General features: G+C 41.9%; 1 protein-coding gene across 2 annotated transcripts; it reads left to right on the forward strand.

The window, feature by feature from the left end:
* The first annotated feature begins 24,059 nt into the window (after positions 1-24,059).
* rybpb (RING1 and YY1 binding protein b) lies at positions 24,060-59,741 on the forward strand. 2 transcript variants are annotated; one of them, XM_061687942.1, is made up of 5 exons: positions 24,060-24,234; positions 24,806-24,928; positions 54,618-54,941; positions 55,026-55,127; positions 58,153-59,741. In XM_061687942.1, exons 1-5 carry the CDS (start codon positions 24,209-24,211, stop codon positions 58,400-58,402), a joined length of 825 nt encoding a protein of 274 aa, XP_061543926.1. In that variant the 5' UTR covers positions 24,060-24,208; the 3' UTR covers positions 58,403-59,741. The 2 variants fall into 2 exon arrangements, with proteins under 2 accessions (XP_061543926.1, XP_061543925.1); XM_061687941.1 differs by having other exon boundaries at positions 54,618-55,127.
* The last annotated feature ends 12,348 nt before the right edge of the window (positions 59,742-72,089 follow it).

Below are 72,089 nucleotides of genomic sequence, written 5' to 3' on the forward strand. Positions count from 1 at the left end.
CTCTTCTCCTTTTGTCTGGCTTTCAAGTCCATCTGACTGATGTTTGGGAATGACTGCTTTCGATGGTGTGACTGTCTCGGATTCACATTGCAGACAGACAAATATTAACCCAGTGGTCTATATTCAGAACCACTGAGGGAAGAGTGAAACAAATCCCATCATCACCACGTACGAACATGACCGTGTGGCTGCTTGTTGACACTTCGGTGGCTGTGCTTGGCTGATTCATTCTAATTGGTGTGAGCAATGTCTGTCAAATGTGTTATCAGACAGCTTAATGCTACAAATTGCCTCTGCCCTCCCAGTGTGTATGTCCGTGCACCTTTCATTCGTGTTGGGCTTGCAGAGATGCTGTTCAACTGGAGGAGACTTATCTTGTGGGAGGCTGGAAACCCTTGACCTGCTGACATAAGGATCCATGTATTTCATTTAAAATTCTATTAGCATAATATGAGCAGGCGCTTGGGGGTATGATGCTGAGATAGAGCACAGCGTGCCATCATTTCACACTGGTAAACAAGGGCGAATTTGGAATGAGGCTGACTCCAACATTATGCTTATTCTCTCTATCTCCACATTGTTAGCTCTTATTTGACCCATTTAAAGGGGTCATGGTATGAAAAAAAAAGGCTGGATTTTCTTACCTGTATACCTAAATAGATTGTGCAACAGGAGCTTGCAGATGACTATAGATGTGATTTGTCAGCTGGAAAATGCAATTGGGACATGAGCCTGAATCCTTGCAAAGTTCCACGACAAGTTTGATAATAATAAATCAAATCTATGGTCATCTGTAGGCTTCTGCATTTATTTATATATTTATTTATTCAGAAACAACATTTTTTTTCGAATGCCTTGGCATTCAGGCGATTACATTTTTCTGCACGATCATGCAAATTGAAAGGTCTGTCAACCAATCAGTGTTCATCAGCGACGTAAAAGTTAACTAATACGTCGGCGCTTCCCGATGATGTGACTTCTAGGCGACACACAGTAAGTGAGCTACAATTCCCAAATGACTGTTCGACCTTCCGTATCTGTTCTGTATTTATGCATTCATCGAAATAAATACATTTACAAGTAAACGCCATAAGCTCATGTATGAAATTATTTGACAAATATGAAAACGAAGGACCTTTTCCCTGTAATTATAGTTAGTTTTAGTTAGTTTTGCAAAGGTAAAATCTTGTTTCAGTTAGTTTTTTTTGTTTGTTTTTTTAAACTTTCTCCTTTTTATTTTATTTCGTTGGTTTTCGTTTACTATAATAACATGGGTAACAACATTATTCACATTTTGGTCACAGAAGATTGTCTATCATACTGCATTTCTGAAATGCAATTATGCAACCCTCTATTCTATTTTCAACTACCCATTTATGTTTATACGTTGTGGTAAGCGTCAATGTGTGGAAAGATGGTACTTCTGTAATCATATTCATCGCATATATCTGTACTATATATTTAAAAACTGTTTTTAGGCTGTTTTAACTCCGAAAAATGGGGTAACGGACTTTTGCCTGATTGAAATACATTTGTTGCATGGTTTTGATGCCCAGGGTAACAATTCCCCCCACCCCCTCCACACACACACAAACCTTCACAGATTATCATAGTGAACTTTTGTTTTCCAATGTTTTACTACATTCTAATGATAAGATATCGCACAATTACTCTATATCATATCTGTTGAAGCTCAGTCAGTGCACAATGTTCTTTCTATGAGGTGAGCAGGTCCGTGAAAGTCACATGCGAGGAAAGAAGGTGCATTCTGTTCACCAGACCTCCGAGGCAATGGCTGTGTTTGCTCAAGTCCACAGCACGGTGCTTTTTAGCCTGTGTGTGTATGTGTGAGGTGTGTGCGTGTGTTTGCTCTAGTGGCTCAATGCAGGCTCATCCTCCAACTAATGATGCCTCACGGATGTCGGTGTGCTGCTACCAGATGTGGAAACAAAGGTTTCTAGCTCTTGTACTCCCTCAGCCCTCACTAGACAAGCTCCCCCGACACTTCCAACACAGGAGCTTGATATAGATAAAAGCCTCAATGTTCAAGTAAACACAGAAACACTCTCCACACTGTCAGTCCTGATGCATGTGTTGACATGCTCTAAGCAAACAAACAGATTTTTCCACTCTGGTAGCAGCTTTTGGAGCAAAGCACACCTTCATCCTGCCATGTTTATTCCATGCTTCTGTCACTGTTGATCCACAAACCTAAACAAACTTCAAATAGTTCAGAATAAGGCAGCCAAGTCAGTGTTCAAAAGTTCATATCACCCCAGCTCTGTTGACATGAAGCAACATAAAGCCAATCATTTTTTATACCACTTATCCTAACCAGACAAGATGCAGATGAAACCCAGGACTGGTCACCTGTCAATAACAGGGTACGTGTTGTGACAGACAACCATTGACACTCACATTCATACTTTCAATGAGCAGGAACTGGACCCATGCTTCTGGCACGGTTATGTGAAGTCATACAAATGAAGTACTACACGGTAAGTGACCCAAGATCAAGCGCCATTACTCATTAAGAAAAGCAATTTCCTTGTGTAGCCGCTGCAAGGCGCATGTCGCAGTATCATTGGAGGAATCTTCGGGTCCATAGTCAGCGATTCATTTGCATCTCAAGAAGAACAGACATTTTCTTCAAGGACAACAACATCCAAATTCTGGATCGGGAGGAACCTCCTCCTCCAAATCAGAGGAGGAGGTTTGAGACATCACCTATCGTCTACATATAGCAACGTCCCGACATCTCTCCCCGCAAAGATCGCCTCATTCAACGCAAAGAGTGGATCTAACGAGCTGTTTTGCCACGAGAAGAGCGAACGGCTGATTGGTATGCAGCCATTTCACTAACCACACTGGGCAACAACAACGACAACACCCTATTGTTGACCATGCCGAGGAAACACACCCATCCAAGCATAAATAGAGCGACTCCACATCTAAATTTTTAGAACTGAAGAAGCCTTTGGATTCAAGGTGCAACATCTTCGACACACAAGGACAGTCCAGTTGCCTTGATTCAACCTTGGCGGATTACCATGACCATGAACACTGAAAATCTACACAGACATAGCACTCCCCATTATTTATCTGACCAGTTACAATATTCAGATCAAATACATGATAAAAATACAGTTATGTACGAGATCATTCTACATATTTATTTAGTAACTCAGGTTAAATTGCCAATAAATTGAAAAGGTCAGTATTGTGTTGGGTACAGCGCCATCCCAGTCGAACTGCCACACACAATTTGTTTGGTTTTAGCTCAACTTTGATTTTTAATACACTAGACCAGTTTGTTCTTTTGCAGAGTTGATGTGTTTTATTTGGATAATCTAATGGAAGTTGACATTTCTTTTGACTTTTCTCATGCTGCTCTGTACAGTCTGCCTTTTATGATGAAATTGTGAGATGTAAATAAACTGTTTGTATCACCATGTTTCCACCCCTACATTACATTAGATTTATGTTTGGAAAGTTTCAATGAACCAAAGTTGAGTAAGGTACCAATTTAGCTGATGCCAACCTTTAGCATTTTTGGGGGGCTGCCATCAGCAGTGGTACACTACCAAAAGGGTGGCAGACCAGTCCACACTATACTTTAATGAGCTGACCTGAACTGTCCAACGTTCATAATTTCATGCTCTGGCCTTCTTTCTTATCTCCAGCCGGCTTTAATCCTTTCCAGATCTCTCAGTCGAGCAGCCCATAGAGCACTTCTCCTTTTCACTCCTTCTCACATCACAAAAATTGACCCCCTACTGTTTTTACTCCCCACCCCCTGCTAGATGTGTTACATGAAACCAGATACATACACGTGTCCCTTTGCCAGTCGTGTCAGCATGTCTCCAGCTGGCTTCCTGCTGAGATTCAATCACTGTTTGACAGATTGAGAGGTGTAGATTACATTTACATGCTGCTGTATCGTGCCTCCCAGCAGACATGCAGCACCACCACAGATGAAAACGGGGGGATTTTGCGGTAATAGGAGAGACGGGCCGCGAAGTACATGAGGAGGAGGTAAAATCTAAACCTCAACGCATCTCAAACTAAAGCGAGCTGTCTGAATGAAGGTCGTGCTCCCCTTGTTTCTTTTGGAGACACCTCTGTGGTTTATCATCAAAGCGCTACAATTTAAAGCAATTGAAGCATGTTCACAATGACTGGAGGGAAAAAAGGACTGGAAAATTGACTGGCATGCCATAAACTTACTGTAAGTTTGCCGACAGAATGTAGTCAACATCTGCCATGACGTGAGTGGCAGTTCAGTGATTTTTCCCGACATCAGAGTGATGGAATATAATGCACAAGTGGTGTTAATTGATGCTACGTGTGGCCTGTTGTGTCAAACTGTGGGAACAGTGTCAGGTCCTAAATAATGGTGATGTGTAATAGAATTATAATACTGGCTGGCTGGGAGCTGCATAACTGTGCAATGCAATGCAAGATAGAAAGGAAATTGCTGATACGCTTATTTGAACATAGGGAGGCTGAGCTCTGAACCTTGGCTGCTTTGACTGACCTCTTGGTCAAAATGTCAAGCCGACAGTTACGGTCAAGCCAAGGTCAAATTTGAATGGTCTCTCAGTATGGATGTTTTTCTTTAGCCAATAGAATAGAATACATTCTGACATTACCACAATTCTAGCTATCATCTTTCTGGAAATACTGTTGTAAGTGTCATCATCTCTACATTCGGAATTTTTTTTTTCCCTGTAGACTTTTCTTCTCTACCGGTGCAAGCGTTAAGTATACAACAAAACTGACAGTGGAAACTTGCATCTATCAATATAAGCTGTCTGTTAACAGCAGCCCACAAGTGGTCACATTAGCGTGTTGGAAGGAAAATAGTTACTGAAAAATAAAGGAGATCCACGATGGCTCCATTTCCTGAGTGAAAACAGAAAACGGGACATATTGTTTATTTATTTATTTTATTGTTTGCATACAACTCGATAGAGCGCCTGCCCACTCACGTGTGAAAAGTATAAATCTTTTATTGTCAATTTCTGAAAATGTGTCTGTGATCAAGCCGTTCTGTACTTCAGCCGTTCTGTACTTCAACTGTTACGTACCAATGGGGTTGAATTTAAATACCGGTAATAACCATCCCCACACCTAGTTTCTCCGCCTATGACGTGGAAACTAGGCTGGCTGAGGTTGCAGCCACTTTCAAGCCCTGGCCACAGTCTGGTCACAAGACTACATTGAAGCACTATCACGGTTAAATTAATCAGCTGTGGCTTCACACAATGCCATTCATTTGCAGTTTGGACGTGCAGGGGTGAAACACTACAGTACATCAGAACAAATTGGTAAGCAGAGTTGCATTGTCTTTCGTTGGATGTTTGTTTGTTGGATGTATTTTACCAAAGGTGCAGCTGTTTCATCCTACAGGAGACTCCACTCTGCACATACCTGTGTGAATAAACCACTCTTGTATTGTGTCGAAAACCAAGCATGCAAGTCTTGGGCGAACATCAGGACAAACTGCATGTTTTATCATCACGAGGCAAAAGGATCTTGTACAAGTGAGTGGAACTATGAGACACTGAAGGGTATTTTCTTTGATTAAAATATGTATTGCACTGAAATGGTTACTTTATCTGGTAATAAGACGTGACAGAACCAATGGCGAGTACAGATGATGATACTCAACATTTATGTGTGAAGTTGGGACATTGTGTTAAATATAAATAAAAACAGAAAACAATGATTTGCAAATCATGTTCAACCTATATTTAATTGAATACACTACCAGGACAAGATATTTAATGTTCAAGCTGATAAACTTTGTTGTTTTTAGCAAATAATCATTAACTTAGAATTTTATGGCTGCAACATGTTCCAAAAAAGCTGCGACAGTTGAGGAATGCTCATCAAAACCTGTTTGGAACATCCCACGGGTGAACAGGCTAACAGAACAGAATAAATCTGCAAAAATTTCAACAATTCCGATTTGCTTCCTGTAAATATGGGGTGCTGTGTGTACATTAATTTTGAAAAAAAATGAACTTAAATTTCAGCAAATCGCTGCAATATAACAAAGAGTGAAAATTTTACTTTCCGTACCCACTGTGTGTGTGTGTGTGCGTGTATATATATATATATATATATATATATATATATATATATATATCTCAATGTATCGATTTATATTTCTACGTTCCAACTGGATCGATCTGTGCTCGGTAAGTTAGCCTTCTGGACGTAAATATAACAATTTAAATCGATTGAAAAGGTAATCAATTGATTGTATCGATATTAGGAAATAACACTGGATTTTAGCACGGCAGACTTCATGTGTAAGTGTTCTATTTCCAAGAGAAACGCTTGTGATTCCTTTTACTTAGCTTGATTTTACTGTTAGCACATGGTAGTTCGTAGCACTGTCAATGCTACTTTCTTCTTCGTCTCTTTTCTTCTTCTATGACACATTCTGGAAGTGCCGCAGCGCACTCCCGCCTCTCTGACTGAGGAGACAGAACGGCCAGAGTGTCAGTCAGGACGAGATGTTTACAGGCAGAACTGACACATTCAATATGGCAGACGCACAGACGTATCCCTCCCAATGGACAACACGCTCGTTCGTAAATTTATAGAAAATGGAGTGTCTCTCTGAACACAGACCGCAGTGAGAGCGTCAGATTGAATTTCCAAACATACCCCAAGTCACTCTTTTCTGTGGTGCCTCTAGTGGTTGGACTGTGGTTAACAGTGGTTAAGCTACTCTTTTTTTTTTTTTTTAAGTTTAAGACGTCTGTCTGTCCAGTGGATGCCAGATGAGAAGAAGGCGAGTGAGAAATGATCATTAAGAAAGCGTGTGTGAGGATCCCCTCATAATTCTAACGCCAATTAAATCTATCTTTTCTAGAAAAAAAAAAAAATAAAGTAATAGCTGAAATAATATATATTGGGTATGGAAATTATTCAGACGCCCTTAAATTTTTCACGCTTTTTTATATTGCAGGCGGCACGGTGGACAACTGGTTAGAGCGTTTGCCTCACAGTTCTGAGGACCAGGGTTTAAATCCCGGCCCCGCCTGTGTGGAGTTTGCATGTTCTTCCCGTGCCTGCGTGGGTTTTCTCCGGGCACTCGGGTTTCCTCCCACATCCCAAAAACATGCATGGTAGGTTAATTGACAACTCTAAATTTTCCATAGGTGTGAATGTGAGTGCGAATGGTTGTTTGTTTGTATGTGCCCTGTGATTGTCTGGCAACCAGTTCAGGGTGTACCCCGCCTCCTGCCCGATGATAGCTGGGATAGGCTCCAGCACGCCCGCGACCCTTGTGAGGATAAGCGGCTCAGAAAATGGTTGGATGGATGTTAAATTGCAGCCATTTGCTAAAATCAGTTCATTTTTTCCACATTAATGTACACACAGCACCCCTATTGGCAGAAAAAGAACTGAATTGTTGAGATTTTTGCAGTTTTATTAAAAAAATAATAAAACTGAAATATCACACAGCCCTAAGTATTCCGACCCTTTGCTCAGTATTTAGTAGAAGCACCCTTTTGAGCTAATACAGCCATTAGTACTTTTGGGAATGATGCAACACGTTTTCACACCTGGATTTGGGGATCCTCTGCCATTCTTCCTTGCATATCCTCTCCAGTTCTGTCAGGTTGGATAGTGAACGTTAGTGGACAGCCATTTTCAAGTCTTTCCAGAGATGCTCAATTGGGTTTAAGTCAGTGCTCTGGCTGGGCCATTCAAGAACAGTCAGAGTTTTTCTGAAGCCACACCTTCGTTATTTTAGCTGTGTGCTTAGGGTCATTGGCCCAATCTGAGGTTCTGAGCACTCTGGAGAAGTTTTTCGTCCAGGATATCCCAGGACTTGGCCACATTTATCTTTTCTTCGATTGCAACCAGTCTCCCAGTCCTTGCAGCTGAAAAACACCCCCACAGCATGATGCTGCCACCACAATGCTGTTGGAACTATATTGGACAGGTGATGAGCAGTGCCTGGTTTTCTCCACACATGCCCTTAGAATTAAGGCCCAAAAGTTCTATCTTGGTCTCATCAGACCGGATAATATTATTTCTCACTATATTGGAGTCCTTCAAGTGTTTTTTTTTTTTTTTTTTTTTTTTAGCAAACTCCATGTGGGCTTTTATGTATGTTGCACTGAGGAGAGGCTTCCGTCTTTCTCCCATCTCCCGACTGCATCTATGGAGCTCAGCCACAGTGATCTTTGGGTTCTTCTTTACCTGTCTCACAAAAACTCTTCTCCCCCAATTGCTCATTTTGGCCAGACGGCCAGCTCTAGGAAGGGTTCTGGTCGTTACAAACGTCTTCCATTTAAGGATTATGGAGGCCACTGTGCTCTTCGGAACCTTGAGTATAGCAGAAAACTTTTTGTAACCTTGGCCAGATCTGTGCCTTGCCACAATTCTGTTTCCGAGCTCTTCAGGCAGTTCCTTTGACCTTGTGATTCTCATTTGCTCTGACATGCACTGTGAGCTGTAAGGTCTTATATAGACAGGGGTGTGGCTTTCCTAATCAAGTCCAACCAGTATAATCAAACACAGATGGACTTCAATGAAGGTGTAGAACCATCTCAAGGATGATCAGAAGAAATGGACAGCACCCGAGTTAAATAGGAGTGTCACAGCAAAGGGTCTGAATACTTATGGCTGTGTGATATTTCAGTTTTTCTTTTTTAATAAATCTGCAAATATTTCAACAACATTTTTTTTTCTGTATGGGATGCTGTGTATACATTAATTAGGGGAAAAAATAACTTAAATGATTTTAACAAATGGCTGCAATATAACAAAGAGTGAAAAATTTAAGGGGCCTGAAAACTTTCCGTACCCACTGTAAATAACAATAAGTTGCTGTTGCTGCGATTGGGTACACCCCAGTTCAGGGTGTACCCCGCCTCTCGCCCGAACATAGCTGGGATAGGCTCCAGCACGCCCGTGACCCTAGTGAGAATAAGCGGTACAGAAAATGGATGGAAGGATGGAAGTTGCTGTTGCTGCAGAGTAGAGCCGCTGCTCCTCCGCATTGAGAGGAGCCAGATGAGGTGGCTCGAGCATCTGTTTAGGAGGCCTCATGGATGCCTCCCTGGTGAGGTGTTCTGGGCACGTCCCACCAGGAGAAGACACCGGGGACGACACAGGACACGCTGGAGAGACTATGTCTCTCAGCTGGCCTGGGAGCGCCTTGGGATCCCCTCAGAAGAGCTGGAGGAAGTGGCTGGGGAGAGGGAAGTCTGGGCTTTCCTGCTGAGGCTGCTGCCCCCGCGTCCCGACCTCGGATAAGCGTAGGAAAATGGATGGATGGATGTAAGTTGCTGTTTACGCCTTTGTTTTATTGCAAAGCAATACAATCCATCAAGCAGACTCATAGTCCATTAGAAAACACACACGGTACAGTACACAATAAGACACATAAAAGGAAAGTAAATCAGGAAAATCTTTCTATTTAATGACGATAATTAGTCCCCTTACAAGAAACAAGAATCTTGCGAAATTTCACTTGCACTGTCCAGTATGCAGGTACAATATTTATTTCACTTTCACAATGAACAAATGACAATTCGTTCACAATGAAATTTTTGGCTAAAAAGTTACTGAATCCATTTCCAGCCATGGAATCGTTTCGGATCGTATCGTTCTAAATTAACGAATATTGTCTTTGAATTGAATCGGCAACCACGAATCATGAAACGAATGGAATTGTTTGCGAAAGCAAATAGTTACAGCCCTAATACACACAGACACACACACACACACACACACACATATATATATATATGAGCAACTTGTTGCTTTTTGGAACACAAAATGCGATGAATAAATTCATTATTCGAATGGAGTGTTGTGTATGTTTAGCAGTGGGGGGATAGTTCCTGTTTGATTTAATCAGAGGATGACCAAGTCAGACAGCACCATTTTCCTCAATGAAGTGAAAACAATGGTCATCAGATAGAGCACAGTCCATGTTTAGAGAAGATAGGGGTCATGACTAACAAGTACAGAAAAAAAAAAAAAAGCTCAGAGATTCTTTGTATTCTTTGAGGAAACATTGTATATGCTGCTTTTGCTGTATGGTTGTTGAAATACACAGGAAGGCCGGAAGCCCCATCCTCAGAGCTGAGGGGCGGATTTGCTAACAACTATTCCACCAGTGCCCTTGTTTTCTTCAGAATCAGAATCAGAATCATCTTTATTTGCCAAGTATGTCCAAAACACACAAGGAATTTGTCTCCGGTAGTTGGAGCCGCTCTAGTACAACAGACAGTCAATTTACAGAACACTTTGGGGACATAAAGACATTGACAAAAAACAATTGTGCAAAAAGATGCAGAGTCCTCTAGCACTTAGAGCAGTTCGAACGACTAATATTGCAATAGTCCGGTGCAATGACCATTGTGCAAAGGGCGCTGAGACTTCAAGGAGTGTATGCAGTTTAAAGGCTTCTGGCTTCTTTGGCTTCTTTCATCAATATTCTAAAAAAGTTTTAAAAAAATACCCTCTGTGTCATCAAGTCTATCCAACATGCTTTGATACTTGATGGACATTTATTTGAATTGCTGGGATAATTAAAAATAGGATTAAATATGATATATGACATTGATGCTTTGGATTTTTGTATGTACCCTTCTTCTGACTAATACCTTTAAACAATGGGACCCCTCTGATGCTGGGGAAGCTCCCTGCGGACCATGGCTTGATTTATTTGGGGTTCATCAGAGGCACTTTAAATTGTGGTAATTGTATGTTGACTCCCATTTAACATGAGTTTGAATGTGATTGCTTAATTCTAAACACAGCAACATCCCCATTTGTATACGAGGGCATTTGCACTTGTGCAACCACGTTATCTCAGTTGTTTATTTTTACTTACCCTCTCTTACTAAAATACATTTAAAAAAAACAATTGAGTTGAACAGGTTACAGGTTAATAGTGGGAAAAAAGCTTTTCAGTGATTTATCTTGGTCTCATTTTTGTGTATCACAAAAACCTGCATTTTGAACAGGGGTGTGTAGACTTTTTGTTTCCACTTCACCTCCTTTGTTAATAGTTGTATCATTGACTGTGTTGATTGTGTAACAGAAATAAATGCATAATCCATATACTACTGTTTTTTTCTTAATTATATGAACAATTTTGGCAATGGGTGCCCTTTTTTTGGGCTTGAGCACCTTCCCCCAAAGATGTCTTTGCCCGTGCTTGAACACTGCTGTTACATTGGTAGCTATCCAATATTTAGAAGATGCCTGTGTAGCTATCCAATTCAATGCATTTTTTTCCCCTATGCATGCTACCATTATGCATATCTGAATTGTGGCACTTGAGAGCAAAAAATCTAAATTGTGTCACTGAAACCGTGCAGTGTAAATCCAGCCTTAAACAGAAATGAGAGTCTAAGACTAGAGTAGTGACATCCTGTAAATGGTAGAGGCAGGTGGGGGAATTTTGGTACATTCAACAAACTTTCAACCCATTTCCCTCATTCCGAATGAGCTAATCAGCGAATACTTTGTAAGAACTACAAACAGCAATTTATGGTTTATGTAAGGACAGACCCTAATCCTGAACTTGATGAACCCCAGTTCTTGTTGGACAATACACCTGCTGTTAACAAGACATTTTGCCGTAAAATGATCTTACTTTATACTCACATGAATTACCCTCTGCCAGTGTTTAGCATATCACTATGCAGTTGTCTTTACGCGTGGCTATAGCAACATGACATCACAACCACATGAACCACCCCTCAAAGTACTTGGTCGGAAGGCTTGAAATTGTGAGGCACTGCGTTGCTTTTGATTATGTTACAGTTTCATGGATGAGTGCAGCAGACATAACCTGCCCTGGGCCCTGTTTCCACTATGCAGTACTCGCTCCAATGCACAAGGACAAGCTGCAACCTTCGCTGACATGACAAAGCAGCAGGCTGTGTTAAAGTCTGATCAGACACAGCTGTTTGGCTCTTAATGGTGTGTGTCTCCTCACATGACAGCCTCTCTTACAATATAACGACCATACATTAGGGAGATTCGCATATATGATTTAATGGCTTTGACCTCAATGGCATTAGATTGTATATCTTAATATGTACACCACGCTCTGTGACATGTAGACAAATGTGTAAAAAAAATAAAAAATCTATTACTTCAGCACGAGTAATTGCTGAGTCATGTAATACATGGATTAATTTGTTAGCCTCATTGTATTGGTTATAAATGGTCACTAATCAGTGTTTATTCAGTTTTTCAATGTGAATGCTATCTCGATTCATTTGACTGTTTTAAATTAAACAACGGTAGCAATTACAGAGCGGCTACAGGGACTGTAGAAGTTAATTAACATTGCGGTTCTCGCTGTAACAAAGCAGTTTTTGTTCATTTATTTGCAATTAGCACAAAAATTAATTGACTGTTGACTGTTAATAGACTGACGATGACAAGCCACCGTACAGTATTAAATTATGCAGTCCAACACAGGCATCAGCTTCATGTTGTTCGGAAATGTTAGGTGCTAAGTTAGGTGTACACAAAATGTAAATGACATAGTAGTAATTGCGGCCAGGGGCAACGTCACGGGGAGAAAAGTGACGAGGATTCTAAGGGCCCATGACTGACAAGGCCTCGTGGAAATAGTATTTTCAATTTGCGCATTGAAGTGGTGGGAACCAAAGTGATATATTTTCACAGAGCCACAGATTCGTCCAAGGGTGCAGCCACTTAAAATCAAACTACAATATCCAGTGCTTGCAAGGACTGATTGGAACAACCCACTTTTAAGTGAGGAAGTCAGTGAGTAAGTGAGTGGCAGGTACTGACATGAAATCCAGGAGAGCTGAGCCACGTTGACTGACGCTGCAGTAAAATGGTTTCAGACAATGCTGTGATGTGACTGGAAACAGGAGTGTCGAATCAAGAGGGATCTCGAGCTCCCCCAGCTTTGTTTTGGTCTCCACAAACTCCTGAGGACATTCCTCTATCGGGTGCCAAATCCATCACAAAATCAGTTTCTTCTGATTAGAGCTCAATTTTCGTGACTAGCGCAAGTGCTCTCCACTTGGTGCAATTTTGCCAGTAGGCAAAAGTAGGTGACATAGAACCAGTTTTGGTAATTTTGTGGATCGACTTACCCACAGCGTCTTTAAAATGGGACATCTGCGCTTTGTGTGGATGTTTTTACAGCCAACTTCAAACCTGTCCAATCGGAGAGGCTTCTCTTGTTCCCTTTAAAAGAGGCGCAATAGTCTCGCATTTAAACGACCACTGGAGCACTGAATGTTAGCGTATACCCTAATTAAATACAGAATGAGCTGGAGAAAGCCGCAGGTGACTAAAATATGTCCGCAGACCTCATATACCTATTGATCCTCCAATGATCGTTCGTCTACTCCCCCGAGCCCCATAGCTGCGTGCCAGCCAGTACGTGACATGATTTTAAAACATATAATAATAATAAATGCGGCACGGTGGACAACTGGTTATCACATCTGCCTCACAGTTCTGAGGACCGGGGTTCAAATCCCAGCCCCGCCTGTGTGGAGTTTGCATGTTCTCCCTGTCCCTGTGTGGGTTATCTCCAGGTCCTCGGGTTTCCTCCCACATCCCAAAAACATGCGTGGTAGGTTGATTGAAGACTCTAAATTGCCCTTAGGTGTGAATGTGTGCACAAATGGTTGTTTGTTTGTATGTGCCCTGCGATTGGCTGGCGACCTGTTCAGGGTGCACCCCGCCTCTCGCCCGAAGATAGCCGTGATAGGCTCCAGCACACCCGTGACCCTTGTGAGGATAAAGCCGTACGGAAAATGGATGGATGGATAATAATAATAATGGTCAACAACAAATTGATTGCATTTTTTTTTTTTTTTAACTGATTTAGGACAATTTTGATGTGCTGAATCCAAATATCACATTGGCTTTGATCAATCAGGTAAAAAAAATTTCAACTATGGCCACATGTTTTTGTTTACATGTACAGGTATTTTCGCTTTAGAGTGCCCTGGATATGGAACAATGATGACGTAACATTCAATTTACAGGTACTTACTTTATCAATGCCTACTGTTCAATTTACAGTAAGCAAAGTTTGTATCATTTGATTAATAAACTGTCAACAACTTGGCATAAAATCCTGATCTCAACAAGAGAAACGGATTTCATTTTCGGATTTAGCGATTGTTCTAAATCAGTTGAAAAACCATTCCAAAAACATTTTGTGTAACCCAGTGTAAAGCGTTCAATTAATTGATTTCTATAGTGATTAAGCGGGTTGAATGAATTAAGTCCGTCATCCATCACGCATGTCGGCGGAGTATGTCTGCCTGCATGTGCCCCGATCAAATTCACCAAAATCGTGTCAGATGACCTGCGCCAAAACTTAGACAAGGTGCCAGTATGTGTGTAACGTTTAGACAGACTTACTGACACCAAAATCTCACTCCACCAAACATACCTCCAGGGGCATACCCAAGTCTTGCGCTTGCACCAGTTTTTCCGCTGAAAGACAGCTGGCCGTTTACAAAAATAGAGCCCATAGTGGTAAAACTGCACTCCACCATAATGGATGCCTTATTTTTCCTCTAGGAGAGATGTGATGAAATTCTGTTTTCTAGATGAATGCTAACTATTGTTAAAATGAATGCCTCTCTGATAGCGCCAATCAAAAAGCAACATTGTTATCTTTGTAAAGGCAGATTTTTGCATTCATCTCCTGTATTGGTCCTGATTGTGCAAGTGTACCAAATGTTAATGTATCTGAATGTAGTAGTAATCATGATCATTCATTTTGTCTTTCCGTGACCAAAAATCCTCCTGTAATTGTTTTTTTCGCGTCCTTACTTTTTATTTGCATTACGTTACTGTCATATAATTGTAGTGTTAATGACTTCAATGAAACAATTGTTGCCATCTGACATGTCTACATACAGAACATTCCAGACGCAGTGTCAGAAGAGGATTAAGGCATTTCAATCAGCCTTAACATTGATTTGTTCCACTGTTCGGACTCGTTGATTTGATTTGCATGCATATTTGAGTCCAGGATAAAGTGCTATCTGTAGCCTCTTAATTAAATCAAATGTGTCTACGCACACGTGGCACACTCTTGACAAACTGTCCTCCCAGATGACAGCAAAGGGCAATTTGTGCATCTTGGTAAGAAAATCAGATGCATATTATTGTTATACATATATGTATATGTTATATTATATATATGTGTGTGTGTGTGTGTGTGTATGTATGTATGGGATATATGAAAGCATTTGACCATCCATCCATCCATTGCACTTGTCCTCATGAGGGTCACGGATGAGCTTGAACCTATCCTGCCGACTTTCAGTCAAGAAGTGGGGTACACCTTAGCCGGGTTCGCCAGCCAATCGCAGGCCACCCTGCAGGTTGTGTTTGTTCAATTAATTCATGCTTGGGGTGCTAGTCTTGGTCATTTTGACCAAAAAGTTTGTAAAAGATGGAAGATCGTTATTTTCCAAATCATTTCACACCAGTGTTAGCTTTTGATTTTGTTGAGTTAGTTTGTATTTGCTTCTTGCTGCAAATGCAATCTTGGCTATGCAAACGTTTCCATTTGTGAGCTCATCTGTGCATGAGGATGTTGGCGAGAGTTACCAACTCATAAAGACGGCTTCTTTTTTTTATTTTATTTTTTTTATCTCCAAGCAAGTCAGAGAGCTTCAGGCTTTCATATTCACAGATGCTTAAACTCACTGATCAGCTGCCACCATGATGGATGTCTCTTTTTTTCCTCTCTCTGGAAATTACCCTGATATTTTCTATGCCATACCAGGTTTTTTTTTTTTTTTTTTTTTTTGTTCGAGCTCTTTCTCACCGAGGGGTTAGAGAGTCCTTGAAAAGCAATTGGTCTACTTCTATGCTCACCTATGCTCGCTCCTCGAGCTATTTTCAACCATCTCCCCTTCTCCTCTTCCGTTACTTTGTACTCTATCTTAATTTTCTCCTGGGCTTTCATCACCTGCCGACTCACCCTTTCCATCTCAGCACCTTTTCCCTGTATTTATGTATTACTCTGTTTCTCCGGTGCATGTGAAGCATAGACTTAAAAAAAAAAATCAAACCCAGTGGCTGTACTCCTGTTACTTAAATCTCCTCATATTCGAGCCCGAGGGTATCTAAATTGAGTGAGAAAACTGCATGAAAGTCATTAAACCAGCCCCACAGGATGCTGATGGATATCTTGTCTGATAGCTCGATTTGACTCATCCACCCATCCATCCATTTTCTCTACCGCTTATCCTCACGAGGGTCGCCGGCATGCTGGAGCCTATCCCAGCTATCTTCGGGCAAGAGGCGGGGTACACCCTGAACACCAGCCAATCGCGGGGCACATAGAAAAAAAACAACCATTTGCACTCACATTCACGCATCACTCTGACTATTTACATACAAACAAAAAAAGAAAAAATGACCATGGTGCTAACCCTTCCAGTCTACTGCCAAAAATCCTCACAGAGTATCTCTCCAAAATCTTAAACAAGATTTGAAGTTGTTAGAGCTGCAAAGTTGAAGTGAAATTGACTGGTAGGGGCAGATCTACTCAGTCAATGTTCAGGCTTTTATCAATAGGGTATTTTTATAACAGCTGGAGCCTTCGGATTCTTCTCAAGCAAATTTCTGAAAGCATTAAAATAAAATGTATTGATTGGTGCTGTCTACATCTAGCAGCTGGATTTGGTCATAGAAAACTATAAACACCAGGCTTAGTCAGTGGAAACACTTTCCCAAGTGCCTGTGATTTATCGTGTTCGTGCGTGTGCGCATGTGTGTGTGTGTGTGCGTGCACAAGCACTTGTGGAAATGTTAAAGGCTTTAAGGCTGTTATTGATTGGAAAGGCAAAATGGCTCAGACGCTAAGAAAATTAAGATCAAAATAGCCAGCAAAGTGTGATGGCCAATTCTCTCACTTCCTCCACTTTTAAAAGTAATTTGTCAGCTCACGATTGGTGCGCCACTTACCTAATCAAGTCTCTTTTTTTGCAAGATTAATATGACTTTAATTCAAATTAAACTGTGTGTAATCTCATAATAACGCCTCAATCAGTTGACTAAAATAAAAGCCAGTGGCATTTTATCATCAGGCATCACTGTCATGCATAAAGAGACCATTTGAGTCCTACATCCTGAGGTGTGGATCTGTCCGAACAATAATCAACAGGCAGGTAATTGGCATTGCATGATTGTATCGGCCTTTTTACAGTTTGCTGTGTGAGCGCAGTGTGTGAGATTGGTGCCTTGCCTCTACGATGCACATTCTCAGCTTGCAGGCCTTTTGTTCCGCAGCCCTTTGTGGAGACTGCCCTGGATTCATTGAAACTCTCCACTGCTGAGTGAGCGGAAGGAGCTGCTTTTTGTCACACACACCCAGAACACAGACACACACACACACACACACACACACACTAGCATGCACAAAGGCTGAAGCTCTGCCAGCATTTCGTGGGATAATCTACCTTCCTGAAGGTTCGCTGCTGCACCCTCCCTTTTCCGTCTTTCCCACTGCAACGCCGCTTCTTCTTTCTCCCGCCTCTTTCTTATCAGCCCAGTGTAAGCAGGATGGGGTTTCCTGCCAAATTTTGGAAGCAGCGAGCAGCCTTTCCAAACAAGAACATGCATGAAGACATTTCACCACGGAAGGGGAAAAAAAAGTGTTCTCAACTGCCCTCCCCCATCTTTTCCAATCCTCCGAGACCCTTGCAGAGTCGACACACTCAAAGCACAAGCATATAGACTGCAGCCATTGAGCACAGCTATGGGCAAGGAAATGGAGACAGCTTGTATGTGTGAGGGAAAAAGCAAGACATGGAGTGTGCATGACTATGGATGAGAGAAGGGTCGATGGTGTGTAAATGAATGAGCATGAGAGAGCGTGAAAATACATCTCCCCCAAAATGATTTGATAGATTTAATCTTATCCCACACCATATACATAGGAGCATTAATCATCCCATTGAATTTCTTTGATTTTGTGGCATTAATCCCACTCAGGAATGAAAGACCTCCATTAAGAATGGCACACTTTTGAGAGGTTCTTTCGCAAAATTGAAAAGTCATGAAAGCTCAAAGGTCCCATATTTGGCTATTTAGACCTCCACAGAGTGACTCTCTCACATGGATTTAGTGTAAAAGCGTCAATTTCATCTACAAAAAAAAAAAAACGCCGAGGTTTTGTCATACAAGTGTCCAGAAAAGGCCCCTGTGACAGCTCCCTGACCCAGTTTTGTATCCACTTTGTCCATATTTGGCTAAGACCGCCCCACCTTTCCTCTGATTGGTTGCCTCCGTGTAGAAGACCCACTTGTGAGAGCACATGTGTTTGTTATGTTGAGAGCGCTGGCTCGGGTCCAGAAAGGGAAAGCGGAGATTTTCGCCAGTGACGTAGATGAACTCGAGAAATTCGAATGACCCGATTAGAGGCAGAGAAAATTTAATTAGATTTTAATTCATGTCACATGTTTACTGAGGCACCATAGAGACAATATTACATCCCAAAGACATCACCAGAGACATCACATCTGGATGGATGCTAAGCACATCTACAATCAGTGTTGCGGAGTATAATTACATGTAACTAGATAACATATATTTAATTGTCATGCATTACAATGTCTTCTTCTCAAATTACAGTTGCTTTTGGAAATGTCCATGATTACAATTTTCAAGCTCTGATTTTTTTTCGTGTCACTTCCTCCTTCTTGTGATCAGCTCTGTCTGGTCATGTGCCATTCTCCCGTAGTCTCAAATATGAAATACTTTTCCGAATTTGACCTTGAAGCGTCACCTTGTGGTACCATCTAGTCATTTGTCTGAGATTTGGAAAAGGGCAACTTTGAGTTTAAAAAGTTCCACTTTTGAACAAATAAAAGAACATTGACTTTTGAAAAGTTTCATCGTCCTGATTTGGGACTGTTTTATACAACATTCAGTTGTCTGGTTTGTCATATGAAGAGTTATTTTTTAAATTATGCACATTTTTCATTCGGTCAACATAGTATGGCACGGTGGTTTTCCACATGCTGTACACATATATTGCAACAAATACATTTTTTAGGATGTGTTTACATTTCATCCTGTTTTGTTATCAGTTTATTATTTCTTCAAAGAACAAATATGTGGTTAATTCCAAAATAATAATGTATGATTTTGATCCACTTTTTTTTTTAGAGGAAACATCCAAGGCTCCTGTTGACGCAGTCATTCAAAATTAAGAAAAGTCATCAAAATGTAACTGAATGTAATTAGCTTAATTACAGAAAGTCAATGAAATAGATACACTACTATTACATTTTCAACAGGGTAACTTGTAATTGTAACCAACTACAAAGTCATCTTCCCAAGTGTCTACAATAGAGAACAACATAACACTATTAGACACGGAATCACGGGCAGTATTCTGTGAAAGGTCAAGTAGGTCAAATTTAGAACGAACAGCCGCTTGGGTGTTCTCCCGATGACAAAGGCGGTGCAACTGTGAAGAAAAAGCAAATCGTATAATTAGTAGGAATATGAAAACCATACCACAGGAGAATAGTGCTGAACAAAAACAAACATTTAGAGGGATAAGTGATCACTTGAGTAGGCCTTAAATAATTTAGACTGTTATTTAAAATCTCAGAGATTTCTCTGCTCCAGTGAGTGGTCCATCAATAGAGGAATGTTTTGAGGACACTCTGCATGAGATGATTAATCACTTTCCAACACTGTGAGTATGGATCGGTGCCAGAGACAGAAGATGCTTCCTTCTCATCTGCTCTCCGACTGCCTTTTTAATAGCCAATTCTCTCACCTGCAGTTTTCTTAGGGAGAAAGCTGCAAATTTCCTCCGATTTAAAGGTGGCTGTGTTTACCTTTCGATCACAGTATGTGCTTTGTAATGTTAGCCCACGTACATGACTCTGTGACATATAGAAATTACTCAGTGGGACCCTCTAGTAAAAGGGCAAAGGTCTTCCACCATTTAGATCGATTGCAAGATGTAGCCCTTGACGAAAGAGCACTCAAATTCAAGCGGTTTCAGATTTTATTTTTCATTTAATTGGCACATACCCCAGTTAAGACTTTACTTGAGTTTTACTGATAAAGCTTTGAATGTAAATAAAATCTGTTCAAGAGTCATGAACTAACTGCATCATACTTGTGACCGGCCTTAGGTTGTCATGACTGGTTACGTTAATTTAAAAATAATAATAATAATAATAATCAGTTTGGAGTAATCATGCACTGAAGATTTGGAATAAAAAAATAATAAAAGAAAATAATAAAAATGAGATCTCCTTAATGAAAGTTGGAACATCACATTTACAGTAAATAAATCGCATGCTGGATAAGGATTGCTATTAAATATTATGTAGCAGAGATGTCACAAACCATACCGGAGGACCTACCCTTTAATCTCACTTTCAGAAATTTCCCCCTGCAGCACAATGTGAAACCAAACGTCTGGTATCAAACGCTTTCACACGTTATTCACAAGAGTCTTAAAAATCCAGCTCTAAAATGTCATGACTTTTGTTTCAATGGAAAGAGTGAATTATTTGAAATCACATGGTGAGGTTTTGCAGTAACACTGGACACATGACACTGACTGATAATGAAGTAGTAAATGGATGACTTTACTGGGCTTGGGTGGCAATCGTGAAATTAGAAGTCACCATTTTAAAGAAATGCCACAACTTCAGAATTACTGACCTCAAATATGTACAGCTGTTTTTGGATGATTCACACATAATTGTTTGGCTTACCACAAGCGAGAACTATAGCGGCCTTAAAAGAGTCAAAGATTTTTTGCCAGAAGTCCCGCCCCCCATCCATGGCATAAACCCGATTAAGACTGATGGGGAATGTATTGACGATCGGAAGGCTAGTCTTTTCTTATAACTAGCTGGCTTTTAGAGTGTTGACTTCCAAATTTGAAGGTTTTAAGCACGCAGACACAACTAACATTGCAACTGTCAAGATATGACTACGGCGTTGCCTAACAAATGTTTTTACATATCACGATAGTGCTCTTTGAGTGTAAGCCATTGATCAACTGTCCTGAAGTACAGCGCTCATCAAAGTATTTTTCAGCAGCTGTCACAAACATAGTTTAAATCAACAATCTGACCATCACTAATTTGTTTTCATCATCTCATGGATTATTTTAGCTTCCTTTTAAGCCTCCAGGCATCAGAGTTGTTGACTTGAATGCTTGGCTTTGTTTTTTTTGTTGTTTTTTTGTACAGATTCGTTTCACCACTTCTTTCTTTCACTTCACTTCTCCAAAATATTTTTTAAAAAGCCCCCGTTTGTTTTCTGAAATTGTCTCCAAGTCCCGAAAGATCCCTGCTTAAGTGTGTCGTTAATTAGGGATGCTCAACGGTTTAATTCCCAAATGTACCAATGAATCAATCAGCAGAATCAAATATTTGTAAATCTCACAAACAAAATAAATACACTTTTGGAGGAATTAATTACAGAACTAGTAAGATACGCTTTCAAGCAGCATTTGCTGAATGGTAGTTGTCAGTCGGCCATCGTGATGAAGCCCAATTAGCGCATCGTGTAATGAGATAAGCGGCGGTAATCATTGGGAGGAGAGCAGACTTATGTGGAGGCAGCGATATTCACTAGAAACAGAAAAGGGGAATGCACAATGGAACCTGGAGTCGTGGAGCGCGGCTAATGAAACACACACACACATACACACATACACACAGAGCTTTGACTTGGGCAGAATGAAGGCAGCGGCATATTCCATGAAGCTGCCTGATAAAGGCACAAGTGCAAACGAGTAATTAAAAACATCTCTTTTGCGGAAAATGGATGAAAGAAAGTCTGGAAAGTCTAACGGCGGGATTGAATCAATCAAAAGTCAAGTGTAAAAAATATTCATCTGTGTAAACACAGCAGTATATTCTATATTTTATACAACATAGACTGAAGCTTCTGCAATAAACTGAGACTGAAAAACGTCTTGGGAGGAGGTAAACATGCTGGTAATGAGGCCATTGAACTCATCGCTTCAACCTCTCGCATTGCACGTGTGATTGTATAACTACACACCCCAAATATTTATTAAGTAGGACTTGGACTAAGATGCTGAACAAGACATTTACAGAAGACCATTTCTGTCTTTCCAAAGATTATGATTCCATGCTTTAAAACTGTCACAGACCAGATGTCAGTTGATTTATTGTGTAATTTGAAACTGCTGAATATAATCCAGTGCAGTTATAAACGACTGTAAGCTACAACTAAAATAAGAATGCAAATGTATTGTTAAATAAATACCCGGCGACTGCTGGTCCCAGGCCCAGATATAAAGAAAAAAATGGGTGGGTTTGGTTAGCACGGGTATCCATCTTAAAAACTTTGCCAAACAAATGACGGGACAGGCCGAAACTCACAAAAGCAACTTTTGTAGTACAGTACATTTAAAAGTGTGTACTTATTTTATTTTTTTACTTTTTACTTTTACACTTAAATGCACCAGCGGAATCAGTACTTCCTCTTTTTACAAACTGTTTTTTTTTTGGGGGGGGGGGGGGTAATTGGTACTTATACTTCATTCATAACCAGATCCCCTTTTTGTTTTGCAATATCTGTAACACTGAGTGTGGACCATTAAGGGCGGGGCCTGATGACTGCCGGTTGTGACGTCAGCAAAGATGAAAGCCTAAAGGGACATTTCAGTTTCAAAGTTGACTCAGGTTAGTCAATGTGTGTGTGTGTGCGTGCGTGAGTGAGTGCTGTAGCAGATAGCGTCTCTTGAACTTTTAACCCCGTATAAGCCAGATCCTCGGGTGAGGCCTTCTGGTTGTTCAAGGCTTACAACTCAAGGTGATGGAGCATTCTCCATCAGAGCACCTCTCAACTTTGGAACCATCTGCCTGAGGAGTTGAGACAGATCGGTGGCACTTCTTCAAACACAGTGTTACAGACTGGCTTTTATATGATGTTGTCTTCTCCCGTTTTATTTGATTCATTTTTATTGCATTTATTTGTATTTATTTCTTAATGGACTTGATAGGATCTTTTTGTCTTTGTGCCATAAAGTGTATTTGTCGATCTATTTTTATTACCCTACATCAACTTCTTGGTCCCAGTTGGGTAAGTCGGGTTCATGCGTTGCCTCGGGCTTCTCCGTTCTTGTGCGCGTGTTGCTGGTTTTACGTGATAAATGATCCTGATGTTTGGTGTGCACAGTATACTGGGTTCCACTCTTGTCTGTCAAAGCACTTTGCGAACGTGTGTTTTTTAAAGGTGCGACAAAAATAACGTTTTGTATTTATTTATTAATTGTATAAATGTGCATGGCAGCACAGAGGCCAACGGAGGTTGTTGGTTCAAATCCAGGCTCTGGCCTTTCGTGCCTGCGTGGGTTTTCTGCAGGTACTCCCGTTTCCTCCCACATTCCCGAAAACATGCACGGTAGGTTAACTGAAGACTAAATTGCCCATAGGTGTGAATGTGAATGGTTGTTTGTTTCTATGTGATTGACTGGCGACCGGTTCAGGGTGTACGCCGCCTCTCGCCCAGAGTCACTTGGGACAATTCCAGCACACTCGCGACTCTACTGAGGATAAGCAGCACAGAGGATGGATGGATGTGCAATGTGTTCCCGCTCATAAAACCACTGAAGTGCATCAGTGACTGTGCGTGACAGCTTTTACTGTGTGAGTTTTTCCTGAATTATCATCATGTGACATACTTCTTTTAAGGCACCTTAGAAAAATGCACCTTCAATTTCCTTGTGCCTGTGACAATGACAAATAAAAACATTCGTAGTAGTAGTCTTACTTTTTCATTTGTACTTTTGCCATGTTCTTTTAAAATTGCCACAGAGCCTTAATTTTCCACCCGAATCCGATCACGCCACGTTCCCGTCCTTTCTTTTCCTATGCACGGGGTGAGGTAAGGTGAGGACTGTCAAATCTGCCAGCAGTCGTTATTGGAAGGGCTGTGAACTATCCACGGAGACTTTTAAAGCTCCTCGCGCTGTGATTGGAGGGCGGCGAGCACGTGGTGCAGTGCAGTCGGTGTGTGCGTGCGCGTGTGTGTGTGTGGTGCCTGAAGCCAGCGCTGAGTGGAGCTTGTCTGCCAGCAGCTTCAGCAGCGGCTCGTTCTGGATCCTAGCACGCTCACTGACAATTCAAGGAGGCCCCCTTTTCTTCCTATTTCCCGCGGATTATCGTTCACCATGGGCGACAAAAAGAGCCCTAGCAGGTAATGCGACCGCCTGTTGACAGTTTACTCCGGTTCGTGGCGTCACGGGCTCGATATTCGGACGCCTTTCCGTCACTCGGGGATCGTTTCTCCCTTTTTCAGTCGGTATGCCACAGCTAGCTAGGATAGTATAGTCACTAGTATGGCGGCTTCTCGCGCACTACGAGCCAGTCACTTAACAAAGGGATTTTTTTCACACGGTACGCCTGGCATTCTCCGAAAGGCTCTTCCGTCTCGAAGCAGTGTTCTGGGCGGCCCGATGTCGAATTCGACATCGTTTCGTATTGCACGACATGTTAAGCCTCGACGCCGAGAAAATACGAGCGCCGCCTGCCTGCTAGGCTAACTGGCGATATACAATCGGAGGGCGTTTTGGGAGCAATTATGAGATTACCGACGGGGTACACTTGGCCGGACTCGAAGCAAGGATTTGGGGACAAACCCCCCAAACCCCCCCGTCTCTGTGGCGTGCGCTGTGCCTTTGAACATCGCTCGAGCCCTTTCTCGACCGTTTAGGGAATGTGTCAATAACGTCGAAACTCACCAGAACATGTGTCTCGTTGTTTGTCAGGCCAAAAAGACAAGCCAAACAAGCTGACGACGGCTACTGGGACTGTAGCGTCTGCACCTTTAGGAACACGGCCGAGGCTTTTAAATGCAACATCTGCGATGTGAGAAAGGGCACATCAACAAGGTATTGTAGCTCTCTCTCTCTCCTCTCTCGCTCTGTGTGTGTGTCTCCCTTTCTCCCGTGAGTCTCTTTCCTCTGGAAGCGCCAGTGTTGCGTCGCTATTTATCGGAATGGCTACTTCTGATCGACAGCGGGACTCTGATGGTCACTTTCGCGAACGCCGGGCTCATCCGTTTGTTTTGTGCGTTTTAAGGTTTGCATGGCTTTTCGTCACGGTAAGGCTTGCTACTGCAGAGCAGGTAGTAGGGGTTGCATGCTTCGTTGAAGGTGCACAGTTAGCGTGAAAATGGAGAAACTGCAACGGATAGAAAAAAGGTGAAAGGTGTTTGCATCCATCTGACTGTCAGTTGTTCTATAGTAATCTGTGTTTTGCCATTAATTGTGTGTGACATTCATGTGCAGTTCTTAATTTAAGGGACAATGAAGATTTGGACATCAATTAGATTGTGCTTGTCATTTAGTGGCCAGCATGACGTGATGGTTGTCATTGCCCGTTTCTTCTTCCAAATGTATGCCATAAAACTCCCAATTCATTTATCCAAGCTAAGTAGCTGGGATAGGCTCCAGCACGCCCACGACCCTCGTGAGGAGAAGCTGCTCAGGAAATGGATGGATGGATGGAAGTTTATAACCAAGTATGTACCCTTCTTTTGACTGATTCACATTAACGGGTTGACAAATGCTTAGGTGTCTTCAGTGAGAGTAAAGGTTGTGGTGACATTACTCATAAGAAACTGAGATGAAATCAGAGTTGCTTATCATGATGGGATTCCCTTCAGGTTCTTCATAACAACACCACCTCCTTCCTGGCAGAGAATGTTTTTGATGACAAATAAAGTGTGTGGCACAACTATGTTTGTACATGTCATCGGTTGTGTGATGACACAGATGAGTCATTTCTGGTTTGCTGCACAGTCTAACCTTTCCAGCTGTGGTTTTACAATGAGTATTTGGCCACCACTTATTGGGAGAGCGAGAGCATACTCTTTATCAAGAATCGGAAAGATAGACTTCCATCTTAATTATCCGCCTCCCCTCCCCCCCATGTCTTTTTACCCAGCATCGTGCATCGATGTCCACAGCTGATGATGCATGCCGAGCACACTCTGCAAAAGCAGGAAACAGATAAGCGTGTCATAGCCGTCCTGTCGTAGTGCTTTGGCAAAAGCCCAGTTGTTTCTGTTTGGCCAATTACATCACCATAGTGCTTGTCATCTATTTGATCTAAGAACAGAACCTTTGATTCAAACAGTTGTTAGGTTGTTGGGTGGCCTTTTATTTTAATGAGTACCAGTGCTTCCCACTGAATTCAATTATAGAGGATTGGCAGAGACGTTTTCCTGTGATGTTGCTGTAATCGAATGTATTAACTGTCTCATGTTAGTATTTTAAACTGTGACACTCTTCTGCTTTGTGAACAAGCTCATTCAGTACTGTTCATCAGTGGGTGGGGGATAACCTGTTTGCAAACATCTCTTAATAGAATCATGCCACTGTCCCTTGTACAATTGCGTTGCGCAAAGTTAGGATGCTCTTGTTATTTGATCAGGCTGGAACAACAATGATTTCTGAGAAAGAACTTTGCAAAAGCCAAAAGTAAAAATGCACAATTCTGTGCCCAGATGTTTTTTTTTTTTTGTGTGAATAGTGTCGTGCATCAACTGCATTATATGTTGTAGTTAATTAGCATTGCTACATCACATTTGCCATGCTTTGCTGGTGAAGGTGATGGTGGTTTGGGTTAGGATAAGCACCCACTTGTTCTCATGGACTGCGATGGAGCCGAGTGAATCTATTCAGGTTTTATTCCTTGGTTTCACTTCAGTGCAATTGTTATCAGGGAATGAAAGGGGAGTGAAGGGAGATTGGGGCTGCAATATGCAAGAAGATGGCATCATTCACTTTAACAGATAAAAATTAAACTTAAAAGGCATCTTAATAGGTGGACAAGATACCTCTTGGCCAGTGGTCAGTATACCAGGGCCGTCTGCCAGAGCAAAGTCAGCACAGTTGAGGAAACCCTGGGTACTAATGAGCTTTCTTTCCCTTGCTGCATTTCAACCAAATACGTGACTAAAATCTACTTACTCCAACACCATATATGGATCTTCATTTTGGGCATTTTATCCCAGATTTTAATTTTATTTGGCTCTTATGTTTTAAGACATGTGTGCTCACCATTTAATGACTCACTGTTGACAAGAGTCACAATATGAATGTAATTTATTTAGTGTACGATATAACCAATATTTTTTTGCTGACTCCACTTGATATTAATTGATTGTAAAGACCCCAATTTTAAGGCACAATGTCGTAAATTACTGTTTCTCCTGAGCTTGCACTCTACTTTGCATTTAGAGAAGTTTTTGTTTGAGCTGTAGTCACTCATCAGCATGAAACTAGCTGCTCTACCAAACATTGCTCTATGACAAATATATGTAGCTGCATTTCTAAAAAATCAATATATAAAATGGGTATATAATATAAATATTTAAAAGATTTAGACAAGTTGACACTAACAAATTGGCAGCCCTTTGAAGTGTTGGGACACTTCCCCAAGAATAAACACTGGAAGTTACGTGTGCTCAGCAGACTCTCATTGAAAATAGTAGAACCTCAGTAGCACTATATCCACTGCCATGTTCGAATCTGAACAGATGCTCTGACAGGTTCCGTTGTAGCTTTAAGGCTTCATTATACTCGCGTGGGCGGCAACCGTGCTGACGTCACTGCGGTTATCCCGTGCACAGTTTGAAATGTACTGCAGTTCCCCACCAAGACGGGGGTGTCGCTGCGGCTGGTATTGGCTAGGATGCCACAGGGTGGAGTTTCCTCTGCATTTTTTGGCCATTTCCGGTAGCCGTTTTTACTTTTCTTTCCGTAGCAAGGAACAAAGCAACAACAAGGGCGACCTTGGAACAGTCTGCTAGAACAAATGGACCAAGATGGCCAGATGATAACGTTTAATTATGCTGCAAAATCGATCAAGAAGGTGGCGGCATGTAGAACCAAGGGGAACGCTTAGTATGTCATCACAGCATGTGACTAAAACGGACCAATCACGAGAGATGATCTCCGCGGCATTCTACGCGCAGCAGCAAATTTTGCCGTGTGTGCGTCAAGTGACGCAGAGGGGCCGCGCGGGCCAAAGTTTGACTAGCGCTTCCAAACTAGTTGCAGGCAGGGTAAGCCATTCACAGTTTTAATTTGTATTTATAGAGCCAACAATGGGTGTTAACAAAGGCAAACTCCGGCTGTGACTTTAGCATCTGGGGACAGTCCCTCCCTCCATTAGAGTGAAGCCTAACGAACCTGTTGACCCAGTCCTGCTCAGTGAAGTAACTCTATACGCAAGTAGGCTAAATCGAGCCTCTACCTCTCTGACTTTTAAACAAGAAAGCGGTCTGCCTTTTGCACCTGACCCCAATGCTCATCTACCAGCCCATTAGGTGCTTTACTCTTAGCATCCCCTGTGTAATCTTGGCAATCATTAAAATCTCTGGCATCTCAACCCCAATTGCGCTGAGTTTGTGTAGTTTTACGTCAGTTTGGTTCGTGATGATTGTTTGGTATGCTCCTCTGACAGCCCTGGGGCCCAGGGAGACAACATGAAGAGACCTCTAAAGTTGACAAATGGTCGACATCACATGAACTCTTAAAGTGGCCCTAAGCAGATGTGTTTGGTTTCTAAATACAGTAAATATGATAGAAGTGCTGAAAACATATGCAAAGACTTGTAACAATATAGTGCTGGATTGTTGAGATAACGCTAAAGCATCTTTTTCATCGTTTGAAGTTTCCTGATTTATTTTTTTTAATTATTTTTTTTGTGTGGTTGTGCGCGTGGGGGTTACAACACAGCCCCACATCACGGGGCTGGGCGTATACCTACTTGCTTGAGTTCCTTCCCCCACTATATAAGGACAAAATGACGTCATTTCGTTTGGCTGCTCAGCTGACTGTTAGCTGTGCTTAGCTTAAATAACAAGGCGCATTTACCACTCGTGTGCAGTTAGCAAACTAACGACTTAAAACGTTACAGTGCTGGTTTGTTGAGATATAGCTTAAGCATCTTTATCTCTGTTTGAATTTTCCTGATTTTTGTGGGTGATTTTACTTTCTAGCGCGAGTTCCCTCCCCCGCTATATAAGGTGATTACAAAGTGATGTCATTTTGTTTGGTTACTCATCTGAGTGTTAGCTGTGCTTAGCTTTCATCAGAAGAAGAAGAATCACCACCATTATTGTCATGAACATGCATGCATCCACATGAAATTTGTTCTCTGCATTTTACCCATCACAGTGAACACACACACTTTTTACTGGAACACACTGCAGCAGGGGGGCAGCGGAAGTGCCTCGGGAGCAGTCGGTGTATCAGTGTCTTGCTCAAGGACACCACAGCCGTGAGTCGGGGAAGTTGGCAGATGGTCCGGTCGGGGTCTTGCACGTAGGTCCCGCACGGTGGCAGTCGATCATCTTTACCATTGGGCCACGACTGCCCCATTTATCCCCATTTATCACTCGAGTGTGCAGTTAGCAAGCTAACGATGGCTACACCCCGAAAATGAGTCTTCGCTGGATCCCTCAATTTACAGAACAGCTCGGTGATGTTTTTTTAGGCTCCCCAAAAATGAGGAAATAAAAATCAGATTGATTGACTTTTTAGAGACACTAAAACTCTGGAGTGCGCATTTTACGAAAGATAGTTTTGTAAACTTTCACCAGAGACGACATGGCTTGTGGGTGACTTGATACTAGTGAATGGGGCAGTGGTGACTGTCTAACTACCTGGGCTTTCTCCTACCGTGTCGTTGTCATTAGGTGCCGCCTTCGGCTGTGACATTGTCACCATTAGGATTGGACATCGAGAATTGAGAACAGATTGTAACTGGGACTAACGTTCCGGTTCTCCCGGAACCGTTCAAATTAAAAAATTTCAGTTCACAGTTTCGATGCTGCGTAAAAGTAGTGGCGAAAAGCAACGAAGAAGCGCCGTAAACCAATGAAAAGAACTGGCACGATGACGTGCTTGTGCCCAACGGCAGCAGACAAAAGTGTCTTAACTTTGTTGAAATGAATGACCAGTCGCCTCAGTGCAACACTTGGAATAAGATTATATTGTGCAAAGGCGTTTTTCCCGATGTGTAGCGTCTGACGCGCTCCGAGCCTCAGCCTACACCGCGCGGAGCTTCAGTGAAGTCAACTCTCAGTCAACTGGGTGAGTGAAACAATAAAATACGTCTCTGCCAACATTGAGACAGCTAACAAGGTAAACGGTTGCTTGCACTTTTGCACCGATGATTTTTAGCGTTTATTTTAGTCTTCAAACCAACGTAAGCGCCGATGACAAAAAAAGAAGAAAAAAAAAGCTTAACAGTGGGCTAAAACTTCACCATAGCAAATTTACATCACAATGAATTGGGACAAAATTCACAAACGTCTCACATTATCACAAACACTAACCTTGTACCTCTTCGGTGGGTAGGGAAAGGAAATCAGCGTTTTAGAGCATTTGGTTCCATCCATTAAAAAAACATTAATAAAAAAATCATCCAGTGCCGTGTGAAGTTACCTTTTCGTGCCAAAATGCTGAGTTCCGGTGCGTACCCTTAAAAATAAAAGGCTACAAGCTTAATAGAAGAAGTTAAGTTAAAACATATAAACCATTTGACGTGATGAAACAGAATACAGGGGCAGCTATATAGCATGTATTTTAACAATGCTGTCAGTGAAGTCGACTCTGTCATCTGGGTGAGTGAAACAATAAAATAAAATAGTTAAAACAGTTAAAATGACTATTTTAACCATGCTATATTTAAGTCAATTGGGTTAGTTCCACACATTGCCTTTTAGTTCCTAGGTTTAATATTGATACTGGTTATAAAGAACCTCGAGTCAAATGTTAATTTTAGTCTATGCTGCGGGCTGCTAAGAAAATGGATGTTCATAATTTGGACACACTTTATTTAAACCATGCAAACTTTTTTGACACATCCTCCTAAGAGAATCTGAATTGAGAATCATTTGGAACTGGAATCGAACTAAGGAACCGGAATCGGACCGCTCAAATTCAAACGATGCCCAACCCTAGTCACCAGCAACCAGGGTAAGTTGACTTGTGTGCTTATTTTTATGATTATAGTCCAAAATAACTTCAATTTTAAAGTTGAGCCTCCTAATGTGATTTTACATCGTATAAGCTATCACCCCCTCAGTATGTTTGATTCCTTTTGGCGCATCCATTCGACACGCTCACGGCGTCTTGAGAGCTGAGAGGTGTCCCTTATTATCCAAGTTTTGAAATCTGATTTGATATATTTAGCAATTTGTTTTATTCATTCAAATTTGGCAGGCTTGTTAACATTACTCTCCTTTGTGGTGTGTTGAATTGACATGCCATTTTTTTGGGCCTGCTTAGTGCCACTTCAAGGTACCTCAGTACCTTGTCTGTCTTTTTTTGAGCATTTTAAATTGATTCCTTCTAAATAAAGTAATGGGTCTTTTCATGTCATCTAAAAACGTGATGAAAAGCTTAACATCAACACGGTATTATGTAGTGTAAAGTGAAAAACCAAATCAATTTAACAACCAATCAAACTCATACATTTTTAAACCATTATAGAGTGGGTTTTAATATTTGTCGTGACTCAGAAGCTGTTGCTATATCCATGGCATCCTATATGCTATTAGTGTGCTTGTAAATTACAATACACCAAAAATGTGCTTGCTGGAAGATAAATGGCCAGCAGATGTCAAATTTTATTGTGGAATTTGTTTCCAAAAACTTGCAAAACGTCACTTTAACATGGCCGCATTAGTTGATTTGTTATTCCTATAAAACTCCTACTAAGGCATGCAGGATAATTGGCAGCTGTTCTGACATTTACTCAAAATAGAGTACTGTTAAATTAGTTAATGAGATAAAATGTTGACTGAATTCTACAGGTGGATAAAAATATCAGTTCATCAATGCATTTAAATATTTCCCCCCCGCAATTCAATATCAATTCAGCAAATCCACTCCGTGTGATTGGTGTTGTATGGATGGAAGCCGCACTCTACCAAACAACAAAATGACGACCAAAGCCAAGTAGCTGCATGGCAGCAACAGTGAGGCGAGCGGCTTCTACTTTTGAATCTGACTTTTGGGGTCTTTTTGGATTCCGCTGTAAATCCGGACCACAGGAAATGGACAAAAGACACTCGAATCATGATACGCAATACCAACATGAAAACATGTCAGTAGTTGCCATCCCAAAGCTGTACACAGAGTTAAGACAGCGGTTTTGGAGTCAGAAGTCTTCAGAAAGAGTGGTTCTTACATGTGGTGGTTTGGCTTGCAGAGTTAATGTGCACATATCTTGTTTTTATTACAATTTCCAAGAGTAAATAAACATTTAACTTCAAGTTTCAGTGCTCATAAACAACTGTCATGGGGTTTCTTCTGTACTCCATTTGCACAAATAAGTTATGTGCAAATTTTTATTTTCCGATGTTTTATTGCTTAAAAATGGAATGTGACATTCGACACACTGGATGTTTACATGGCATCAAAAATAAATATTTCAAAATTATCAAAATTTACTCTTAGGTTTTTGTGTATTTGTACTTTTCACTAAATCGATAGAGCATTTAAATCAGTATTGAATCAAATGGCAGCCTAAAAAAAATCTGTCGAATCGAATCAAAACCAAAAGAATAGAAATCGAATGGATTTGTGAGATTCTTAACAACGACCAGGCCTGCTGACTTCTGATTTGAAATGTTTGTAACCTCATACAGATTTTTATAATAAATTATGGTCAAGCAACTACTTTATTAAATACTAACAATTGGTTGATTACTAGCAATTGGTGTAAAGCTCTGTTAATTGATTCATTTATTGTAATATTTATATTCTCTTAATGTTCATGTTTAACCTGTTTGATTTCAGTATTGATTGTGCAATACAGTATGCATGCAAATAAATACCGCCTCCACTGATTGTCACTCACCAATATCTTTGTGACGTCAGGTGGAGTGATTGTGCAATACAGTATGCATGCAAATAAATACCGCCTCCACTGATTGTCACTCACCAATATCTTTGTGACGTCAGGTGGAGTGATTTACGGTTGCATTAATGGCAATAGGAGATGCATTTTTTGTTTTGCTAAAATTGGTAGCAGCAGTGACAAAATGACCTAACACAAAACCCTGAAGCTAGTTCTTGTGTGTGTCCTTGAAGTTGCACCATTATTGAAAGTGAGAGTTGGGTATGTACCTTTTTGTCATTCACAATAATGAAGTCAGTATAATCCACAAATTCCACTACTGTCACATTAAGGCAAATGATTTACGAAAATGGCATTATGTAAGACGGGCATGCTGGCATTCAATTTCTAGCCTGCCTTCCTAGCCATCTCTCCCTGCCCCCACAGCATGCCCTGCTCATAGGAAACCGCCTTTGCTTATCCAGCATTATCAGCATCTGCAGTAAAACCATAAGAAGGGCTTGGGTGGGACATCGAGAGAGCCCTAATCTTTACATGCTAATTGCCAGATTTTAAAGTTATTAATTACTTCATGGGATTTGGCAGAGCATAAGTGATTAAATACAACAGCCAATTTGGCAGTCTGACAAAACAGACAAATGTTGAGCACTGAATTGTGGCACGTACCATTCAGGAAAAAGATGCAAGCAACTGACTGTAACGGCGAGAGAGTGTGGAGCCTCCAAAGAATTCATAAAAAGGCTTTTGAGGACACAGACAAGAGGGAGTGAGGGCGCTTGTATATGTTGAGTCACTGCTAGCTGAAACATAAGGAAGTGTAGAGATAAAGATTTAATTATTAGAAGGGTAAAGATTTGTCTCAGTGTGGCATCACTGTCAGTGAGTGTGTGTGCTTGTGTGTTGCAGAAAAGAGGGGGGTATGGATGGCTTTAAGGGGATGTGCTCATTCAGCCAAGAGTCTCAAGGGGCTCGAAAGCAGAAAGAAGCACATCATTATCCACTGAGAGAAAGCCAGTGTGGACAGTCTTTTCTCTTCAGACCAGCACCATCAAGTTTGGCAGGGGAATCAACTATGAATATAATAAAGAGCCACCATGCTTGCTTAGGTGGAATGAAGAGTATAATAAGATTGAAATGCAATTGTCCCTGCGACTAAGATGAGCTGGGACAAAGTTATAAGAGCTTTGTGTTGTTACAAATCTCATAACCGGTGTCTCAGTGTGTGCCTTCATTATTTCTATTGTGTCTTCCTAATTTGGGACGATGCCATGATGTGGAAAGTTTTAGGTATTATTTGCATTCAATACTGTAGCATCACAGTAAGGCTTTGAAGCTCCCAGTATATAATGGTGGTTACACAGCATGGAGGGTAAGACCTCCATGTATTTGCAATTTGTTCTTACGTAATCATTATACAATACAAAATAAACAATAATAGGTTCATAAACCGTAGTCAGAAAAACATTTTGCACTTAATTGCAAAATATTTTTTAAATTTGATTAATCAATGGAACAACTGATTCTAAAACTATTTGATAGTGACAGCCCTAGTGTGTGCAACAATGCTTCCTCATCACTGCTGCATCATTCTGAATATAGATGATTCTAAATGGGTGTGCCTTGCAGAGTTGATTTTATTTTAATCAGAAATACATCATATAACAATACATTATAATTAGAGGGTTAATGTGTTCACTTGTAGGGTACCAGTATATAATGGTTCACAACGTTTGCGTTCATTCATTCATTTATTCAGGTTCAAGTAATTAAGAACAGATTGCCTTTTTCATTGCCCCACGATCGATATCCACCCCCCCCAGGTTTGCAGTCAGAGGAAGTATTTTGGCTTCGATATCCCCCCCCCCAGGTGTGCAGTCAGAGGAAGTATTTTGGCTATTTAGACCTCCATAGAGTGACTCTCTGACATGGACATAGTATAAGTGTGTCCATTCCATTTTAAAAAACACCTTGGTTTTGTCATACGAGTGTTCAGAAAAGAGGCCCTTCTGATAGCTATTTCTGTTTGACCCAGTTTTGTATCCACTTTCTCCATATTTGGCTAAGACCGCACCCTTTTCTCCGATTGGTTGCCTCTGTGTAAAAGACCCACTTGTGAGAGCACAAGTTTGTTATGTTGACAACGCTGGTTTGGGGCTGAAAGGGAAGGCAGAGATCTTCGATATTGACGTAGATAAGCTCGAGAAATAGAAATGACCTGATTTCAGGTCTTTCGACAGAAAACCGTCTGGAACTCAGGAATAAGTGGAAGATTTTAATTCATATTTCACGTTTGCTGAGGCACCATAGCGACAATATTACATCCCTAATACAAGAAAAAGTTGGCTTGGCGAAATATGTCCCCTTTAATGTGTCACAAAATCCAACGCCTGTGTAACGTTTTTGTCCAAAACTATGAAGTAGTGTTTAAGACTGATAAGATGGTACAAACACGGCACCGTGATGGCAGGTGTCCGCCGTGACAGCTAGAAGTACACATCAAAGTCTCCCTGTGTCACATAATGCCACTTGTCACACAATATCAACATGCACGCGACAGAAATTCCTGAGTCATCTATCGGAACTCTCTTCAAACGTCATAGAGGCATTTCTGATGTAATTAGTGCAAAATTGGGCTGACAACACCCATTTATATATGCGGAAATTAATCTGCAAGCACTTACCTCCTGGGATGACGTGGCAGTCTTCTTTCCTCAAGGAGGCATTTCAACGATCGTTTAAAAAAAAAAAAAGAAATTATTATTATTTTTTTTTTTAAACAAGCCTCTTAAAATGTTTTACTATTTTCACTCATTATCGTCTTAAAAACATCCAGACTTTCAATATAGGCAAAAATGACATCATAGAATACGTAGTAGTTCAGTGAGGACATTTCCTCGCCTTCTGCACTTGACGTTTCAGGTCTTGACAGGCTGATTTATCCAAAATTTGGGCGGGCCAACATCTGGCTAAAAATCTAATAATTTCATCAGAAAACAAACTTAAATTACTACGGAATCTATTTTGGGGAGTTTTTCTGCAGGCATCATTTGTACATCCAGAACTATGGAATAAGTGCCAATGTTCACATTATTAGATGGGTCATTTAAGAGCTGTTGCTATGATATTGTTTTTCTTTTCTGCTACTTCTCAAAATATTTTTCCATTTTGTTTGCAGAGAGTATCATTCTTTGAAGTCAACATTGAATACAATTTCTTAAATCAAAGAGACATGTTGTTTACTTGACAGACACAAAAGCAGATGCTACGCTGTCCATTGACATATAAGTCATGCAAACGAGACAAATCCAGCGAGAGAAAAGCAGAGACCTACTTAAAGCCATCATGAGTCCGAAAAGATAGCCATTGGGGCTAATGCACAGTGAGAAAGTGAGGGCAGTGGCAGGGTAGAAGACAAAAGAGAGAATGATGGAATGGCACTGAAGAGAGGGGGTAAACAAATGAGTGATGGTGAGCATTGTGACACCTTGATACTGCTGGAAGCAGCTCATACTTGCTCAGTCTTTGCAATGACAAGCTGTCTGTGTGCCTGAGACTTCCAGGCAGTTTACAACCTGAAAGGTCAGTCAGGGAGAGAAAAAGTCCCTTCAGTTGTGAGGCATGTATCTTTTGCCAAATTTTAAATTTTTGTCCTACCCAATAGCACATTCAGTCAGGCTTTACTTACTGAATAGAAATTCTGAAGCCATTTTGATGCAATAAAGTTGTTGTTTAAAAATGCAACATCCACAATGTGAGTTTTTTCTTCATGCTTAGTCTGGTATTTTCAGTGCAGATCATTGGAATGTCAGCATGTTTTTGGCTTGCTGTGCCATTTTGTGTCTACATTCAAAACATGGAAACATCACAGATGGCAGTTGTTACATTTTTAAGTGCTCATATTTTTTGCAGTTGAAGTTAACAATTAGTCCCAGCCAAAGAAGATCAAAGGTGAGCATTGCCTTGCAGTACTGCTAAGAAAAGTCTATACAAGACAATGTAAGTATCCTCTTTTCCGCTGCACAATATCTTCTCTGCGTGCTACGGATCAACTCCCTATGCTGCTTTTACATTGGTAAAAGTAAGTACCTTTATGATTACTCAAAGGGCTATGATTCGATTCCATGACAGAATATTGATGCATCTTGAATCGCAGCACATTTTTTTCCTACAGTGTTTTACTGTAACTGCTTACTACTTTTAAAACAGTATTTGTAGACCCATATTTCCATGATTAAAATTACTTTCTTACATTATTTTTAAAACAAAATGGAAGAAATATATAAAGCATAATGTAAAATATTCCAACAAATAAAGAACCCTTCCAAAATGTGATAAATGGCAATTACAAAAAAATTAAGTATCTATTATCTGCTCTGTTAATGTTTTGTGTCAGCCGCAATATAGCCCTGTTAAAAATGTCTGTTTTTTTGGGCAATCGGTGTTCAAGCAGTGTTGTAAACAATAATGGAGCACTGAATCACAGGGGAAAATTTTATCTTGCTTTTATTACAAGCAGGTTATAAGTTCATAGAAGCAGCGAGAGTGCACGGTCAACAGTAAATGTGCTCCGTTTTTGTTGCGTTGTTCCCCTGTATAGTGTTTGCTCATGTGGTGATCAGTTGGTTTTCTTGTGTGAGGAGCATGGTTCTAGACCTACTTCGAATGTAAGATATGCTAAATTATATTTGGCTACTCTTCCCACCTCTGCAGGGGACATACTCTATTCCCTTAGTCTATACGTTTAAGCAACATTTATTCCTCATCAGATCAGTCAGTGTCGTCTATGTTGCACTGGTCTTCTGTATTTTCGTGTTAAGGTTGTGGTCCCAGTGGAACCGCAAAGGACACATAACATCGGCGACGAGCTGATCCGCGAGTACATCTTGTATTAGGAAATGCCCCTACAAGTTATCTAATTAGTTTATAGATGTTAATGTTAGGCGGTACGGTGGACGACTGGTTAGAGCGTCAGCCTCACAGTTCTGAGGACCAGGGTTCAATCCTCGGCCCTGCCTGTGTGGAGTTTGCATGTTCTTCCCATGCCTGCGTGGGTTTTCTCCGGGCACTCTGGTTTCCTCCCACATCCCAAAAATATGCATGAATTGGTGAGTCTAAATTGCCTGTAGGTGTGAATGTGAGTGCGAATGGTTGTTTGTTTGTATGTGCCCTGCGATTGGCTGGCAACCAGTTCAGGGTGTACCCCGCCTCCTGCCTGATGATAACTGCGATAGGCTCCAGCATGCCCGCGACCCTAGTGAGGAGAAGCAGCTGAGAAAATGGATGGCTGGATGTTAATGTTAAATGTATTAAGCGACGGAGCGATGTTAGGGGTTATGTCACAACACAGAATGAACTAACTTCAAATTCAGAAATGGCCCAAAAAATTTTCCTGGAGGATGCATTTCGGATTAGCCTTTGAAGTTGGTAATAGTGAAAAATGACATGAAACAGACAATGATTTTAGTAAATTCTTTTCCAGAATGAGAGTGCTTAAAGAGGAGGATTCTATTCATGTGGCACAGCTTGAAGCAGGGATCAGGTGCAGGTGGAGATGGGCCTGGCTCAAGTTGGAGGCCAAAACAAAAAAGTAAAGAAACGAGGCAAATTTAATTTTAATCTTAAATTTGTACATCAACATGTTCTTGAGCGGTGTAAATAAATGTTTTCCTGCTTTAAGTCTTCTAGATTGCTTAATTTACGTTAAAATCTCTGCGCGTCTGGGATCCCCCCCAGACACCCCCACAAATGTTTTTTTTTTTTTGGGGGGGGGTGGTCTGTCACCTTTTTCATTCCTTTGGTGTTTGCATGTCTGTTGTATATCGCGATACAGTTGGCTGACTTAAATATGTATTCGGTGTGCTAGTGAGAGGAGCTATGAGGAGGAGCAGTATGTTTTTATTTGTCCAAAGTTAATATAAGTTCTTTTTATTTTGAAGAATAAACTACAGTTAATCCAGAATCATTACCAGAACCCCCTACGCCCCCTTTAAACACATCACCCCTTAAAAACCTGTGCTGGTTCCCGGTCAAAAAGTGAAATAAATACCAGATTAATCTCCATCCATTATTCTTGGCTCTTCTTCCATTATGCACCTCATCGTACCTCCAGGCCCTTTATCCTCTTTGGGGTCCAGCACTTTCAGCAGTGCAGCTCCTGATCTATGGAAGCCATATGGCTTGAAGTAAATACAGGAGATCCTTGTTCTCTGCTGTTGTTAGATTGCGTGCCTCTTTCCTGCATCGTGGCATGATTTGTACAGTTTCCCATGGTTGAAGTGAAATTTAGCCAAATAGAGCCAAGCTGTGCTGATACTGTGCACTGGAAAAGCCTCCTCTTATTCTTTCTCTAAATATGAGGCCAAAAGAGGGTGGTTATTGTGATCAGAGAACACACTGATAAAGTGTAGTCCTCCCCAAAATGCACAGAGTAGCATTAAAATCCTGACAGGAAGGGGCAGATGGAGGAATGAATGCCAGTTAGTGAAAATGAAGAGATACACAGTCTAGACCCTGGCTTTTCTTTAGGTGCTGTCTTCATTTAACCCTCTTACAGACACAGAAATGACTTGATCCAATGGTTACTAGACATGACAACACTTTTGCAGTTACATGATTGCCACTAGGCTCAGGGGTACACCAGATGCAGTACCAGTTTTATTTTTGGGCCTTCGATCAACGACACATCCCAGTAAAGGAGTAAGAATTTGACCTCTACTCTGTATCATACAGTTTACATTGAAGCAGTGTACAATACTGAACTTTTTTTGCCTTTTGGTCAGTGCCGTGAATTAAGAACCTTTGAACACAGTTGGACCATACAATACTCAGTGACTCTACAGGAGACCTGCCGTATTCATACAACATATCCAATGGCTGGTTAAAACGTCAATGAAACAGTTCTGCTCCAAGGCTCTGCTTGATTACCCTCCACTAAGGTAGGGGAGGAGGGAGCCTCCCATGCTTCTACATAATCCTTAAAGTGTAATACAAGTCTTGACACAGATGAATACCTTGTTTTCGCGACCATAAGGCGCACCATATTAAAAGGCGCAGTCTCAGTTACGGGGTCTATTTCTGTATTTAACGCATACACAAGGCGCACCGTATTATTGGGCACAGGCATGGTAAAACATACGCTAGCTTAAAACATACAATAGCATGCATGCACGCTAATATATACGCTCGCATGTGCGAGCGTATGTTTTTAAAAAGGCAGCGGGAGCAAAACTGAGTTAGGTTGTACTTTATTGAAGTATGTAACAATGTACTCACGTTATTTTTTTTATCAATCCTCATCCACAAATCCATCAAAGTCCTCATCTTCTGTATCTGAAATGAACAGCCAGGCAAGTTCTCCCTCAAACATGCCGTGTTCCCTCTCGTCATTGTCGGAGTCAGTCTCGTTGCCGGGGGGCTGTTCAGCAATGATGCCTGCGTTTTCCTGCTTCCTCCACTTGCGCATGGTTTCGTTGATCTTGAATTATCTCGTGGTTGCTCGATTCCCATGTTCTTCCGCGTAACTGATAGCTTGCAGTTTAAACTCTGCTTCATAAGCGTGTCTCTTTGGAGGTGCCATTTTCGGGGGTCCTTAGCCAAACCGATGTTGTTTGCACATACCAGCACTATATACCTACTGGGGGCATGCCTTTCGCGTCCGCTTTCACGCGCACCCTTCCCCCTTTAACATCCGCATGCTGTCCTCAGTCACGTCCGCCTTTCCTCGATATAAGCAGCGTGTCGGCAGGAAATGCTCCCAGTCAGTCAAGCGGAGCACTCATCAAAGTCACACAACAACATTTACAGATTTTGGAACTCTGTGCGCACACAAGGCATTATAAGGCGCCCCATCCATTTTGGAGAAAATTTAAGACTTTTAAGTGCGCCTTATGGTTGTGAAAATACGGTACATGATTGTCATTTGTTGTGTCACCGTTGTCAGCACATGATATGGATCTTTTGTTGTTAAACCCCCACACCCTCCTCATATTCAGGATATAAGTGATGTTCTGGCTGTGTGCGTGCGTGCGCGCATCAGAATTTAGTCATGTGGCCACCAGCTATGAAGCTCAGTGACCAAACTCTCACACACAAAAAACAATCCTTGCCTTGTTCAGCGTAATGGTCATTTGGTGAATGTGTTGTTCTAAATATTGTACTTTATTGAGCGCAAGGATCCCACTTTTGTGCTTGTGCTAAATGTTGGTATTGGCTGAATGTGAATGAGTCAGTAGGTATTAATCTGAGTTCTTCACTGGGCCATAGTCAAACACTATGGTTCTCTCTCGCTCGGTCTCGACTGTTGGGTTTTCAGCCATTGCATTCACTCATCATGGCAGGAAATAATTGCTTGTCCTCCTTAACACTGGAAATAAAGAGCTGTGTTAACTAGGACTTTCCTGATCTTCCATCTCAATCTCCTCCCCTCCCTCTCTCCTTTAATTGCTGTGCCTCAATTCGCATACTTTGTTCTAACACATGCGTACCAAGAGTACCAACAATTGTTTTGCTCTGACACATAATAAACAGTCCGTGGAAAGTGTTCTTTGCATGGTAAATTGCTGCTCATTGTCTTACTTGATCATTTTAATAGAACTCTGGTTTGTTTCCCCCCTTGGGTGTGTTTCATTTAGACAGGTGTGAACTCTCAAAACTCTGGTGTGACTCAAATCAATGGATCTGAGACCTCTTGCAAGAGGTGGTCTCTGTACAGTTACAAATGCATTCTAGTGTGATTCTTGTGCGCCGTAAAAAACATCTGACCTTTTTTTCATATGAAAAGGAAGTGGGGGGGGTTACAGAATTTTTTAAAAAACCCTTCAACTGATTTAGATGAGAGAAAGTGAGCTCCAAGTGTGTCCATTTCATTTCACGCTGTTCTGGCAAATGTGAAATTGGATCTGGTACCTTACACATTTTATACATCCATAGGAGGGATGGGATGCTTTGCATGGGATTATACAAGTACACCCTTATGGACCGCAGTTTTTCAGTATGTAATTCACTTTGCGTTGGTGCTTGGTTGCACGTTCATTCCTGATCCGCGTTTACCCACTCAGATTTTTCTTTCTTTCCATTTTTCCATTTGTTAATCTGAAAATGCTACTCATAGAAGCTGTAAAACAACTAGTGCATGTGGAGAATTTGAAGGTCAGAGGACAACGATGTTAAAAATTTTCTTGATAACTCCAGAACCCCTTTACAAACCACATCTGCCATTTCAAAGTGATTATATAGCAGATATACAGCAGTTAAATTGATAAATATGATTCAGAATGCGCCTTATGCTTTTTGCATCCTGCGCCTTCTGGTCTTCGGCTCTATCCGACGCTGTGACGTAACATGAGTAAAACAGCCTGTTCATTCGCCGTTGTGTGCTATTGTTCCATGCTGTTGTCCCCGCCCTTGTATATTTGTTGTCGTATGATTTAGCGATGTCACGATGGTTTATTGTGACATTTGGTTGTACAAATGGTTCAGGCAGTGGCAAGAGTTTTTTTTGGCTTTCCAAGTGAAAAAGGAATATGTGACCAGTGGATAGGGAAAGTCGATCGACAGGGGAAGAAACGTGGTCAGCTATGGGTGGCAAGCAAGCATTCCAAACACTTTGCTGATCACTTCGAACCGGCATGTTTTGAAAGAGCAGAAAGCATTGGATACACAGGTGTAGTTCGGTAGAGGCTGAAACCAGCTGCTCCCAACGGTTTTTCCTACGGCCGTCGAGACCTCAACCATCAGCAAGAGAACGAAATCTCGTCGCCGCCACGGTGCATTGGCGAAGCGGCGCAGACAAGAGGTGAGGATTTCCTTGTATATACCTACGACTGTATTATGGTTATTATATACTGGGCAGTAGGAAAAAAAGACCAACGCAGTACTTTTCAGTACTGTCGTCTGTACCTTTTGCCTATATGACAAGCCAACAAACACGGCAAAGACTTTGTGTGCGGCGTGTTATAAAGCTACTTGAGCGAGGTGCACAAAATATATAGGAATACTGCATACTATGTAAAAGCTTGTGCCGTGTCACTGAAACATATATGAATATATAATGCATATCGTCATGCTCAAATATATTGGCACCCCTGGGGTGCCATTATTTCTAGTCGTGACTGTATGAAAAGTCATGCTTTTGACATACCGTCACATCGACCCAGTGGCCACTCTTTTTCTGTTGTACAGATGCTACTTGGCTGCTCATCGTCGTCACAGTCAGGTTCCGACCTCCTGATTGGCTCAAACATGTACGGTTTGACGATGCCAAGTTCAGTTGGGTGCTCCTGTATGTCGAAATCCTCCTCCTCCTCATATTCCAACACGTTGCTCGCCATTGCGTATAGAGTGTAGCGCGTTTTGACAAAAGCTGTGTTTGAGAATTGCAACGTCAGTTCCGGTAGATAGAGTAACCACAACCCGGTATCTTGAGCATCGGATATGTTCGGGGCGTGCTCAATACGCGTCATAAAAATCTAATGTTTAGCTAAACTATAGTTGAGAACTTGCCGGAAATGACGTGCATGTATTACATAACATATATAAACAATGTAAATATACATTTTAACTGACCCCATAACATCTTTGTCCTCTGACCTTTTAGAGGATGAAAATTTGAAGAATAAATATTAGTGTGGATTAATTTTGGTTTCATTGGTGAATTCAGTGACGAGGGAGTGAGAACTGTTAAGACATTTTACTGTCTGCAAGCATTGCTTGAAACAAGTCCCGTATTTTTTGAGGAAATTGTTCATATCCCGATATACAGTCCCATCCAAAAGTATTGGAACAGTGAGGTCAATTGCTTTGTTTTTGTTGTATACTGAAAACATTTGGGTTTCAGATCAAAAGATGAATATGAGACAAAAGTTCAGAATTCCAGCTTTTATTTCATGGTATTTACATCTAGATGTTAAACAACGCAGGACAGAGCACCTTTTGTTTGAAGCCACCCACTTTTCAAATGAGCAAACGTATTGGAACATGTGACTGATGGGTATTTCTAGGTGCTCAGGTGTTGCCTTTTAGGTTGATTGCTTAAAACATTAGACCGTGCTTGTTTTTGGCTTTGGGTTTCACCTGTAAAAACTGCACTGGCTGTTAAGCCAACATGAAGACCAGAGAGCTGTCTCTGGGGAAAAAAGCAAACCATTTTGAAGCTGACAGAAGAGGGAAAATCAATCAGAGCTATTGCACAAACATTGGGCATAGCCAATACAACAATTTGGAATATCCTGAAAAAGAGAAGCTACTGGTGGACTGAGCAACAGACATCGAACAGGTTGGCCAAGAGTATCAACAGCAGTTGATAACAGAAACATTGTGAGAGCTGTGAAGAAACACCCAATGACAACAGTCAGTGACATCACTGCCAACCTCTACAAACTCATCTGTGAAGCATGGTGGAGGTAATGTCATGGCTTGGGCTTGCATGGCTGCTTCTGGAACAGGCTCATTAGTCTTTGTTGATGTTATAACTCATGATGGTAGCAGCAGAATGAATTCTGAACTCTACAAAACCATTTTGTCTGGCAATTTACAGAAAAATGTATGCAAACTAATCACGAGAAGCTTCATCAGGCAACAAGACAATGGTACAAAACGCACTGCCAACACAACAAAGGACAAAATGGAAGGTCTTAGATTGGTGATTGACTTCCCTGGACCTTATCCCAATAGAGCATACATTTTTCCTCCTGAAGAGAGAAACCCCCAGAAACAAACAAGAACTGAAAGAGGCTCCGTCAAAGACCTGGGAAAGCATTTCAAATGAAGAATGCAAGTCTGGTGAAGTCAATGGGTCGGAGGCTTGATGCAGTTATTGCAAGGAAGGGTTATGCCACCAAATATTAAATGTAATTCACTTTAAGTTAATTTAATAATGTCTGTTCCAGTGCTATTGCTCACTTGAAAACTGGGTGGCTTCAAACAAAAGGTGCTCTGTCCTGAGTTGTTTAACACATCTAGATGTAAATACCATGAAATAAAAGCTGGACTGAACTTTTGTCTCATTAATTTTTTGATCTGAAACGCAAATGTCTTCAGTATACAACAAAAACAAAGGAATTGACCTGTCCGTTCCAATACGTTTGGAGGGGACTGAAACACATGAACTGGACACACGACAGTCGAATGACTCGAAAGAGCAATGGTGAGCTGCAAGGCACACCAGCAGACATCAGCTTTATTTTTGAAGCCAAAACATTTACTGTATAATGGGCTCACAACAGTTTTCCACCTTACCATGCCTTGGCTGTGTTTGTTAGACTCGTTATGTTCAAGGAAAGCATACAAAAAAAACAGTGCATTAGCAATGCTTTTACTGAAACATAATGTAAACATAAGTAGTAAAAATTTTTTTTAAATCAGTTATATTATTCAGTGCTCTACAAAATGCAGTTTATGCTGACAAGCAAAAATAATACAGAATTTTTAGAGATATAAAAACGTACCGAAAATGTACCAAACCATGGCCCAAATACCTGTCTGGACCATATCGTGGGTTACTTGTACCGTCCCACCTCGAATGTTTAGTAAAGAAAATTCAAATCGCATCACCACTAACGTGCACTGTTTATACTGATGACATGGTGGCAAACAGAGAGGGGTTTATTAACAAAAAAGGAAGTTTCGTCAGTAAATTGGAGTTGGTTGGAGTATGTAGCATCAGACAATGAGCAAAAAACATTCTGCTGCAAAGCGTGTTTAAATGCTGTTGCAACCGAAGGGAGTAGCATGACCAAATCACTTCAACATTTGAAAGTGAGTCAAGCAGCAGCAGATCTTGCTCTGTATGCGATTCAGAAGAACATGGAAGGCAGAAACAGACATGAGGGGAGTCATTGTCACATTTTGTTTATGACAAGAAATGTCTTGTATATGTGTTTATATATAATAAATGTGTATGTACAGGATGTGTGTGTGTGTGTGTGTGTGTGTGTATGTATATGAATGAACAGCACATACTATATATACTTATATGTATGTATGTGTATATACAGCGGCTGAAATAAGTATTTAACACGTTACCATTTTTCTCACTACATATATTTCCAATGGTGCTATTGGCCTGTAAATTTCACCAGATGTTACAACATACATACAAAGAAAGTAGAACAAATAAACCCAGAAATTAAGTTGTGTATACTAATGTGAAACGACACTGGGAAAAAGTGTTGAACACCCAAACAGGTATTTATTTAATACTTTGTACAGAACACATTTGCAATGACAGCTTCAAGATGCCTCATGTATGGAGAAACAAGTCGTGAGCATTGCTCTGGTGTGATTTTGGCCCATTCCTCCACACAAGCAGTCTTCAAATCTTGAAGGTGCCGTGGGCTTTTTTTATGGACCTTGAGTTTTAGTTCTTTCCATAGATTTTCGATTAGATTCACGTCAGGTGATTGACTGGGCCATTCTCGCAGCTTTATTTTTTTTTCTTTGAAACCAATTGAGAGTTTCCTTGGCAGTTTGTTTTGGATCATTATCCTGTTGAAATGTCCACCCTCGTTTCATTTTCATTATCCTTGTAGATGGCAGCAGATTTTTGTCCATTCATCCCACCTTCAGTAATGTGAAGTTTACCTGTACCATTTGCCGAAAAGCAGCCTCACACCATCGTTCCCACCTCCAAACTTCACTGTTGGTACGGTGTTTTTAGGTTGATGTGCAATGCCATTTTTCCTCCAAGGGTGGTGTGCATTACGGCATTTAAAGAGTTAAATTTTGCTCTCATCAGACCAGACTATATATAGACTATACTATATTCTGTACAAGTATATGTGTGTACATATATGTACATACAACCCCAATTCCAATGAAGTTGTGATGTTGTGTTGAACATAAATAAAAACAGAATATAATGATTTGCAAATCATGTTCAACCTATATTTAATTGAAGACACTACAAAGACAATATTTTTAATGTTCAAACATAAACTTTATTGTTTTTAGGAAATAATCATTAACTTGGAATTTTATGTCTCGCACCGTGCCTCGCGATATCCGATCCACAGCCCTACAGCCGATGTATCTAAGGATTTCTGGCCGATTTTGTATCGATAACTGAGTCTGCTATCGATACAATCGTATCTCTTACAAACGGATATCTGGTCATATCGTCTTATCAATCCCAACCCTGGTCTGTGGTGTGGAAATTTGTGCCCATTGACTCGAAGTAAAAGTTTGACATGCACAGTCGCTTCCTCTGCAGTACAAGAGAGAGGACCAAGGTGGAGTGCGACATTACAACGCCCTACCTCCCAGACGTCATAGCCAACTGGAAGCTTGGTCTCCATAGATGTGTTTGCATAGACATATATGTACAGGATATTAATGTTTACATACGTCTATGCTGCGTCATTAGGATTCCCACATAGTTTCCAGGACACTCCCCGCTGCAACATGATTTGCTCCTGCGTCACAGGAAGGGGAGGGTACGCAGATGTAACGAGACGACCATCCAAAACATGTATCGCATTTGTATGGAATAAAAACAAAGAAGTTTATTAAGCTTATGCTTAGGGCTATGGTTGGGGCTCAAGGCAGTTTCGTATGGGTTAAGATTAGGATGGGTTAGTGGGAAACATTGACACCGCTACACTAGTCAGATCTTTTCCCATCTGGAAGCAGAAGGGCGTGTTCTACAGGGTTGCAGCAGCCAATCCTAGTACAGCGGAGCGTGTCCTGGAGCCAGTATTATTGGAGCAGGGCATGTCCTGCCTGGAAACTATGTGGGAATCCTAATCATGTCTAGCTCTGTCTCCATGCACACACTTCAGTGTTCTGTGTTCAGATGTAGACCTCACGGTGGAATCCTAAATTCACTCACAATTGCAAATTATTTATTTCCACTTTTATATCTCACCATACCTCTGCAATTTTAAAGGGAAGTACTGTCTTTATCTAGTGATCTTTCTCAGTGTGACTGTTAAGTATGAAAAAGATAAAACAAATTCCAACAAGTGCGTTACAGTTAGTGGAGACCACTAGCTACATCTTAAGAGTCCAGTTCTTGGTGTGATAACAGCAAGGGAGTTTAGCTAAGTGGTTAATACGTTCGTCTCCCAATCGGTGTTGACTGTACCTTGCTAAACACTGCTGTTACATAGTTACTTTTGTTGTTGTTAAAGTGAACAATGTTTTGGCTTCGTGGCTCCGTCAGACAGTTGCTTTGTGTACTTATTTTGAACACTGTAAGAATGTGGGGAAATATCAAATATTTACACGAAAATACCTTTTTATTTTATTTTAACGCCATATGCAGTCATTGCATCTCTGAGCGCTGCCCGCCAGCTTAGACTACTACTGAATACTTTTCAAAAGGGGAAATAAGAACATTGGTTAAAATGTTCTCAAATGTTTCACTTTTGCAAAAAGCAGCATTAGCATGGAGAACATCTTGACAAACAGTACCTGAACTTAGCAGAGTACAGGTAGTGATGCACCTTAAGATGTCCAGTCTGACTGTCTAAGTAGCTTTTAAAGATGATGATAGTTATTTGGGGGCATCCTGTGGAGAATGACACATACCGCCAACAACAGCAGAATCGAAGAGTAAACATGGGGGGGCTGTAAATAGTCTCTTGTAGTGCAAAGGGGGGGAGTTAATATACCGTAAAAGGATTTCCCACTGTGAGGGCTTGCACTTACTCAGTGTGATTCCCCTGCAACATTTTGGCAGCAGCATGGTGTGGGAACAATTTCCTCAATTGTACTCATGAGTTTACTCCTGTTATTGCTCTCGTCGTCATCGCGTTTGCCGCTTGCGAAAAGACTGTGTTGGATAGGGTTTGATGGTTGATCCATTAATAACCACATCAAGCCAAGTTTTAGAGAATGTTGATTACTATTCTGTATGTCATGTAATATTATCCATCCATTTTCTATACCACTTGTACTCAGGGTCAAGGGGGAGCTGCCTTTGGGCAAGAGGCGGTGTGCACCCTGAACTGGTTGCCAGTCAGTCGCAGGACAAATTAATATTAACAATAACTTTTTAATATAGTGAAGTGGACCTACTTTAGGACATCAATTGCAGAGCTTACGGGTGTGCATCCAAGTATGAACATTAAGTAAATATTTGATATCGTGGTGGCTCTTTTGCAACATAAGGCCACAGGGCCCAAACGTAACCACAAGCTAGTGTCTGCTCTCACTGCAACCAGTGGCACACATCACCAAACGTGTACATTTTTTCAATATTTCTTCCTTGACAACTGGCCACACTTATTTCACTTGATAGTTTCCATGCTTATTTGATTTGTGTTTTTGCTACATAGATATTATTTGTTCACAAAGCCTGTGTGAGTAAGGGTATTTTTTAGGCTTGGTATTTGGTGACATTTCTTGAGGCCTATGTGCATGTGTATATCTCAGTCCATTACAATGGAATTCTTTATCATGTCAGAAAAGTGATTGTGAAAAGAGTTAAAAACAGAATTCCTACTCTGGTTGTCAAGGAATAGGCAGGTCTTCAGTGTTAGGCTGCCTTATAACAGCCCAGTTTAGAACAGAGATAATCTGCTAGAATTTGAAGTTAAAAAACAAATGATAAAACAAATGATAAAAACTAATGATGTACATTGTTCAGTATCTCTCTGCAGCCTGGTACCAAAAGGCCTATGGCCTGGTACCGTACCACAGCCTGGTGGTGCATATTAGCATTTTACGAACCCATTATCTTAATTATATATATTATATTAATCTTAATACAGGAGCCCCCGGACTCCTTTTAAGCATGCAAGTTAATGCATACTGGAACAGCATTCATGCATTCAACATCATTCACAACAGCTGGTGTATTGATTTTAGTGGTTTGAGCATCATGACATGATGCTATATTATGGCCCGATTGATTGAGTTGTGGTCCAGCTACACAATCCTGCCCCCTACTCAAGCAGAGTGACTGTCAGAAATAGCTGGCAGCAGGAAGAGATCAGATACGTTTGTTGCGGGCCACAGAGAGATAAATTGGATAATCTGACTGTCAAATGTTTGAAAGTGTTGGCTGAGTAGACTAAAAGGACCGTTAATACACTGTGCTTAACTTTTGAGCAGTATCAAGGGATGCCAGACTGCTTGCTTGCTCAGCATTTGAGTTTTGTATTTGTGTGTATGAATATTGTCATGATGATTCGCAGCATGGAACTATAATAGAAGCAAAGGGTGCTGATTTACTGGTTCTTCTTCTGGGCCTCATTTTTTTTTTGTGGCTGCAAACTATTACTTCAGGTATGTCTTCTGATACCTGTTGCTTATGCTGTACGATGAGAGATGTATTGTGCATGTACAGGATCGGTCGTGTTTTGTTGTTGGGGCAACATTATGGAATTCTATCTTATATTTCTACTACTGTAAAAAAGTGACAACATACACTATATTACTATAAGTATTCACTCACCTGCCTTGACTCACATAGGAATTTAAGTGGCATCCCATTCCTAATCCACAGGGTTTTAATATGACATCGGTTCACCCTTTGAATCTATAATAGGTTCAACTCTTCTGGGAAGGCTGTTACAAGGTGTTTATGGGAATTATTGACCATTCTTCCAGAAGCTCTGTCTCTGCTCTAATTCATCCCAAAGGTGTTCTATTGGGTTGAGGTCAGGACTCAATTTCACCCACACCAAACTCTCTTATCCATGTCTTTATGGACCTTGCTTTGCGCACTGGTGCACAGCCAAGTTCGGAAACCAACAAAGTTGGGAGCATGGAATTGTCTCCTATTGTCCTATATTGCTTCCAGTGTCCTATATTCCTTCCAGTGAAAGGAACTCTGAAGGATTCAACATACAAAGAGCTTTTGGACAATTTATTGCTCCAAACTTTGTAGAAACAGTTTTGGGATGGCCCCTTCCTGTTCCAAATGTTATCACAGCTGTACAAAAACATTGAAATTAAATCGCTTGCATGCGTTTAAGGAAGGGGCAAGGAAGGTTCTGGAAAGCTTTTGACTTTGTGCATTACACTTGTGAGCATTTTGTACAGTCAAGTAAAGTGTAAAAATAAGTGAATCGGTCTACACAGGGCTTAAAGTATTCAGCCACCCTGCCGCAAATAGGGCGTGTCATCTTTGTCTATGAGGTGAAATGACAAAAAACTATTTAAATCTGTGGGATTTGTAGTTGAGGTAAAATTATCATGTCAATTTTAATTATTTATTTTTTTATATATATATACCAACGATGAGAGGATCCAGAGCTCGGTCTCAACCCACATTACCAAACATCACTGTGTGTGGCTAAATAGAGGAAAATGATTGCGTAGTTTAAGCTGGTGACACAAGTTGCTGGAGTAGCCACTTATGTGGGATAAAGAGTTAGCTTTTGCTAGCACCCAATTATACAAGCACACACATTTGTATCCATCCATCCATTTTCTGGACCGCTTATCCTCATTAGTGTCACGGACGTGCTGGAGCCTATCCCAGCTATCTTCAGGTGAGAGGTGGGGTACACCCTGAGCTGGTCACCAGCCAATCACGGGGCACATATAAACAAATAACCATTCACACTCACATTCACACCTACGGGCAATTCAGAGTCTTCAATGAACCTACCATGCATGTTTTTGGGATGTGGGAGGAAACCGGAGAAGACCCATGCAGCCACGTGGAGAACATGCAAACTCAACACAGGCGGGGCCAGGATTTGAACCTCAGTCCTCAGAACTGTGAGGCAGATGTGCTAATCAGTCGGCCACCGTGCCGCCGACATTTGTATCATCGGGCATTTTTACTAGCATACCAGAAGGGGCATATCATGAATTATTTGCTCTTGTCTCGAGGGAGGTGGGGGACATTGAGTCCGAGTGGACCATGTTCCGCACCTCCATTGTCGGGGTGGCTGACCGAAGTTGTGACCGTAAGGTGATCTGTGCCTGTCATGGCAGCAATCCCCGAGCCTGTTGTTGGACACCAGTGGTAAGGGATGCAGTCAAGCTGAAGGAGTCCTATCAGGCCTTTTTGGCCTGTAGAATTCCAGAGGTAGCTGATGGGTACTGGCTAGCCAAGCGGAATACGGCTTTTGTGGTCGCTGAGGCAAAAACTCTGGCATTGGAGGAGTTCAGTGAGGCCATAGATTACGACTTCCAGATGGCTTTGAGGAAATCCTGGTCCACCATCCGGCGTCTCGGAGAGGGAAGCAGTTGCTGACCTCAAATCGGGACTTTGTGAGTCGGTGGGGCGAATATGTCGAACACCTCCTCATTTCTACCAACACCCCTTCTCACGAGGAAGCAGAGTCTGGGGGCTATGAGGCGGGCTCTCCTATCTCCGGGTTTGAGGTCACTAAGGTGGTTAAAAAGCTCCTCGGTGGCAGGGCACCGTGGGTGGATGAGATCTGCCCGGATGGAGTCCCTAAAGGCTCTGGATGTTGTGGTGCTGTCCTGGCTGATGCGCCTCTGCAACATTGCGTGGACATTGGGGACAGTGCCTCTGGATTGGCAGACCGGGGTGTTGGTCCCCCTTTTTATGAAGGGGAACCGGAGGGTGTGTTCCAACTACAGGGGGATCACACTCTTCCCGGTAAGCTCTATTCAGGGGTTCTGGAGAAGAGGATCCATCCGGAAGTTGATTCTCAGATTCAGGAGGGGCACCATGGTTTTCGACCTGGTCGTCGAACCGTGGACCAGCTCTACAGCGCCAGAAGTGTCCTCAAAAGGTGCATGTGAGTTTGAAAAACCAGTCTACGTGTTTTGTGGACTTGGAGAATGCTTTCGACCGTGTCTCTCAGGGATTAATGTGGAGAGTGCTTATAAGGGCTCTATATAAGGGCTCTAATAAGGGCTGTTCAGTCCCTATATGACCGCTGCTCCTCTGCATTGAGAGAAGCCAGATGAGGTGGTTCGGGCATCTTGTTTGGATGCCTCCCGGACACCTCCGTGGTGAGGTGTTCTGGGGATGACCCAGGACTCGCTGGAAAGACTATATTTCTTGGTGGGCCTGGGAACGCCTCGGTATCCCCACACAAGAGCTGGGCGAAGTGGGTGGGAGAGGGAACTCTGGGCTTCCCTGCTTAAGCTGCTGCCCCGCGACCCTGACCTCGGATAAGCGGAACAAAATTGATAGATGGATGCATGTGCTCTTGTCAACATTTCAGGCTCATAATTTTGACTGCTTTAAGCCCGGTAATAAAGCAGTGTGCCATTTTATCGCAATGCTACTCCTATGTCACAAAGCATTATTTCTGAATCTATTGTCATCATCAGACTTTTCCCCTTTGGACTAGTACCCTCATGTGGTAGCAGCATAAAAAGCACTTGTGGTCTTTTGATGCTAACTGCTCTGAAGTCTCACTTCAAGCTCTTGCAACCTTAAAAGCATATTTATGCCCCCAAATTTTGGTTGGCTTTCAAATTGTATGACCTTTGGGGCATTCAATAAGAAACTGTAGGTCCAAATTGTTGTCTCATATTCACCAGTATTTTATTTTGATCAACAATTTTTCGGGATGGCCTGATCAAATTTTTTAGCTCCCGAGTCTGAGTCCGAGGTACTTGATTTTGAGAAACTGGCGAAGTCCCAATCCGATACCTTGGCAATGCGTTAAAAACAAAAAACGTATCTCCATTGTTTCTATTGTCTTAATTCGTTTCACAAAACGATTATGTAATCAAATTACATATTAGACTGCATAAAATATTCTCTCTTGTATACTAAAACCTAAAAAATTAAGAATACATATACATCTTTCCTAAAACAATAACGCAGTAGTCCTAAACCGTGCGCCAGATGTTCTTTACCTTGGTGGTGATCTGACCTTTTATTCCGAAGCAGAAGTTTTACCACATTGTCCACAAAAATGTCTCCTTTCTAGCTTGCGTCACATTCACCGCCACTGTTTTAGTATGTTTACATTGCAAGGGCTTTTGAATCTCAATAAATAAATAAAAATACATTGATAGGCTCCATTTCTTTGTGGACATGTATGGCCTTCCTGCGTGTCGTAGAGAGGTGACGTCATCGAAATAATATAAAATTAAGCTACTCCTGTTCTGTTTGACAATATCTTTGTATTTTACTTTGTGACCTTTAAAAATTAAAAAGGCAATCTTTTTCAGGTGCGATTGGCTGGCGACCAGTTCAGAGTGTACCCCGCCTTTCGCCCGAAGATAGCTGGGATAGGCTCCAGCACGCCTGTGACCCTAGTGAGAATAAGCAGTACAGAAAATGGATTGATGGATCTTTTTCAGCCGATACCGATAAGATATAAAATTATCGATCACGTGATCGGATCGCGACAACCCTAATAATTTAGTTGTGTTCATTTACAAGATTATTCTCTTAATTGTTATTGCTTTGGCTGATTTAGGAACAATTGTGCTTATGCCAGGTGGCACAGGACAGGTTTAGCTGTGGTAACATGCAAGAGCCTCGGGAGTGTGGCAGCTCCATCACGTCCTACTTGTCTCAGCCTGTGACAAATGGGGCTGTACCTGCTGTAATCAGATTAGAAGACCGAAGTGATGTGTTGCAAATGTCCCACCTTGTGATCCCGAGCATTCATTTTATGACGGCCGTGGTCCTAATGAGATTAGCTCTCAAACGGCTCTGCTCCGAAGCTCCATGAAAGCTCCCTCTGCGAGAGCTGGGAGTTGTGCCCCTTTATCGCGCTACCTGCTAGCCCTTCGCCTGTTGCGTGAGCCACAAGGCTCCATCAAGAGGCTAATCCATATTTGTGTCTTGGCTCTCCTCAACAGGAAACCCAGGATCAACTCCCAACTGGTGGCCCAGCAGGTGGCCCAGCAGTACCCAATGCCACCCCCGGCTAAAAAAGAGCGACGGGAGCGGAGCGAGCGCACAGACAGGGAACGGGCGGACGGTGAAGGAGAGAGCGCTATCGGGGAGGCTCGCCCTGAAGGTGAGCGTCCGGAGATAGTGAGGCCCGAGATAGACACTTCTCCCCCTGACATTGACAAGAGTGACAAGGAGCAACCCAAGGAGCAGCCAATCCAAGACAAAGCCGACAGAGAGAGAGACATCATCCCGGCCCTCACAAAGAAGCCCAGCATCAAAAAAAGCAGGTCAGTGAGCATGGATGCAGATAGAGAGGGCGTTTTGCTGAGGGTGTCATTGCCTCACTGGTGTTTGTGTCTGTCTTCCCCCAGACCCAAATCAGATAACCATCAGAGTCCACCCAGTGACAAACAGAGTATACAGTCTGGCAAATCAGCAACCAAGACCAACAACAAGAACAATCATATTTCCAGGTATGTATCTCTCAAACAATGTTCACAAGTAATAACAGGTCTTTGTTCACATTTGTTGCTTAAAATTTGTGCATTATTCCTTGCACTCATGGGTCAATGTTATGGTACTGATTTATGTACCGTATTTTTACGACCATCTTAAATTTTCTCCGAAATGGACGGGGTGTCTTATAATGCGGCGTGCCTTTTGTGTGCAGCGAGTTCCAAAATCTGTAAATGTTGTTGTGTGGCTTTGATGAGCGCTCCGCCTGACTGACTGGGAGCGTTTCCTGCCGACACGGTGCTTATATAGAGGAAAGGCGGCCGTGACTGAGGACAGCATGCTGACGTTAAAGGGGGAAGGGTGCGCGTGAAAGAGGACGCTAAAGGCACGCGCCCCCAGTAGGTATATAGCGCCGGTATGTGCATTGTGCAAAACATCGATTTGGCTGAGGACCCCCGAAAATGGCACCTACGAAGAGACACGCTTACGAAGCACAGTTTAAACTGCGAGCTATCAGTTACGTGGAGGAACATGGGAATCGAGCAGCCGCGAGAGAATTCAAGATCAACAAATCCATGGTTCGCAATTGGGGGAAGGAGGAAAATGAGCTTCGCCAAGTCAAGAAGACGAAGCGCCTGGCGAGTTACGTCACCATATGTGAATGGATTGTGGATGCCTGGGCTAAGGTATTTGCTTTGACTGTTGTCCGAGCTTTCGCGAAAGCCGGCATCATTGCTGAACAGCCCCCCGGCAACGAGACTAACTCCGACAATGACGAGAGAGAACCCAGCATGTTTGATGGAGAACTTGCCCAGCTGTTCATTTCGGATACAGAAGATGAGGACTTTGATTGATTTGTGGATGAGGATTGATTAAAAAAAATAACGAGAGTACATTGTTAAATACTTCAATAAAGGACAACCGAACTCAGTTTTGCTCCCGCTGCCTTTTTAAAACATATGCTAGCATATGCTAGCGTATGTTTTAAGCTAGCGTATGTTTTACCATGCCTGCGCCCAATAATACGGTGCACCTTATGTATGTGTTAAATACAGAAATAGATCCCATAACTGAGACTGCACGTTTTAATACGGTGCGCCTTATGGCCGTGAAAATACGGTATGTGGTTTGGACTTGGTTGATTTTTTTTATTTTTTTGGGGGGGGGGGTTCTCTTCCTTAACACTACAGTTGTTGACTTTTACCAATGTACCGCAATTACCATTTATAAAACCAGTTTTTGTTTACATGCTTTTTTCGTTTTTATACAATGCTGTTCTATTTGTCTTGATTAAAAATTTTACAAAAAAATTTGTTTTTTTGGGGGGGGGGGGACTGGAATGCTTTAATGGCATTATAATTCATATCAATGGAGAATGTTGATTTGATATGAGAGTAATTTGAGTTACGAGCTTTGCCTTGAAACGTATTAAACTCGTAAGTAGAGCTGGGCAAGAACTGATAGGAGGTATTGGTATCGGGCCGATATCGATTTATTTCAAGATATCGGGTATTCGTGAAGGCTGCCGATACCAGCCACCGATACGTAAGGCAAAATAATCTGACATTAAGTCAGCCTTGCCAATAGTTGGTGCTACACTGCAGCGACTTGACACATTGGCGAATCATCGTGTGTCAGAAAGAGGTTTTTGTTCACAATTATCTGTCATTGTGTTAATTGAAACTTTATGAATCAAAAGTAGGAGTAGTATTGGTATTAGACTTTACACCGATTTTATCGTCCTTATCGGTATCGGCCGAAAATTAGCATTTTATGCTGATCGGCTTTAATGTAATAATTCCCCGAGATCGGCTCCGCAAAAGACATTTACTCCGCGTCGCCATCGTGCACAGTATATTTGAATCCAAGAGCTAGTTTATTTTTAGCCTTGTCACGTGTCTTTTGACGTTGACCTGTAAATATCTGACGGCCAATAAAGTCATGCTGGTGGTGTGGAACAGACAACACGTAATGCCGGATCAGACTACAAGACGAATTTGTCAGACTACTGCAATAAAACCTTGTATTCCGATACCACCGCATCCCGTTTTTTACGATCATTGGGTTTTATCTTGTCAACTGAAATGCGACCGGATACACCCGTTACCGTGGCGACGGCAGCAAGAGTGGAGCGAGCCGACTATATTTTGAGGACAAAATGGGGAAAAACGTGTGTTGGTCAGGACAGGAGCGGATGTTCGTTTAACGCTTGCTTGAGGTATGTTCCTGTACTTTGAATACGATACGGCTCTCAAGCAGGCAACAAAAACGTTATGTAGCCTAGCAAGCTACTGCTAGCACGAACGGTTGGACGTAAACATGCTGCCGTTCTGTCGAATGATGCTCGAAAGTTTAGGTGTGGGTGAAGTAATTTCATTAAAAATAATTTAATTACAGTAAGTTAGCACCCATTATTTCTGTCATGTTGTAATGTTGCGTTGGCCTGACTGATTAGAAAACACGATCTGACCAGAGCAGTGATTTCCAACCTTATGGAGCCAAGGAACATATTTTACAATTGAAAAATTTCACAGCACACCAACAAACAAAAATGTCACACAAAGTGGATTTACTTCCTGCCATCTAATAGAAGACCATTCATTTGTTGTGTCTGTCACGATGCCTCACTGGCATAAATAGAGCAACAAAGTTACATGACTTTTCAGCAATTAGGTACACAAGTACATACAGTAAATGAACAGGTCATTTATATAGACACATTCCTCTATCATGTGATCGGATCGGTTATCGTTTTTTTAAACTCGCTGATCGGCCCCAAAAATCCTGATTCTGTAAAGCCTAATCGGTATTGGTGAGTACTTAAGCGTTAATACTTGTACTGGTATCGGTCTGCAAAATAGTGGTATGGAACAACCCTACTCGCAAGTCAAGGCACCATAGTATATTTCTTTTCAGTAACGCCTACAGATGTTGTGTGTGAGTGCACAGCGGCAAGTGGGAAAGCGCTCTCACTGTACTCGGACTTTGTGTCAATATGACCTCTGAAGCCGTTGACCTTTTCTCACTAATTCTCCCCCTCAGGCCCAAGCTGAAGAACGTCGACCGGAGCACGGCGCAGCAGCTGGCCATCACCGTGGGCAACGTGACGGTGATCATAACAGACTTTAAGGAGAAGAGCCGTTCCTCGTCTACGTCCTCGTCCACGATCACGTCGAGCGCAGGCTCCGAACAGCAACACCAGAGCTCCGGCTCAGAGAGTATGGACAAAGGCTCGTCGCGTGCCTCCACGCCCAAAGGAGATCTCTCCGCAGGGCACGACGAGTCCTTCTAGGGCCTGCCCCTCTCTCTGTTGACCCCGCCCACTTGACCCCCTTTTCACCCCACGTTACTGGACACTATGGATCCCAAATGGGGAGAGACTTCACCTTCCCCACGGCCACGCTGCCTCTGTTCCATGACCAACCCGGATGAGGAGAAGGGCTCAGAGTGCACCTAACATGGAAACGAAGGCCTCCAGTGGACAAGGAAAAGTAGCTGTGGACTAAACCGAGTTAACGCCCAAGCTAGCGTCAAGACACTTGTATGTATTGTTTTATATTTGGACGTGGATGTGAGGCCAAGTCGATCTTTTTGTTTTTGTCGAGAAACATTTCTCCGCCGGGCACAATAACCACCGTTGTTTTATTATTATCATTTGTACCCTTATTTATTACCTGTGGCACCTGTATACTTGGGTATTTTCCGTATAATGTTGAAGCTTGGCTGCGTAGCTCTGCAGACCGATCCTTCCCTCAGTGTTTTTATTGCAGTTTGAAATTATGCCAGACACACACACACACACACAAAGGTGCTAGATACACTGTGAAAAGTTTTGCAGGTATTCCGATCACTCAATGTGATGAAGAATCCAATTGCCACTCCCTTTCCTCAACAAAACGGTCTCACTCCGAACACTGTTGGGACCGTCTTCACGGCTGCGGTGTGCACCCAGAAGTCCAAATACTCAACTTTCAACTCATAATCTTCTACAGTATTGTGTGTCCTTAACTGTACAGTGTAGGCTGTTGTGTAAAACACTAAAAGCTGTTGGTATTTGCTCCATTCCGTTGTGCAACTGTTGAGTTTCCTGGCTCCAGGTGAAGTTGTGTGGCCCTTAAGTTGGAGTTTATCCTGATGCGACTGAAGGATAGTTGCACGCAGTCTCACTTGGTGAAACCATATGGAACTGTCAAACACACTTCAACAACTGTAATTTTTTTGTTTTGTTTGTTGTGACACCTCAAAACCTGCTAGAAACCAGTGCAAATAAGTTCTCTTCTTGACAATTTCATTTCCTTTTTTATATTTGCTAAATAGTAATTTAAAGACTACAGTCATTGTAGGTGAAAATAAAATCACAATTGCTCTTTCATTTTAGAACAGCAAGGATTGTTAAAGGTTCTAATTCACTTGCACCCATAGCTGATACGAGAACAACCTAATTTCCTTTTAAGTGTATGAAATTGTATAAAGAATAAATGTGTATATGATATCTTAGTTTTATTTATTGAAGGACCAAAGGAATTTCATATTGACATGATACATAGATGAATACAAATTTGAAATGCAATTATTGCAATTATCTAATGTTTGAGATGAATAACAGTTTAAATAAAGACTAATATAATCCATGTTAATGGTGTTCTTATTGTTCACTCTCGCTGCGCCCAGCGCGTCACACTGGACACGTGCAGGTGATGTGAGGCGGGCTGAGTGAACACCCCCCCCCCCCCCCCCCCATCACCATAGACGCAGCCCCCCCTCACCCGCAGCACACCAGGTGTGGCTGAGGTCCATCCCAGCAGAATTTGAGAGCACGAGTTCATCTGTGCTTTCTCACGAGGGGATAACCCTTTATGTATCTCATACCTTTTTCTTTCTTTTGCTCTTAAGTGGTTAAAATGTAATCGTACTTTGTTGCGTATGAAAAAAAATGCCATCAGTGTTCAAAGTGGGGAGAAGCCAGGTGGATACAATGGGCTGAAAATGAAATGTTGGATTTTTACACCCAGTTTTGTAATACAATCGTTCCGAAATGGGCCTAAAAAGCCATTGTTTCACTTGCCTTATCTGCAACCACATAGTACTGCAAGTGAAAAGATTTGTGTTAAATTATTGACAAATGGCCATTTGAGTATATGACATATTGCTTGTACATAGTTTTAAAATCTGCAAACACTATTAAATGGCATTGAAGCTGAAGTCATTTGTTCCTCGTTTTCTTTCCGCGCAAGCAGTTCTGTTCTTGTGTGCGACCAGTAACCTTAATTTACTGTGTAAAGATGGTTACATTTTTTAGCTTTTGTTTGTCAGCGATCCAAATATACAATGCTTGTTTACCGACTGTATATCTTAAACGTGAATTCCCAACTCAGTGTATTATACAAACTCATTTCTTCCTATACGATGTCTTGTAAAATGGTTTTAAAACTTATTGATCTGTTGAAAAGAAATGTGAGAACATTTGTAGGACAGTACAATAATTCATTTTTTGTTTAATCATTTTAAGTTTTCCTTTTTTTGAGTTTGTTTAACTTCTAGCTGATGTGTCATTGTCTCCCTTTGTGAAATGGTCACATTATGTTTCTGGTGTGGAAATGTATGTAGCCTTTTCAGCAGCTCACAGCTTTTCGTCCAGCTTCTAATGTTGAACTACGACATGTTCCTGGCATGTGCACGACTTTGCGCTTATAGACTAACCTGATCATTTTCCTTCTTGCTTCAAATAGAAATGTCTATTTATGAATTTTGCTTGTAGTTTTTCACAAATAAAATTGTTGAAGTTATCTATTTTACGTCTGCTGTCTTTTCACACTCGAGCTCAACTTTCAGCCTCTGTTCCCCTCAACAGGAAGTGTGTATGTGGTTGAGATAGGCCCTTTATTGATTGAGCTGTCCTGCGGTGTGTTGGCACAAGTGTACTCACACATGACACGAGCAAGCCCCACAAGCTGACGAGCGCTCGAATCATCTATTCCCTCTTTCCCTCCGCAGGCTGCTGAGCAGACCACTATTGCGTCGTCTCAAATCTCCCACCAACTGCTGACTTCCTCTTTCACCAAAAAAGAAAAAAAACAACAACAACAACAAAAAACTCAATTAACTTCTGCTATCTGGTTAATGTGGGACTGATTCTTGTTTAATACCTTCAGAACTATTTGTCAATCTTCAATTGTTTTTTTTTCACCACAGTTTTTAAATTATTATTATTCATGAATGAGTCATACTTATTAAGTTGTAATTGTACCTACTGATTTGAGTCACTGGTGAGCTGGAGTCTATTCCAGCAGAGTTTGGCCGTCAGGCAGGTTACACCCTGGACTTGTTGCCAGCCAATCACAGGACACGTGCATACATAAACCACCATTCACACCTTTGGGCAATTTAGCACGTTGAATGGCCCTCGCACCACCACCCCACGCACGCACGGGGAGAACATAAACTCCACTCAGGTGGGCCTGAGTAGACTCAAACCCTGGACCCTTTGACTATGAGGCATACGCACTAACCACTTTTTCACTGTGCTTTATGAGGGGTAAATCTTTGAAAAACCTGTCAATATGATGCAGTGATGTTGGACTCCGCCAAGATGCTTACTGCTGTCTGTATGATGTGGAGATTGTATAACACTATTAGGGATAATAGCAGCAGTTTATAGGCAACTGCCTCTTGAGAAGCACAGTTTTGGGGTTCATATTGCAGGCTGGAGTTGTTGTCCAATCTGGAAACACACTTGTCTGTAACATGAGTAAGGTGTCGTTCCAAGCCAGATCTTGCAGGAAAAGACTGGAATCCTTCCTCCTGCTCTTTGACTTATGGCTGCTTCCACAACGCCGACAAGGAAGCACAGAATCTCTCCCTTGAGGGATATGTAAGTATATCATAAAAATGAACATTGCGTTCAGGTCACAACCCAAGCAGTAAGACGTTAAATACAAGTTCATTTGGATGTGACAGGGTCAAATAGGAAGACTCTGAAGATACCGTTATGATGTTTGCCTTGGAAACGCAGACTGGCCAATCACAGCGCAACATCTCATTGTCATTTAGTCCATGTAGTCATTGGAAAACATCCATCCATCCATTCTCAACACCGCTTATCCCTTTCTTTTACTAGCTCTACAATTTGGGAGTGTAGAAGATGGAATGACCTGACCCCAACCCCACTGACCACTTGTGGGATCATCTTGGAGATGCTGTTGGTGCCAGTGTAAGAATAATTAATCCCATAAAATAATATCCAAATTTGACGTGGTTTTTTTTTTTTTTTTTGGTCATATGTGAAAAACTATGATTTGAAGACATTTTTGCTGTTTTACAGATCACCAAATTTGAACATTCGCTGCAATTTACCTCAACCGAAAGGTCAGTGGTACAAATCCCAGCTCTGACTGTCCACTGTTGAAGTGTCCTTCGCCACGACACCGAACGCTAAATTGCCTCCAGGTCGGCATTGTAAATGACAAACTCTTATCAATTTGCCTTACCTGGTTAAACAAAAGAAATTCAATACTTTGGTTACTGTACTTAAGTACTTGTACAGTAACAGTACAGTATTTTTACTTCGTTACTTGCCACCACTGCACCTAAAGCGTTATTATACACGCCGTAGTAAATTGTACCTCGTCTAAAATCGGTGATTTAATAGGACATATTGAATGCATTAATCCATGATGGAAAATCATACCTAATTGTAGTGCTACGCTCCACCCACCACCCACCCATGCGCCAAGTAATTACAACTGTTAAAGAAGTGGGAGGAGGAGGCACTGTTTGTTATTCACCATCTTCTAAACAAGTGGGCAGAATATTAAAGTGTGGCCTCCTGCTGTGTGTCGTCAGCATGCAATCGCAGCACCGGTGATTGGAAGCAAGCGCCTCGACGCTCTTGACTCGCTTCTTATCGAATCGCCGGCGCATGCGGATATCTGTCTCACACGTCGCACGCGTGTTGGCGGACACATTCGATGAATTCGACGAGATAGTTGCGTGCCCGAACACAAAGCACCCGACTCGCGTCAGAACGAAATCAAAGGCAGCCGCTGTCTGCCTGGAGAGCTCAAATCCCCAAATAAAAGCGTTACGATGAAGGATTTATCGAGCTGCGGCCTCAGTGCTCATAAAGTTGAACAGTAAATCTCCACCGCAGAACTTTACCTTCTTCTGCCTCATGTCTGTCTGTGGGAGGATTTTTTTTTTTTTTTTTTTTTTTCTCTCGAACAGCTGCTGCAAATATTGTGTTTTATGGCATGATTGATTGCTTTATTTGAACATATAAACAGAAAATATGTATAAAAATAGGAACTATAACAATAAATTGTATCATGTTCAAAAGGAATGGGAAGAAGCAAAAGAACATGTCTCGTCCTACCCCTTCGTCTCTTAATAGATTTTAACCTATATTGACACATAAACGACTATACGTGTACAATATACTTTGTTATCATAATGTTTTCAAATAATGGACCCATATATACTGTACAATATTTTTGTCCAATGTATAAACCAACACAAAAGAGCTAAACGGAAAAAGGAAATCTCTGGTTATTTGAAATAGTGGAGATTAATTCCGCGTAATTTACTCTTTTCTTGTTCTGTTGTTATGCGACGCTTACCAAAACGATGCGGGGTAAGGAGCCTGCGTGTGCGCGTGTGTGCGCGCGCTTTGGAAAGGATAATTGCCTGTGCGTGCCTGCGGAGTGTGCGCTTCAGTGGTACACAATAAGTATGCATAAGTGGAGTGTTAACATGAGCGGCCGTGCGGTAAATCGTTGATGAACCTTGGACCTTGAGAGGCTTGTTGAGCAGCCTTACCTGCGGCTCGTGCGCGCTAATATGAAGCTTCTTGACGCCTTTTTACACATCTACGTGAACCATAACTGCCTCCGGTTGTATTTGTTGGAATATGACCCTTTCAATTATTCCAACTCAAGAGGCCGTTTTGATATAAACTAGCCAGTAAAGCACAGAAATAAGAATATATACTGTATGTCTCGCTGCCAACGCTTAGGCTCCCCCAGAGTGTTCTGGCTTAGCGGTTATCATTTTTGGCTAATTACTGCTGAACAAATGCCTGTCAACTCGAAAGTGCGTAATCAGTCTTGACCTGTTCGCTGACTGCAATGTTTTATGTAAGCCGCTGTATAATATCCACCCTGTTTAATTATTAACAAGACTAAACTGTGAGGGATTTAAACATCCATTTAATAGGAGCTCTTGATAACTGTGCTTTCGCAGCCTACTGGTGGCGGGGAGGAAGGCGAGAAGCAGATGAAAGGGAGTCGCAATCATGAAATCATCACATCTACTGTACGCACTGTTCGTAAGTCATCCGAATAATGGAATAAACACTCCTTCTCGTTACTTATGCCAAGAATAACAGGAAATGTGTCCATTGTGCATTGAACCCATCACAGTCATGAAGCACACACTGGATCAAGGGGGGGGGGGGGGGGGGGGCGACTTGGTGTATTCGGGTTTCGGTGTCCCGCTCAAGGGCACCGCAGTCGTGGGTGCGAACCGAGAAGTCCCACTGTGACAGGCAGTGATGTTAATTCCTACTTTCTGTCTACTTGATCGGAGCTATGCAAACTGAAGTTGCGTCGGGGAAAGGTTGAGAGGTTGAAATCTTGGCTCCGGCCCTCTTGAAATTTGCGCCATCTTCCTGAAGCTTGTGTGTGTGTTTTTTTTTTTTTCTGCGGGTACATTCCGGAAGCATGCATGTCAGGTGACTCGACCCTTCCATATTGCCCATTTGGAGCGGTTATTTGTTTAACGGTGTATCTGCTCTGTGATTGGCTGGTGACCAATCCACGGCGGGCCCTCCTCATTTGCTGATGGATCTCTCAACCGACGGTCATAAGAACTAAAGCTACAGAAAGTTTTTCCTTTGTGGAATGTTTCTTGTACAAAGCAGTTCCAGCTCACGTGTAATTGGTCCCGTCTAAACACTGAACAATGCATCTTTTGGAAAGGAAAACACGTATTCCATATTGAGCATAAACGGTAGAACACAATTGTGTGCTAAATAGCTTGATCGGTGCTTCCCAACCTTTATTGAACCAAGGAACTGATTTTTTTTTTTTTTATTGCAAAAATCCATCCACGTGCGTTGCCATGGATGAACAGTAAAATGATAACATTGAACCTTGCATTTGTAAGATGGCCACTTTTGGAACACACAAACAAAATCAGTTGACAACATTAGTCGTTGTTTTAGTATTTGAATGTGAGAAGAAGCTTGTTGTAAGGTTAGGTACACACTTTGTGCGACTTACAGTCCCCTGACGACGCCTCCATCCAAGCTGGCAGCGGCCATGGCTCACTCACAAACCCGTGCGGAAAGGCTGACAATTTGGTCTGACTCCAAATGTGGGTTTCCATTTGGGAGCCCTCCAGAAAAAAAAAAACAACAAAAAAAAACAAAAAACAGTGAGCGCTTAGCCAAGCACTGAGGAAGGCCAAACACAAACTCATTCATTTGGCTGACCCTGGACTGTCAATTGTTACTTCTGGCAGGTAAAATGGAATCCATTCTGAGGTCAAAGTGTTCCTCCTAAAAGCTCCCTGCTGCATCAACAAGATGACTTTCCAGCGCAAGAACACAGCGAGCGTGTGTTTGAGGCAAAGATTAGATAATGAAGTGTTGAATCCAAGACTTGGAAACAACACCCGGCTGGCCGCTGCTGTGACTCGTCAAAAAAAGGTCACTTCTTCTAATCTCGCGCCACTAACAACTCTATTGTTTCCCGTCTCGGTTAAAGTGACAATGATTGTGTGGTGGCCCGACAATAAACAAATGACAACGACGGTGGAAAGAAAAGCATCAAGCCGTCCATTTTATTGTACGGCATATCACGTACAATTTCACAGCAGAGGAAAAGCGCAGACCACGATGTTTTTTATAAAAATCCTCATTCACTCGGACTTCAGAAACACCCGAAGTGATTGCAATTCGCATAACGGGACTGTAACAACCAGTGCGCATCAACTGCTTGTCCTCCCGCTCTTATCCACGAGCATATTTTTATACTAACTCAGTGTAGATTTAGATTAGGGAGCTTTCGCCTCGTCTTTGAATAGTAAAAGCTTTTTGATGTCATTGTGACCTCAAAAGGTGCTATAATAACCCAACTATTGAATACAACCGCAGGTTATCACACCTTCAACGACAGGTTGCTTTCAGTCAGATGGTGTCACGGTAGCTTGTAGCATATTGACAGCGGAAGCTATTATGACATCTGACCTCTCTGCTGGAAATTCTCGATGCGTTGCGTTGATGACTCCGAATTTTCCGTCCAGAATTCCCAGCCTCTTGCCCAAAAAAAAAAAAAAAAAAAAAAAAAACAGTGCCGGCCACTGGGATAATTTTAAAATCCAATGAATTGATTTCGACAATGATTCAGAGCGTTTGATGCCCGCTGTTCACATAACTGTATTTATGTATGGATTACATTAAAAAAATCCACAAAATCACGTTAGACCAGTGGTTTGACCTACTGTGCCACATTTAGATGTGGTCCCAGCAGATGTAAGTTTAGACCGCCATTCTGCCACCAAATTGTCACCTGCGCCGGCCTCATGTCCAAGGACACGCCCTCATTGCGCCGGTACGCCCAGCTTGCCGCAGGTCAGTGTGCCCCAATTGGCAAACGTGCACAGCGAGCCTTGCGTTTGCACACAAGATCTGCCATTTATGAAAATAGAGCCCAAAATATTTAAAAAGCGCATAGACTACAATAGTTTTCCTTGCATGCAGCCGACATTATTGGTTGTTAATGCAATCCGCTATGTAGCGCAGACATTTCGTCTGTGTCTTGCCTGTGAAATTTCTTGTGACACGCCCACTGTTTATCTGTGCAAGTTCCCCTCTGATTGTGTGATCGTCACAGACGGGGAGCACAGCGGTGAAGCATCCGCAACTGTTACAGCTGTGCAGTGCTCCTGTACAGTGACTGATCATGAAGATAACGAAGGAAAAGAGCGATGGATATGGGAAACCCAAAGTGACGTGGGGGGGAAATAAAGGTGCTTCTGCTGTGATATTAAATCCACAAGTGAGGGCTTGCTGTGCATTGGCGTGATTGTGCCTTGGCTGCTGCTGCTGCGTGATTATTTTGCGAGCCTTATGAGTCGCGGTGAAAAGCTCTCTCCTCTGCAGCAGGGAGCATAATGAGATGTGGAGAGGAAATGGAGTGCAGCGTCTTACTTCAGGCTTTGGGTGTCTGGATTCATAAGTGGGGGTGGAAGAATGGGAGCACACGGGATGTTCCATTCCGAAGACATCAGTAAACTACAAGGCATGTGAGCGGCATGGCGTGCTGCTGCCAACTGGCACTCCTGATGCTGCATATTGAGCATCTCTCCTGCAGAGAACCACGGGCCCCTCGCAGTCAGCCAGCCAGTGAATCATTAATGTGTTCGCTGCGACTTGCCAATGTGTGTATGACACCATTTTTTGTTGTAGTACAGAGAGGAGATTTCGGGGTGCAACATATATATTTGCTGAATGGAATGCTGCAGCAAAGTTTTGTTTTTCTCAGCCACGAAATCTCAGCTAAACAAACGGCTTCTTCCTTCGTGGCCTGATTGAAATGCAGGAGACACAAGCTGAACCCTAACATCACCTGGCTCCATCTTTCCACACTGGCCCACAAGCACAACAGGCGAAGTTATGCGGCTGTCTGCTGGCTTACAGATAGAAGCAGCCTGTGCCCCTCTCATATATTTCATCAGCGTTGGAACTCAATGTCCGTTCTTGGGAATTGATGGATAGCATTTCTATGAATGTGAAAACAGGCTGTGCTCCACTCATTCCGCTGCCGCTGCCGTGGAAACAGGCAGGCGGCCAGCAGATAAACCATTAAACTCTTTGACTTACTCCTCTATCTCCTCCTCTAGAGTTAGTGGGTGTACAGTGACTTGATAAAAACTAGGCTACAAAAAAAAAAAAAAAAAAAAAAAAGCCAGTTGTCTATGTTTTATCAACCGGTTTAGGACAATTTAGCATCGTTGAATCCAAAAATAGCATCTGTTTTACTTGTTCAGGTCAGGTTTTTATGCCAAGTCGTTAACAGTTTAATTAATGTAGGTTCCTGTAAATTGAATGTTGCGTCATCATTGTTCAAAATTCAGGGCCGGAGCCTCCATTTATTGGAACCGCTAAAGAGAAAATACCCGTACATGTCAACAAAAACCTGTGACCATAGTTGAAAAGGTTGACCTCATTGAGTAAAACCAATGTGATATTTCAATTCAGCACGTCAGAATTGTTCTAAATCAGCTAAAAATTAAATGAAAAATCTGACAATAATTTTTTTGTTGAACAGTGTAATTTATTTCATTTGAATTGCATACCCTCACTGTCCAGCGAGAAGCATGACTCTAAATGTTCTTTTTTTTTTCTTTTTTTTATTTCATTTAAAAAATAATAATAATAAATGACTTTTGTTGTTTTGTTTTTCGTATTCGTCAGACAGTGATAACATTTTGTCTCAATTTCCCGTCTCCAAAGTGACATGTGAATGTAGAGGAAGCGTAGTCTTCCATTCTTATTCCAATTGCACCATCTTGTGGTTTAAGAGCAGTTAAAAAAAAATAAAAAAATAAAAAAAAATAGAAAATCCAGTGCTGCGCTCCAGGAAACATGCAAGCCCGAAATAAATCAGTTCCTGTAGTGAAGACTGCCATTTCCTTAGCAATAAAACTTAGGATGTCCCCTGGCCCCAGTCCATTAGGTCTTGAAGTGAGTTGTCAGGGGTGGAGGGGATGATGCTACTGTTGGCGATGTTGTTTCGAGACCCCTTGGGGCCCCCCACAGCCGCCCCCAAAACAGGTCGATGGATAATCACATATATTTGTTATTAAATAATGTACACATATACAATGAACAGCATAACATAACCTCACTACCAACACTGAAAGCAAACTTCACATAAATAATTCAGGGGGTGTACTGTGGGGGGGGGGGGAACAACAACAACAAAAAACACTTCTCTTCTGCCTTAAACCTTTATTGGGCCAAAATCTCATGACAGACCACCAAACAAAAATGTCACAAAAAAGTGGATACAGTACACGGGTTGATTATGTACCTTCTGTGGATGAAGAGCATTTCATAGTTGTGCCTCTAACAGCCTCAGTAATTTAGGCAAAGATGGAAGCAGTTCACCAATTTGTGTGGGCTGAAAGCAAAACATTCAGCAGCCAACAGGCATTTTTCCTTCCGCACAAAAATGTAAGCATTCCCTCCTTAGCCATCCATCAAATTGGCATTCTCCATGAAGGGCAAGGCTAAAACCCCAAACTGCATTGAAATGACATCAGTACCTCATTGTCAGTGCAAGTCATGACCACGCCAAGCCCCAATTCATGAATATGAAAAACGTGCCAGATTGATCGCTCACTTCGAGATGCTCTCGCTATGCCAACTCTGTGCTTTCGTGGTGGCGTCCACGTTTCAAATTAAATCATTATTATTAATTATTAAGAGAGAAAAAAAAAATGAAAATCATAGATGTTGCACCTTTGGGCTGAGTGGTAAAATAAAGCTTGCAGAATTAAAGTCAACCTCTGTGCACAAGGGATGGAATTATGACAGGTAATGATTCAAATGTACATTTTCGAGGCTGAGCGGTGGCTGATTCGCAAGAGTCAGGACAGCCCATTCAAAACTGACTGCTCTAACAAGGCTGTTGAGACAGAGTGGTAAATGTACTGTAATTCTCGATACTTTAGGTATTTAGACCAAAGCATGTCATTAACATTTTGGGAGGAGACATCCTTCCATTTTCTATCGGGTGTGTCCTTACTGAAGTCACGTTTGAGACGCAGCCTATCCTACCCTGAAGTGCCAATCACCAGCCAATCACAGGGCACATACAAACAAACATCCATTCAAATTCCCACTTATGGACAATTTGGAGTCTTCAATGAATATACCGTAACATGCCAAATGAGTTGTCTCACCTCAGGCGTTGCTCCTCTCATGGATCTCTCATTCATAATGGTTATTCAGAACAGCAGGTAAATAACTGATCTGGAGGTTAAAGTAAACAGATGCCAAGTCACAAGAGCAGCCTGCTTTGCTCTTTGCTTCGGAGCTGATAGCTTTTTGGGGCATGCAATCAGCTGCTAATTCGTCTTCATTATTGCTCCTTACCTGGAACCAAGATTTATGTCCTTCTTCTGGAAATTAACTGGACCTGCATAATACAAACCAAGTCTGTCATGCTGGTCAATATGCACACCTTTGCAATCATTACAGCGCTCCAGGGTGAAGTAACATGCACTCGATTAGCCTCATATGTTAAACTTTTTTTTTTTTTTTTAAATGTATAAAAAAAAAACTAACTTTGCCAGTTATGGCAAAATGCAGCATTTGTGGCTGTGTCTGAGTCTTAATTTAACTTGAATTCAATTAACACTCAGCACGGTGTGCAATTGGTTAGCACATCTGCCTCACAGTCCTGAAGACTGGGGTTCAAATCCCGGCCCCGCCTGTGTGGAGTTTGCATGTTCTCCCCCGTGACTGCGTGGGTTTTCTCCGGGCACTCCGGTTTCCTCCCACATCCCAAAAATATGCATTAATTGGAGACTCTAAATATGCCCGTAGGTGTGAATGTGAGTGCGAATGGTTGCCCTGCGATTGACTGGCGACCAGTTCGGGGTGTACCCCACCTCTCGCCCGAAGATATATGGGATAGGCCCTTGCTGAGGATAATCGGTACAGAAAATGGATGGATGGATGGATGGATGGATGGAACCACTGTTACCCTCTTGTGGCGTAATCGCAAATAACATTTAAAAAAAATAAAAGACAAGGAAAAACACATCCTTTAGAATGCTCACTGAGATAAACATCTCCCAAGGTTTGCTGCTGATGGTGTTTTGTGTTTTTCCAGAAAAAAATGTTTTTGGGGTTAATGTTCTCTCATAGGTTTTATTTCACAGTACACTTTGATAGAAAGTAAATATTGGCACGAGTGTCATCGTTGCCATCTTCAACAGGTGACGTTACTAAAATGTCACATCAATATGCAGGAGATGTCACACAGTCTGAGATGGGCAACGGCAGCTGGCCCTTTACATTTCGTCCACCTCGTTCTAATTATAGGCTTTATGGTCATTGGGCATCTGTTGCATGGAGTGAAATCCATCTGTTTCTATGTTGCTTTCTCCCCCAAACAGCCCCATGCACATCGCTGCTTTCTGACTGGCTGAGCTGCGATGGGGTCTGACGCAGCCTGCCAGACCACCACTGCACATTGGAAGCAGCGGCCACCCACCTCATGCATGTTAATGGCACAGCTCTCACAAGAGCCATCTGGGGGTGATTCAGAAATAAATGAAAAAGCAAGACATCTTTCTACTTGATAAATAAAATACATGTCCGTTTACCCTGGTTACATTGGAGGTGGTCTCCTTTCTTTTGGTGTGGTGTTTTAGAAATTGCAGCCAGTTTAAGATTCAGTGCTGCCTGCCTTTCGTTTTTTCTTTCTACGGAGGTTTTGTGCCATTTTTGGTGCCTTGTTAGCTTGTCCAAACCACGTCTGTGAAACAGGTATCATGTTGCTCCTCTTGTTGAAAAGGATGGATTCAACCCGCTAGTCAGCCGGCCAGCGATAGGTACACACATAAAGACAATCGGGCAGTTTTTGTCCCGATTTTTTGCCCCTTGCCGACCAAGCACGTCAAATACTAGAAAATCTTATGTCTTATACGATTACCCTGTATGATTATCCTCAAGTCTGAGGTGTGTTAAGAGTGAATTTGCTCTTATTTTGGGGTCCGAGACAGGTTGGGGCTAACAATTTTAAATAATGAATGTGTTTAATATTTATGACCAAAACTCTTCGTGTGCGGGTAAAGCTGAATACTCCTGAGTCATGATTGCGTAAATTGAGAAGTGGAACAGAAGGTGGCGCCATGCCTTACCCGATGTAAATTTTTGTACAAAAGTGGGTTCCCAAGACAGCAAG

Source organism: Phycodurus eques, chromosome 10 (genome assembly GCF_024500275.1).
Source record: "Phycodurus eques isolate BA_2022a chromosome 10, UOR_Pequ_1.1, whole genome shotgun sequence".
In the NCBI taxonomy this organism is placed as follows: Eukaryota; Metazoa; Chordata; class Actinopteri; order Syngnathiformes; family Syngnathidae; genus Phycodurus; species Phycodurus eques.

Coding starts and splice junctions, on each gene's coding strand:
- rybpb (XM_061687941.1), top strand. CDS start 24,209: ATGGGCGACAAAAAGAGCCCTAGCAG. Junction 24,929..54,617: donor AGAAAGGGCACATCAACAAG/GTATTGTAGCTC, acceptor TCTCCTCAACAG/GAAACCCAGGATCAACTCCC. Junction 55,128..58,152: donor AAGAACAATCATATTTCCAG/GTATGTATCTCT, acceptor TCTCCCCCTCAG/GCCCAAGCTGAAGAACGTCG.